This window comes from Atractosteus spatula, chromosome 10 (genome assembly GCF_055471065.1).
Source record: "Atractosteus spatula isolate fAtrSpa1 chromosome 10, fAtrSpa1.hap1, whole genome shotgun sequence".
Lineage (NCBI taxonomy): Eukaryota > Metazoa > Chordata > Actinopteri > Semionotiformes > Lepisosteidae > Atractosteus > Atractosteus spatula.
Genome location: NC_142715.1, coordinates 16,002,778 through 16,066,147, shown reverse-complemented (window position 1 = coordinate 16,066,147; position 63,370 = coordinate 16,002,778). Strand labels below are relative to the sequence as shown.

Sequence of the window (63,370 nt, the reverse complement as noted above, 5' to 3'; positions counted from 1 at the left end):
CAATCTGTTTAATATCTAATAGTGGGCTAATGTGCCCCTCCAAAACACAAATTCTGTCCTCCAACTCTACTATAACTAAACAGTTATGACATTTAAAATTTATCTACATTGTAGGTGGAACTGTCTACGCTGTACATGCCGCAGGATTGGCAAAACACAAGGGGTGATCCCAGTGGAAGACATAATCGTGACTCGCCTTTGTTAGATGTGGTGTTGGAGATAGTCCTTGCCCAGGGGCCAGATGGACAGTCCATCTGTTTTTAGAGTTTTTCTTGTGGGTAGAAGCCAAGTGCCTAAGCTGCCAGTTGCTGAAAACCGTGCCTTCTCTGTAGTGGACATTGTTGTTTGACAACGCAGAGTAAAACTTTACATAATGAGTTGCATAATGGGTCCGTCTGTTTACATGGAATATTTAATTGTCTATGTAGTTTGATAATGAATTATAGATGTATTAAATGTTTGCATTCAGCAGCAGCAATAGCAGCATCCAGATATACCAACACAAACCTATGAATTATATCTCTGAATATATCATTCACTAGGAATGACAACACCAGAGATTAAAGCATCGTAAAAGGTTATGGAGCGAAATTTTGGCTTAACCCGCTTGGCTGAGGGCTCACCTCCCGGCCAGAGGACAAGGAGAGCAGGACCTCCCCATGCAGGGTGACCAAGGGGTAGCTGCAGAGGTGGAGATGCAAGAAAGAGCGATATTGTAGGCATTTATAGTGTTTTGGGAGAAGAATGGATGTCGGCGGCGATGACTAATTACTGACGGCCGAGTCTGATTGAACTTGGCTGTTGTCATCCTTCCCAAACTTTTGTGATCAACTCCATTTCATAAAAGCCTGGAAGACTGCTGGAGCATTAACTAGGCCAAAAGGTATAACCAGATATTCCTAATGTCCGTGTGTTATCATTAATAGCTGTTTTCCCACTCATTGTCTTCTCGTATACAAATAAGATCATATGCCCCCCCAAAGATCTAGTTTATTGAAAACAGTCACGCCCTGCACTGACTCAAGAGCTGCTGGTATTTGAGGCAAGGGCTATCGATTTTATTTTTTTATTATAGTTATTTCATTGAGCTCTGGATAGTCAATGCAGGGTCAAAGTCTCCCATCCTTCTTCTCCACGAAGAAGAGACCCGCATACACTGGGGCTGTAGAAGGTCGAGTGATTCCTGCACTCAGCATGTCCCAGTTGCCCCTTGGGTTAAATAAAGAATCACATGAGGAATATTGATTGGTAATTAATGAGGTCTGGCTATGCCCGTGACAGCCCAGGGCCAGAGAAGGAAAAACAGCCCCATAAAAGGACACTCTTACCATTATGCAAAGGTTTTGTCGGTGGTAGGCTGTATTGGCTCTTCGCTAAACATGGGCCCTCTTGTTATGCTCAAATAGTTCAATTTTGGACTCATCTGTACAGAGAACAGACTTCTAGAACTCTTCGGGCTTGTCCAAATGTTCTCTGACAAACGTCAGACACGCAGCTTTGTTCTTTTTTTTTGACAGAAGAGGCTTCTTCCTGGTGACCCTTCCATAGATGTCGTTTCTGTTCAAGGTTCTTGTTATTGTTGATCTATGCACCATTACTCCAGAGGCAGCTAGGGAGGCTTGTAGATCCCTGGATGTTATTTTAGGATTACCTTTAACCTCTATTATTCTACTTGTGGCCCTGGGTGAAATTTTAGGAGGATGTCCACTTCTTGGCATGGTTGTCATTGTTTTAAATGCCCTCCACTTGTATAATATTTGCCTAACAGTGGATTTGGAGTCCTAATCTTTTTGAAATTATTTCATAATATCATCCAGATTGATGAGCATCCACTACTTTTGTTCCTCGAAATGTTTCCTTATTTCGAGGCATGATGCTAGACTCGTAGGAAGAGTAACCAACCTGCTTTCTTACAATTATTTTATTTTGCTTCTCCCTAACACATCATTTCAGATCTTCAATTTCATTTGTCCTCTCGGTTCATTGGTAAACATTCTGTCATTGACCCACCTGATCCTGCTTTACCTTCATAGATGTCATAGAAAGAAGGCTTCACTTATTTTGCACCTGCAGAATTTCTGTACAATGTGTACTATTTTGCTGCATGGACATTTTCTTTTTAGAACACTCAAATTGGTGAATAAGTATATTTGGTTTCAATTAGGAAGTTCAAATTCTAATTATGCATTAAATTTATGGTTAAAAAACAAAAAATCGCATATTATGCAATGGGTCTACAAGATTTCAAGCATGGCTGTGTTGTTAACATGATGCATATTGTGTTCCCGATGTAGTTCACCTTTTGCCCATTACGTTGTTGAATAGGGCACTCCCATTGGTGGATAAGCTAACTTTTCTTCGTGGCAATCTTGCTCAGGTCCATTTCAAGTATTTTAAGATTGCCGTTTAGAAAATATCTACCGTTGATGACCCTCCCACGGGTCATCTTACAAGCCAATCTCTTTAAATATGTTGAAGTTGCAAACACACATTATACATTTTTCCTGCTTATTAAAAAAGAGCCAAAAGCACAGGCCCTCCTCCCCCATGTCCAGGAATTTGTGGGATGAAGGCTGAGGAAGACGTCTTGAAACTTTTTCATCTTCCTTGTGGCCCTGCTGTAAGAGTGGCTGGTGGAAACATTCCATCACATTCACTATTGTCAGTTTTACTGGATCTGAATGGAGCCCATCATACAGCACCAGGATCCTCCTCTCCTACACTACCAGGCTGAGGAAGAGGTTCACAACCAGTATATTGACTCACCCCCCCCCAGCCCTGAGATACCCCCAAAGGAACAGGTTACCCCAGGTGATGCCTGTCAGTACAGCCCTATTGACTTCCCTGAACAGAACTCCCCACAAGTCCAACTTCAGGCCACCCACCCCCACACAGCTCACACAGCCGCTCCTCCTTACTGTGCTAGTGCTGCACCTTCCTCCCTAAACACACACCAGATCCAGCCCGGCTGCTTACTTACATTTCTGAGGTAGGAAAGGCAGCTGGAGGCATGCCCACAGCCATGCTGGCTTGAAATGAGGGAACATCTTCCCCCAAAACACTTCCAAGACCAGAGCCCTAAACACTGCCACGAGGAGGAGCCTATAGAATGTGCTGGTGGAGCACTCCAGGATGTCCAACCTGCATTAAGATCCACACAGGCAGCAGCTTGAGCACCCCCTACTGGCCTACCTACACCTCTTCCAAGAGCAACCTTAGTTTTCCCGGGAGGTCTTCCCTCCAGGTACTGACCAGATTCACACCTGGTGAGCTTTGGTGGGTTGTGACTCTCCCTTATCACCCACAGCTCAAGCTAAGCCAGCTCCCTGCTTCTGCCTCCACTCTTAACTTCCCTGCCAGCTATCTGGGATGCTCTGCTTGATCTGCTCATAGCCTTGACAAATACTGGAGCCAGGGATCTCACCTTTGATCTCTCTCATGGCCTCTATCATTGCCTGAGTGGGCAGAAATCACTTTCGAGGTGTCTTGAAGAAGCACCTGTTCTAGCAGCTGCACCCTTATCTCCAGCTTATAAAATACTTGCTTTACAAATAACTCTCCTCATGCTTGCAAGAAAGGGTTGTCACACAGCAATGTAGGATCTGCCCTCCCAACCAGCATCCCTTTGATTTCTCTAAGCTCACCCTCACCCCCAAGGCAGCACAATAATCTGCACCACTTCCAAGATGGCCAGAATATCTGTCGCAAATTCTGTCAATGTGAGAATTGTGTTGTCGGCATACTGATAGATCAAGGTGTCCTTCGGCAAGGCAACCCCATATATCCCCCACCCTGCTGCAGATCTCCAGGCCCAGGGACTCAGCCATTTGAGTAGAGTTGAACAGGGCAGAAAAAGGGAAGCCCCGTCTTGCTCACCTGGCCACCGGGAAGAAGCTTGTGATGAACCAGTTCACTTTCGCACAGCTCGTGACCCCCTGGACACGAGTTACACTCACCAGATGAATACCTCAACAATGCCGAAGCTCAGCAGGAACGTGAACAGAAAGATATGCTCCACCCTGTCAAAAGCCTTCTCCTAATTTAACTTAAAAACATAACCTCATTTGGGATAATGCCTCCTGAGGCCCACCACATCCCTTCTGTAATATACTGTGTTTGCAATGCATCTCCGCTTGGTACAATAGGTACAATAGGTCTCCGCAGGTGACAGGATCCTTGATAAGACGTTCCTGAGCCTGAGGGTAAGTAGACAGGTCTTACCCTGCTTCTTGTACACTTGTGAAATACCCACCTTCAACATGGACAGGCTCAAGGACCCAGTCTTTGCAATCTATTCAAACACCTCCAGTAGGAGGAGCCCCAGGAACTGGAAGTGCATGTAGAACTCAAAGGTGAGCCCATCCGACGCCTTGTTGAAACTGTCAATCTGAGGTTTGTAAGCTCAGCACTCTGTAGCACAGCTCCCGATTGCCCTGTGACAGCCGTGTGCTCACCCTGGCCAGCAAAGCCACCCGTCCAGCATCACCTCAGATTTCTTCACGCTCACCTTTGTTCCCAAGGCAGCACAATTCACCCCCTCGGACTGAAACAGGGTGCTGTAGGAAGAAAATGCCTCGGTGGTCATGGAAGACTCAGAACTACTTGACCCCCTTTCCACCGTTTCAAAGTGAGTGCTGTATGGGAGTGACTTTCTGTAGGAAGCACACCTGCATGTACCTGCTGCCATCCATCACAGTGTTCCCGGGATAAAGATGCCTTCTGAATTCACTTATAATAACCCATTATAAGTGTCTGCCCATAGTGGGAGCAGAGGTTGAAGTAGCTGTCCAGAGCCAACTGCATCAGCAGCGAGATGTGAAAAACATCCCCCTGGGATGCTGTCAGGCGGGACACCTGTTAGAAGCTGAACTTGTAGCGGATCAGTTGGTCCTCCCCGGCCTTTGTGAGACTGGGAGACACAGGGAGTGTCAGGGCAGAAGGTCAGTTTACAGGGTGCACAGGACCCAGATTCATGGAGCCCAGAGAGGTAAAGGCCAGGACACACTGGGGTATCACCCTTCTCAAGATTTTTAATTATCACAGAGAGTCAGGACCTTGGTTATATGTCTCATCTGAAGGACAGCACCTTTTTTACAGTCTAGTGTCTCTGTCACTATTCTTAGGACCCCACAGGCAACAGCATGAGTGTCTCCTACTGGCCCAACTAACACCTCTTCCAGTAGAAACCTTAGTTTTCCCAGGTACTGACCAGGATCATAAATGCTTAAACGTCGGTGGGTTTCCAGCTGTGAGTTGCAGGGTGATATGACCACATCTAAAGATAACAGTCCAGTCCAGCCTGGAGAGTCTCAGACTGCTCTGTCAATGCCAGTGTGGCTGATTATAATCTCAGTTAATAACTAATCCATTTGCTGGAGCAGTTATCTGCCGACCAGTAAATAAGAGAAGCATGTTTAGCCTATCAGTACTCACCTTTCAGTTGGTGTAGTTTGTCAGGGAGGAGAAAATGTTTCAATGTTCTGGCCAAACTTCTGTTAAGTATATCACAGCTAGTTTCAGAGACAAGCAGGCAGTCTAACACAGCCTGGAGAAAGTGAGAGGGGTTAATACAGACACACTGACTGACTGGACACTACAGTATATTAACACTGCACTGAGAAAGAGAGAGGTTAATTAATTTTATTGACAGAAAAATAAGATGTAAATTTTAACTCTTGGAACCCCCCCTCCAACCACCACCCCATCCCAAAAAAATAGTAATTGGAATACCAAACTTTAGTCACAATTTACACAGAATGGTTTTGTAACACCAACATTTTTTAAAATTGCTTAGATTGTTATGGGATTTATAGAACAAATTCTAATTTTATCCTGCTCTTCACCAGCCCTTCAAACATCCTCACCACATCTACAGACCCAGAACCAGAGATATTATTTTTTCAAGTTTTGTAGATGGCAAGTTTGGCCTGGCACAACAGAAAGTTAGCAAGGAGGGTCTGAGTTTTTAGTTTTATTGCATCACCCACCCCAAACTTAATGTCGTTGAAGGCCAGGCCAAGGTTGATAAAGAGCCAGATCAGCACAGCAAACATGGGTGACAGATGGGGGCAGGTGCTGTAGTAGTGGAACACTGTCCACCTCCGCGTGTAGAAGGGACAGTTGTCAAACACAGTCGGATCCAGAACCGACAAACAAATTGACTACCAGGGTGGTGTGCAGGACCCTCCACTGCAAATCACCAGCTCTTTTATTGAGGGGAAATCTGTAAAGGCTACCTTGTCACGAATGCAGTCCCAGAGCAGCACACGCCCACTCCACGCTGTGCCAGCAGTCCTGATCCATGTCCAGCAGGTGGTGGAGTTATGTGACGTTGGCGTGGACCAGCCTGCCGGTAAAGTCCAAGGAGCGGCCTGGTTCTGTGTCCATTCGCGGATTGTGTACTAGCGGCTCTCAGAGTGTCCAGTATAGACTGGGCCGCTCCTCTTCTCTTCGCATGCGCAGATGCCGCAAGGCTTTCAAGAAACTACGCTGGAAAGACGGTTGTGGAGACGGGTCAACCCTGCTGGTGTCCATCAGGAAGAGCACACAGTCGAGCCCGAGGTGTCCTGTTCGACGTAGCAGGGTGAAGGTCAGCTCCCTCCAGGACAGCGAGGTTGGGCCATACAGCAGCTTCCGTACTGCCTGCAAATGAAAGGCGTCCACCCGGCTCCGGATGTCAACGAGTCCTTGTCCTCCGTCCTCTCTGGGCAAATAGAGGACGCCCCTCTGCAGCCAGTGCAGTCCATCCCAGAAGAAGTTGAGGAGCGTGGCCTGCAGCTCCTCGACCAGTCCAGCTGGTGGCTCCAGCTGAAGCTCACTGAAGAAGGTGACCCTTTCCCTGCCGTCAGTGGATGTGTAAATGTTAATAAAAAAGGTTTTCTTCCCGTAAACTACTCGCATGAGTAACAGGCGACCTTTCACCACCTCACGGACGGGGATAGAGAGGGGCTTGAACCCCACAGCGAACAGCACCGCGACCCCCGCACTCACAGGGGACCCATGACTGTACACGATGTCCCCCTGCCACTCCTGCTGCCAGGCAATGATGTTGGAGCTGTCAGTGTGGGTCTCCTGTGGGAAAGTCACCTGCAGGCTCTTTTCTTTAATGACCTCCAACACCGCTGCTCGCTTCAAACCCTTTGGCATCCATTAATGTTCTATCTACATTAATGTCGCCCATGTTTGTGGAAAAGAAAAAAAGAACAAAATAAAACATGAACAGACACATAGTACGCAGACGGATCAGAATGTGATGCGAGAGACAGTACTCAGTCATGTTGAGGTGCATTCCACTGTCATGCCATGCTCTTACTCATTAAGCTCTTCAGATGCCATCTCTCTTGATCGCTGAAGTAATTTGCACCGGAGCCCTTTCACAGGTGGTGTGTCATGGAGAGAACAAAGAGCTTGGTGTCGGCAAAAAAGTCCTCGACCACGGTTCCTCTCTTAATCTTCTCTAAAAATTCTGTGATGCTTTGGAAACTGTAGCCTCCTCTGTAGCTCTGCTGGGCTGAGGAGCCCAAGGCGACAGAGGAGTCTGTCAAGCCATCCTTATCATCGCTCCTGGGCATCCGCACTCTCCCAGTGTCAGAGTCACTCGACAGAGCCGCTCTCCAGCAAGCCCTCCATCCTGTTTTTTCTGCTCTGCACTTGGGACAGATTTTTTCGTGTGCTTTCAAGTTTAATGTCATAATACTCATATACAGGTTTATGGTATAACAAAATGCTATTTAGCTAGCTCTCAGATGATAAGTAGTACAAAAAAAACAATACAATTGTATAATAGACAGAGACAACAGGCAGTGTGCAAAAACAACATCAGATGTGCAAAAACATGCATCAACATAATGAAATTAAAGGATAGAAATTATGGGGAGTGAGCTTTTTGACATGTAAGGTAGATTTCAATGTGAGCTTGAGTTTTTGGTAAGAAAGAAGGTTCAGATCATAGGTGAGAGGTGAGGTTAGAGTGAGAGAGGCTGGGAGTTTAATAGTTTGATAGCGCAGGTGTAAAAACCCCTGTCCGGTAGTCTCGTAGCCCAGGCCCGGATGCTCCAGTACTGTTTTCCAGATGGTAGAGGATCATACAGTCTGTAGCTGGAGTGTGTGGGGTCTTTGATGATGCTTAGAGCTTTCTTCAAGCACTGTCTGTCATACATTGACCTCTTAACTCTTTCTCTGTGGTGTCTTGAAACCATAGTCTATTTTTTCAGATGTTAACTCTTTTCCTCCCCACACTGCATCGACAGTTTTCACTGGCAAATGAGATGAGTCTTCCTCGCTGCCTCCCTGCGCTGCTCCGCTCCCCTCTGCCTGCCTGACCTCCAGTGCACCCTGGGACTGACGGTACCTGCTCGTTTCATCCTCCATCTCCGGGCAGTTCTTCACCATGTTCCCCTCGCTCCCGCACCTGAAGCACTTCATCAATTCCGAAGTAGCGAATACCACATAATCACAGTTGTCAATTCAAAATTTAAGCGCCACATTGATCACTTCCAGGGTTTTTTTCCACCAAGATCACGTACATTTGTCTTCAGAAAGACATGATTTGCTTTAGCTGTGGTGCCCTGCAGCCCAGAGGGACATCAGAGAGACCACCTGTCTGTACAGGGACAGCTTCCTCTCCAGCAGCTCGTTCCATATAAACGGAGGCACGTTGGAGAGGGCAGCACCAGGAAGAAGGTACAGTTCAAGACAACCCCCTTCTCCACCGGGGTGTTTGCCAGATCAGTAGACTGTAGGAAAACAACTATCCCTCCACTCATGCAAGAAACGGACTTGATCTTGCAGCCCATGACCTCCCCAACTGTACATATGCACCTCTCCAGTGGACAGAACTCCACAGGGGAAATTTTAACACCATGGCTCCACGTAAGCTTCTCAAATGAGAAGTCTGGAGGATCAGAGCCCCCAGAGGTGCCTATGGAATGAAAATAAACCAATTTTTTACCAAACCCTTCTTTTTCTCCCCCCCAAAAAATGACAAAGAAAACACAAACCAGTGAACAAACACTGTCACACGATTCAAACACTCTAAGGCTACACCCACCCACTCACTCAGTCTCATGAGAAAACACAGTGAGACAGTGAATACAGGCACTGACTGACTGGACACTACAGAACATTAACACTGCACTGAGTGAGAGAGGTTAATAATGGCTTTCTCCCCACTGCAACTTCTGTGCCTCCACTTGGGAGATATTTTGTCTTCTCCCACTGAATGATACCTCTTCCTCCAAATGACTTCTTTGTCTTACCTGCCCAACTGTATGATCAGATAGTAGAGAGACACACACTCCCAGTCCCAGTATGAACTACCCTAACATTACCATCACTGGCTGGAGTCATCCCTGTTCTTACTGGGAGCTAATCATTAACATCACTGCTGCAGTATGCTGCTCCATACTGGTACTGAATAGGTTTTCAGACCTACAGCATCCCTTATCAACCCAGCACAACCCCGGAGCCAGGACCCTGTGTGACTTTCCATAGACTGTCCCCTGTTCATGGTGTATCAGATACACTGCAGTGTTTGAGCTGCTCCTCTCTCTCTGCCTGGTGTTGTCTCAGGGGTCAGATTGTTCAAGGGATGCCCTTGACACAGATGTCTCAGCTGCACGCACATTCTTGTAAGAACCCCCCCCACCCCCCACCCCCCCAGCTGTCCTTCACCTTGAGCCCTGGAAAAGGAAAGAGTGGGAGAGAGTCCTGTTCATTAATCTCTCTCTCTGCAGTGTCTGTCCTCACACAACATTCAGGCAAGCAGGGTCACTGATATTACTCCCAGGTCAGCGCCTGCTGTCCACTGTTAGCCAGCTGACTGTTCTGTGGTAGTGAGAATGAGTGCCCGGTTTCTGGTACTCAATCTCTGTACTCATTCCAGCTGACAAACATTTCTGGAACCTGCAGTACTTCCATTCTCTCCTTTGTCTTCCTGTGACATCGTAGTCCTGAATAATATCACATACATATCTCTGATTAATCCATCAATACATTATGACCAGTATGACCACATGTTCTAAAGATACCAGTCCAGTCTGGAGAGTCGCAGACTGCTCTGTCAGTGCCAGTGTGAGTCTCATTATAATATCCAGTAGCTAATCCAGCTCACAGCAGATTGCTGGATCAGGTAGCTGCTGAACAGATAGGTAAGAGAAGCAAGTTTAGCCCATCTAGCCTGTCTGTCCTCTCCTCTCACTCAGCGGACAGTTTCTGAGGGAGAACAGGTTTCAAAGCTCTAGGTAACCTCCTGTTCAAACAGGAGTACAACATAGCCAGGTTCAGAGATGAGCAGGCAGTCAGACACAGCAGTACGGGAGCACTTCAGAGATGAACCGGGAGGAACAAGTCAATACTTGAGCAGGCTGGGACCCCTCTGTGTCACTCTCAAATCCAAACAGTCCTGTTTCTCTAAAGAGTCCATCTTTCTTCTTGCCTCTGGAGAGAGAGAGGGGTTAATACAGACACAATGACTGGACCTTACAGTATATTAACACTCCACTGCTGGTTCGTGAAGAGACACACTGCAACTCCTAAAGGAAGATGGTGAAGATGAACACTCAGAACAAAGTAATAGAAAGAAAACACTCCAAATGGCACTCTAGCATAAGAGGCCAGCATCTTATTCATGAGACCACTAGAAGTTGAGACTGTGGTGCTGAGCTTACCACACTGGAGCTGGTCTGCTCTCTGTTTCTTGTGCTTTTTATCTTCTGCACAGGGCAAACATAGCGGCAGGCCTTTGGGACTTGAGAGGTGGGTTCTCCCCTGTGTTTAAATCCTCTGAAGTTCAAGCTTTCAGTACTTGACAAGTCTGGTATCAGAAATGGAAGAGTAAAAAAAAGTAGTAAAGTCCAAAAACGCTATGCAAAAATTCTTAATCAAATAAACAAGCAATAAGTCCAAAACACGGTAGAGGGCAGTAGAATGAGGCAAACAAATCCAAAAACAAGAGGCGAGAGTGAAAAACCACGAAACAGGTAAATGTCAGTAATAATCCAAAAAAGAAAGGAGTTGGAGAAGTATGCGCACTACAGGAGCTCAGGGAGACTACCACAGTGAGCGAGGAACAGGGGGAAGGAGAACTAAAATAGTTAAGGCAGGGAAAAGTGATAGGCTAATCACTTACGGCGTGAGCATTTGTGAAAGAGTGTGCACCTGGATATGTGAGAATGAGTGGAATGCGAGCATGTGGGAATAAGGGTGCATGTGGAATGCGTTATATTTGAACACTTTGCATCTAACTTTCTCCAGCTCCACCCTGTAGCAACAACCCTGATTACTGTTCATGAGCTCCTGGCCCCTCTTGTTCCCAGTGGAACCTGTGTGGAGCAGCAGCAGAACCAGAAGATGGGGTTTGTGTTTCTTTATATTGTCTGCTATTGTAAAACAAGTTACCACTTCAGGATAAAGACTCTCCCTCTTTGTCCCTTATTCCCAGGGCTGAACCTGTTTCTCAGTTGGGTGCTCAAAAGCTCATCAACAGCCTTCTAGATCAGCAGTACTGTACTGGGTACAACAGGCCCTGCTGTGAGAGTGGGGGATATGTTCTTGTAGAGCTCTAATCCTCCTGAACTGCATCTCTCCTCTCCCAGTTACTCATGCAGTTATGTCAGTCTATAAACTCCAGCGGTACCCTATTGCTCTTGTTCAAATTATTTTAAAATGCAGTGGGTGATGTTTTCATGATACATGACAAAGGGGTTCTTTTCCTTCAGCTCATGTAGCCTCCAAGGCAACCCCGTGTACACAAACCCATATAGAGTTTGCATCAGTAAGGTCAGTAATGAGCTCAGTCAGACCCAATCCACTGCTTTCACCCCCAACACCCCTTAACCTGGGCTTTAACCACTACCTGTTGCTCCTCACATTGAGTCTTTCACCACCACAATATCAATGAAATGAAAGAACAGTTTTTTGTACCATGTTCTAGTTTTGTGGGCCAAATTGTAATCCTTTATAAGAGCATCCAACAAATCCACCCCCATGTGCTGATTGTAGTCCTTGCCATTCCTATTCCCAACACCATCCTGAACCTGCCAAGACCCATCGAGTTCTTTCACCTTGTGATGGACTGTCTCCACTGTATGCCTTGTGGATGGTACTACACATGGTCACCCATGTGTGTCCATCCACTTGGTGAACAGTAGTTCTCCAGCCCTTATCCAGCGCAAGGAGCCCCTTTCAGCCTTTTTAGGATGTTTTGTTTTGTGCGGGGGAAACCCACATGGTTCTCTCTTATCATGCCACAGGCACCAAATTTAATTTTGAAGAGGTCCCAAAAAAGGGCAGAGCTGGTGTAGAAATTGTCAATGTAAACATTATAACTTGTACCCAGGTATGAAACTTTCAAGAGGTTCAGAACTAATTCATAGCTCAGCCCTTTTCCGGTGGCAAAGGGTGATTTTCCTGTATAGATTGAGAAATCACAGGTGTAACCTGTGGAGGCATCAGCAAACACGCACAGCTTGAAGCCCCACTTAGTGGGCTTCCCCTTCATGTACTGCCTAAAGCCTATTCTTGTCTTTGAGGCCACCATCCTTTCATCGACAGACAGATTCTATCAGGGCTGATAAAATGATTTACATGCTGTTAGGATGGAGTCTAACAGGCGTCTAAGGCAGCAAAGGGGGTCATATTCTGAGGTCCCGCTTTTTAGATCACTTTCCCTGTCCTCCTCTGGATCAGGAAGGTGAAGTGTCCAGGATATTGCCTCAAATTTTGATCTGGTCATAATCGACCAGCAGAAAGGAACATCATAGGGCTCCCTAGGACTCCAATAGGGTCTCATATTATGAGATGTGAGGAGCCCCATAAAAATAAAAATTCCTATAATTATACAGGTCCACTACGGACACTGACTGTCACTCTGACTTTGAACCCTGAGCCTTTTGCTTGTCTGCATTTTTGTTCATGTTATTGCACAGTATGCACATAACTTCCATGCTAAAAAAACAGCTGGAACAAATCTAACGGGAAGTATGTTTTGGAAGTGTCCAGCTGGACACCTGGTGTCCATGCTGGACTGAACCTAAACTTTTCCAATGTCACATCCTGCTCTGCTTCAATCTTCCACCTGTCCTCTGGCTCTTCTGTTGGTGGAGGGGCTTCTTCTCTTCCTGCCCTGAACAGGTCTTGTGGTCTGGAGTGGAGTGGGAATCTTCCACCCTCTCTTTGGCAGAGGAATCTCAGCACTTGAGGGGGTGGAGGGTTCTTTGATATCCTCACTGAAAAACAAAAGGAAGTTAGAAATAAGTACTGAAACTAGGAATGAGTTTCATGATTTTATTACTGACCAACAGCCTTTGTTGCTAGGTGACAAAGTTAGGGCAAGAGGATAGCACTCCACATGTGTAATGATTGAGCTGCAGACCAATGCTTTGGAGAATGAGCAAGCTTTGCCTGGCTATAATTGCAGAAGGGTGTTAATTCACACTTTAGTGCCAGGTGACCAAGGACCCCCTCTGATCTTCTAAAAAAAACTAATAAATATGCATAGAAATATAAAAACACAGACAATAGTGTTTTAAAATCATGTCCAAGAACTTTATGAAGACTGTAAGATGCAAAAAGCAGCAGTTTCAGAGGTTTGTAAACAGCCAACAAGGAAACATAACAGCTTTATACTCAAAACTATAATAGCCAAAAGTTTGCTTTGGCTGCATTGTCCATGAGACTCAGAAGGATTACCTTTCAATATTTGCAGTAAAACAAAAACATGCAAAGACTTTCTTTGCAGAAAACAATATTTGCAAATCTAATATTTCTTTGTTTCTAATAAGACTCAAAAAGACCACTCATATTCACAACATATAACCAATAAGCATTTCTCATTCCCATATATACAGATAGCGTTCGATCTAACGGTGTTATTGAGGTTTATAACTAATAATAGCAAAGGTCTGGATTGTATGAACAAAACAAAAATACTCACAATCCAGCAGTGGGTCCAGTCCTTCATCAAAGGCGTCTTCAGAAAAAGAAGATGCACATCTTACTCTTCCCATGAATCGCCCGAATATATTTCTTCAAGTACCTGAGCAGCCGTCTTTTGGCTTTTTCGGCGCTCTGCTTGCCATTTAATTTTTGGGGATAAACCCTTCCGTTTACGCAAAAGGGCAATTAGGTGCGCTCTGAGGAAGTGCGTCTGGGAAGATGTGTTCCTTTTGGTTTGGTTTCAGTCCACCCCAATGTATTGAGCAGCTTTATAGACCCACTCTAAATTTCTAGTGGTCAAACATTCACTGATTGACTACCTTTTCTACAAATCAAAACAGCAAATAGGCACAGAAAAACTGTTGCGTTATTTGGAAGAAGCCACAAGATTTTTAAAGGAAGCTCCAATGAAAAAGGTATGCAGATCCTATGCAGACGATGGAGCAGGTAGATATCTGAAATAGGCGTATAATCCGAAACGTCAGGCGAGATTGTGGTCAAAAGGCGAAAGGTAGTTCGTAAACCAGGAGATACGGAGATAGACGTACAATCCAAAACAGAAAGCGAGGTGCAAGGTCGAGGGGCAAAAGGGTAATCAAATCATATCAAAGTGTATTTATCAAATGCACAACAATATGGTGTTCAGCAGTAGTTGCTGGCAATGAAATGTCTTTTTCTGCGAGCTCACAAAAATTACAAGAATCACAAAAATCACAAAAATTCACAAGAACACAAAAATCACAAAATTGAGGTTACATTTTTGAAATGGAATAAAACTCAATATGAGTAGAGCTGTTATGTGTCCATGGTGTGTGCAATATATACAGTTATGCTGAATATAGTGAGAATTGTGTGTCCATGTAGCCATTACAGGTGATTTGCAAAGGAGCTGCAGGTTGGCTATTTAGCAGTCTTATTGCCTGGAGGTAGAAGCTGTTCCGTAGTCTGTTGGACTTGGACCGAATGCTTTGGTACAGTTAACCGGACGGTAGGAGGGAAAACAGTTTGTGACTGGGATGACTGGGGTCCTTGAGAATGGACCTGGCCTTCTTCAGACATCTAGCTGAGTAGATCTCCTGGATGCTTGGTAGCTCACAGCTGGTGAGAAGCTGCGCTGACTTCACCACCCTCTGCAATACCTTGCGATCCCGGGCGGAGTAGTTCCCATACCAGGCAGTGATGCAACCAGTCAGGATGCTCAAATTATAAAATTATTAAAATAATAGTTATTAAAATATCAGATTGTGTTTCTGCAACATTTCGTGCACAGTACGTCATTTTTATCTAATAATAAAATAACAGCCACAACAAGAGCTTTACATGCAGTCTGGGGTATTTTCCCCTTTTATATGTTTGACACTTTATATCGAACCTGTTATACTCCCAGAAGTGCACAGTAGCTTGTACTTAATAAAAATGTGCAATTCACTGCTGGCATAAACAGATGTGTGCTGTGTCTGCCTTTGTAAGCATTTGTTTAAAAAATAAGTCACAATACAATAAAAACACAGAAAGCACAAACTTTATAATATAACGATACAAAATCAATACCAAATCATAAAGCCAATTAAGTAGCTATCCTTTGAAGACAGAGAACACCTTTATATCTACAAAAAACTTGACATTTGTATGTATTTTTGAATTACAAAGCAGACAGTGTAGTCCCTTAATTCAAAGATCAGATCTTGGCCAAAACAAGACAATCAGACGTGAGGTGAATTCAGAACAGGAGCCTCTGCTTCGTCATTTATTGAGCTTTTGGTCAACGTCTGAATGAAACAGATTCACTATTTTAACTCTTTGATTAAACAAAGTACACAAAAGGTGCCTTCCTTTGAGCCAGAATTGAACCAGCAACCTAAGGATTCCCTGCTATTACCCACTACAGTCCTCCACTCGACCAACTGAGCTATCAAAGGGAAGTTGGTAATTGCTCTTTGACCCATACTGCCCAATGTAGTGAAATGTTCCAGGTGATTTAAATCCCAGATTGACATCGTTTCCAACTTGTTTCCTTTTTATTTACTTGAATTTAAGCTGCGAACCAGGATTCTCTGTATAAACTTGCAGGGATATTAAAAAATGTTTGATGGGGTATCAATTATTCGGAAATGGACTCCTTTTTTTTCTTGGGGGATCATATTAAACATTTCATTTGGATCTACAAGAGGATCACCATGAGGAACAAAACTAAGTTTCATTCTGTGTTTATTAGAAGCATTATCACAGCTAATGCATGTAAAGCCTTTAGTATGCGACAGTGAGAGTTCAGTTATGCCGGAGAACTGAAATTTAGTAAATCCATATTTAAATAGATTGCAAATCTTCAAAGTGTTTTGTCACTGCAAATATTATTACAGGGGTTTACCAGCTGCCGGACGTGCTTGTTTTGGGATTATTTCCAATAAGTATCCCATTAGTAGTTGTGTCCTTACTGGTATCTTTTAAACATTCGATTATATACAAACGGGACAGAGACAAAGTAATAATCCCATTTTAAGGTGTCTTGCATTTTAATTTACTGAACAGATAAATTGAAATGCTCTGATTCAGAGCCCCTGCAGTTCGTGCTAATTAGAACCACAACAATGCTCCTGAGTCCTGGGCACTACACTGAGCACACGTTCAGCTGGGCTCTGACTTTGTTAAGCACGACTTCTTGTTGCAGTTGAGCTCAGAGCTAGATATGATCTCCATATTCTACCGCAATAAGTAGTCTGAAACTTAGTAAATAGTACACAGTTTTTAACTGAAGTCAGGTTGTTAAAAAATTAAACCAGCACCCTGTCACTGAAACTTACCCCGGTCTTCCGCGCGACAAGCGGGGGTACTCAACACTGTACTAACAAGGAGCGGTTGTCCGCAGTTGAGCGTGAGCTCTGATTACTGTCAGCAGACATTTCTTCATTTCCAATGATGTTTTCTTCTGCTCTCAGCTTTTTACCGGTCATAAATGCTCAAGAAGTAATTCATTTGAGTTTGAAGTCTGTCTCTGTTACCTTCGGTCCTGAAAAAGAAAAGCCGTGCGTGGGAGACTCCCTCTCTGAAGAAGTTTGCCGTCACCCTGCAAGAAAAGAGAGCCATCATTCACCGAAACAGCCACTAAGACAAATAACATTAAACACGTGAAATGCGAGATGTTGTGGAAATGTTTTCTACTTAGAGATTCTGTCGTTTCTACTCTAACGAGAGAGGCTCTTTGTCGGAAGTAAGATTTGAACAAACGTCTCCAGGGGAAACTGCGACCTCAATGCAATGCCTTAGACCACCAGGCATCCTGTCTGCAGCTCTTATATTGCATTATATGTTTTATTTATTTCTACTTGTTGATAGGAAAAAAAAAGGTGAAATCGTGTAATTTGGGAAATGTATTTTTTTCATGGGGAAAACTAGCCTGAGCAAATGTAAAGTTAAGAGCAGCGCTCAATAAAAACCATTAAAGCCGAAAGCGCTTCTTATGCGGATCAGTATATTCCGATGCCGGTGGTTCTGCAGAAGAAATAAGAAAAGCCGAACTCAAAGCACTGTGTTGCCATTACGGCTACTTTGGCTGCAGCTGCTTTAAGATCTACTCAGCGGGCACAGAAAGTTGTATGAGGTCAGACAGGTTTGCGCTGTCTAAATAACAGTGTGCGAATTTAAACTTATTTAAATAAGACTATTTACAATGTAATACACGCTCCAAAAGCGTTCATACTGCACTGGCTGCTATTTGAAACGCCTTTAGAAATGACGCGTAATAGAGATTGATGCAGCTGGCTTTTATGCTTCACAATACATTGCAATCAGGAAAATAAACCAATTAGAAATATGCAATACAACGTCTTTGAGTTCGGCTCTTATTTCTTTTGCAGAACAACTGGTATGGGAATGTACTGATCCGCATAATTCGCGCTTTCGGTTTCTGATCGTTTTTATTGAGCGCTGCTCTGAACTTTTACATTTGCTTGTGCTAGTTTTCCACATGAAAAAAAAAAAGATTTCCCTAATTACACGATTTCACTTTTTTTCTTATCAACGAGTAGAAATAAATAAATAAATTACATATAATTCAAGATAAAAGCCACAGGCGAGTTGGCTGGGGGTCTAAGGCGTTGCGTTCAGGTCACAGTTTCCCCTCGGGTTTTTTGTTCGAATCCCACTTCTGAAAAAAAGGTTTTCTCGTTTTTCTCTGTGAAAAGACAATCAAGTTCTTAACAAATTTCATATATTAGACTTCCGCAATACGTTCTGGCTTTAACAGGAAACTGTGCGCTTCCACAGAAAGAGTAACAAGAAGAGACGTTTCCATGTTACTTGTAGACTTAGATAAAGGAACGTGGCAGTGAATGAAAGAGGCACGGACGGGGTTCGGACCCGCGATCTTCAGTTTACGAGACCGACGCCTTACCACTTGGCCAGCGCGCCGTCGCTGGGAGGGGGTCAGCTTACTCTATGTTGAATCAACGCTAGTAATTTTACTGTTGTAATAGAGAAAATTAGAGGCGCAGTCGGTAGAGCTTGCGACCCTTAAGTTCAAAATCGTTGATTCATGGGTTGTTTGTGTCCTTTCGGATCCCTCTAATCTTTTAGTAGGACAGTGCAAGCAGGACGTGATAGGGTACAGTGACTCCCAATGTCATATGAGCTTTGTGTAAGTTAGCTTTCTTAACGCTATGGGGCTCGATTCAGATATCGCTGTGAAAGCAAGGGACGAGCAAAGGTTTTTTCTAAATTGAGGGTGATCTGCTCCCGAGTAATTATAAACACCTGAGCGTTTACTGTTTGCTGTTGTGTTACTGTGATAAAGGAAGACCGCACTTTATCAAAATACTGCTGCTTCCTAATTTTACATAATGGTATTTAGACCGGGGAGAGTGACTGCATTCCAAGAGGCTAAAAGTTGATTTCACAAAGCCCCCATTTAATAAAATACATTAGAAACCACAAGGAAAACAGTATGTTTTAATAAGTCTTCTCCTGGTTTTACATTATTATAGTCTTTCACATTTGAATGCATACCTTACCGTAAATCTTACCTAGATTACAGGCAACGCAAACAGTTCTTAATGCACGAAGTCTATTTATAGTTGACTTTCTGCTAATCACCTCTAATAGTTCATGAATCTTCCTGCCCATCATGTGCCTGCTAAGCGGTTTCTCCATTTTCCTTCTCCTGTCATTGTCAGCGAGCACATCAAGATGGGAAAAATGTAACAAGGAAAAAGAGTAGCTGGTAGGAGAGGGATTTGAACCAAAACCTCAATATGGAGACAAGAATACCCATGAGAGCTAGAAACACACAAGTCCTTGATCAGGGTGCGTTAGAACACTCAACCATCCTGACAAGGAACTGGTAGGAGTGGGATTTGAACCCACACCTCGATCTGGAGACAAGAATACCCATGAGAGCTAGAAAAACATGAGTATTTGATCATGGTGCTTTGGTGGTGGTGGTGGAGGGGAGTCCCCATTACCTGTAAAGCGCTTTGAATGGTGCTTTAGAACACTCAACCATCCTGACAAGTGAAGGATGAATGGAGGTGTATTGAATACACCAGTAGTTCACTAACCTCAGTTGCTTTGCTGGAGAAGTGCCATGTTACCTGTTGTAAACGTCAAACGTACAAACGTGTTGTACTTTCCAACCTTTGAGTAATATTTTCCAGAGCTAGGGCGCAGTTGTCTTCACAATCTGGATTATCTCAAAAGCAATGACGTCTGTGTAAAACAGATTTTATTTTCGGGAACCGACGTTGTATTGCATATTTCTAATTGATTTGTTTTCATGATTGTAATGTATAGTGGAGCATAAAAAACATCTGCAAAAATCTCTATTACGCGTCTTTAATGATGGCATTTCAAATAGTAGCGAGAGCGAGGATCAAAACCCCCTCCTGGCGATAGTTGCCTCACGCTCTGAACAACCAAGTCCTGCTTATTCCCGTTGTGGGTCGCGGATGGTGTGTTTTGGTATTTACTCGAAATTACGGAGGATACATGGGACTGCATTTACCTGATAACATACCGTGATCTCTAGTACCTAATGAGCTTTGATAATTCAGCTTGCTTGTCGCTTTGGGCTCAATTCAAAAGTTGCAGTGAAAGCAGGAGCTGAGCAGGATTCTGTTTAAATGGAGCCAGATCTGCTCACGAACGGGGAAACACTTCAGCGTTTACTAATTGAAGACCACAATCCGCTAAAACACCCCTGTTTCTTAGACTAAAAGAAGCTAAAAGCATTTTTGAACATGGGTTATATTGTAAATACTGTTATTAAAAAGCTTATTCGCATACTGTCGGTTATTTAGACGGTGCAAAACAGGCTGCCCTTATAAAACTTTCTGTGCCCGTTTTGACCAAGGAGAACGTATTTCTGATGGAGCGATATGCGAAAAGATTTAATAAGCTTTACCCCTGCCAATGATTCAGCATGAAGAAGTAAAAGTTTCAAAGGGAAAAGCAGCTCGCTAACACAGCCAATATTAAAAGTGATCTCGGCAGATGTTGTTCCCTACATAAAGCTGAAAGTGCCAAAGAGAATTTCTGTTGAGAAAACAAAATATTTTTTCTGCCTTGATGTTAAGCTGACAGCCTGTCTTTTAGAAAGTCTAATTCTAAACATCTCACGCAGCCTCTCAACAGACTAACAAAAAGAGCTTTTATTGATCGTATTGCATGTCTTAAAACACTAACATTTGGCAGCAGTGGGACTCGAACCCACGCTCCCAGAGAGATTGGAACCTAAATCAGCACCTTAGACAGCTCGGCCACACTACCTTCCACCATGCTTATCTTCCTCACATTGCTGGCTTGGACTGGGGGAGCTTCAGCTCTTGTCGTCGGATCTAATGGTATCATGACATGTGGAAGTGACTGCACCTTCATCTTCCAAGATGCTTTCAATACCACAAACGCTACTTTCACCGGCACAAACGTAGCAATAACAAAGGAGGTGGGATTCATCCTTTGTGCTGTTTGTAGGGGCGCAACTCTACGGTGATCTACTGACTTCAAAATCAAAATCAAAATCCTCTGCTATTACAACTTTTTCATAGTTTCTTCAAATCCTTCATTTGAATGTCGATTTTGAAGGATATTGATGATAATACCACATAAATTGTGGTTTTCTTGTGATCGCCAGTTTTATTCAAATACCAGCCTTTTTTTATAGTTCCTTGCGTGTTTCACAAGGTATAATAGCTCCCCTCGCATCCTCAGCTAACATATTTTAAAATTACAATAGATTATACAGCATGCATGTTTACATTTATATTAAAAATATATAAATAAAATAAAGTAAAGATACCAAATAACATACAGTGCTAACCCAATAATTCTTGTCAGGTTCTCCAACAAATCTGCGTTGTTATTTTAACATGTTTCAGCTGAGGGTGCAACAGGAGTATAAATGAATTTTCCCGCCAGCCATTCAAAGACCAAATTCCATGAGTGAACATTATTTTCTCAGAAGTTGCCGGCGGTTTTGAATTATGTCCACAACTGTTGTAGTAGTTCCTTCTAGAAGTTCGACACATGCAAAGCACTCGTAATATCATAGGTGTTAAAGTTCGCTGAGTCTATTCGAGTCATGGTGTGTATCCCTGCCTATCATTGGGAGACGGGTAGCTTTTTTACACTCAGATTCCAATCTTCAATGCTTAGTGTGAGAGCTTACATAACTTTCATTTTCTCACATTTTCTGACGACTGTTCCAAAGGGGCACCCTGTCAATTCCGAATACTTTTAAAAAATCTGCCTGCATGTTTGATTATTGTCATTTCATTTCGAAAAAGTTCAATATTGATCATAACTAAAGAAAATAATGATCATGAACAAAAAAGGGATAAAGATGCGAGTCCATCTTGAATCACAGCTGGGTGACACGGGCTTCTGTTCTGATATGGTTGTACGAGAAAGAGGAGGAATCGCCAATCTCCTATAGAACATGAGTTGAATCAGGAGTGAGACATTTCGTATACTCGTGCATATGTCAACGCCTGACCTACATCGTAAAAGTAACATTAAGTTGTCAGAGACATTCATTTATATACAAACAAGAGACAGACCAAGTAATAATTCTACATTAGTTCAGGTAGGTAAACCTGAACTAACTAACAAACCTATTAATAATTCTACATTAACGTGTCCTACACTGATCAGACTAATTGACATGGTCTGATTCAGAGCCTGTGCAGTTCGTGCTAATTACAACAACGACAGTTCTGAACCCTCATCACCGAACTGAGCACAAGTTCAGCTGTTCTCCAGTTTTGTTACACATGGTTTTTCATTGCAATTGAGTTCAGAGCTGGAGCTGATCTCCAGACAGTACAGTGTTTTGGGTAAGTTGTCGAAATTCGCATGAGGCTGCAGACAACTTACCCAAAGTGTTTTCTATAGCTTTCAGGTGGAGTTCATTTATATAAAAGAATGTAAGTGGTATAAACGCAACAAGCCAGACGGCAGTCCAACCTATAATTTTCTGACATGAGGCCTGACGCGTTATTCATTACGCCACTGACCCTGCTATTGTAGTGCTAAAAAAAACACATTTTCTACATTTTTGTCTGTTTAAAAATCACTCTAAAAAAGACAAAGGGTTTGTGTGTCGCGCTAAAATTCCGCTTCATTTCGAATGCAAATAAAAACCGTTTTGTTCCAAGAAATCATAAATTTGTCACATCCTTCATACTATACTTCTCTCTTGTATTAGAAAAGTTGATTTAAACTGAACAATATATGAAAGGTTTCATCTATACACTTACACATAATAAGTATACGAATAAATACTCGGAAGAAGCCGCAGCTCAGGTGTTAAGAGAGATTTAAAATCGGATCGGAGGATTTAGAGTCCAGAGTGCAAACCAACAGCTGACACAGGTCCTTTATAGAACCGTTTTGATTTCCTCTACTTTGTCCCCGTGACGTCATTGTCCTGCTCGCAGCCGAGCCCGACACACGTCTGGTTTCTGTCGCTAGGCGCACACCCTGCGGTCCATGCGGGTCCTAATACCCCAGTACAATGATGGGGACACTAAACTGTAAACAGGTGCCGTCCTTCGGCTGAGACGTAAAACCGAGGTCCTGACGCTCTGTGATCATTCAGGAGAATGGTGGTGGTGGAGGGGAGTCCCCATTACCTGTAAAGCACATTGAGTGGAGTATCCAGAACAGCGCTATATAAGTGTAAGCGATGATGATGATTATTATTATAATGTAAAATGCAATAAAAAATCAAACTTTGATTCAAAATAGATTAATGTAAAAACTGATAAAGCTAATGCTTTTTTCAGGGCTATATCTACTTTTTTTAAAAAAAGCGAAGTCTGTCCCGATTGTGAGAGTTAGAGAATGTGTTCCAGCGGGTGCCTTCATATCATGAGCGTCAGTCTCACCCGTAGCTGCGAGAAGGTTAAAAGCGCACAAGTGATCTGTAGACGATGTTTGGGGAAGAAATAATTCTGTTTTCAGCACAGGGAGTGAGAAAGAGCTCAGTCCAGCTCCCAGCAGAATCCATCCTGGTTTGGTTACAGTGCGTCTGAGGCTCTTTGGATCGCAACGTAAAAAAAAACAATTGCTCACATCGTGACTTCCACGACAGGAAGGAAAGATATCACTTCAAAAAATCAGAACTGAAGATTTGGATCCTGGGCCTCAATTTGATCAAATTATTAAAATAATAATTATCAAAATATCAGATTGTGTTTCTGCAACATTTCGCGCATAGTATGCCATTTTATCTAAAACAGTCACAACGAGGGCTTTACATGCAGTCTGGGGTATTTTCCCCTTTTATATTTTTGCCACTTTATATTGAACCTGTTATACTCCCAGAAGTGCACAGTAGCTTGTACTTAATAAAAATGTACAATTCACCGCTGGTATAAACAGATGTGTGCCGTGTTTGCCTTTGTAAGCATTTGTTTAAAAAATAAGTTCACAATACGATAAAAACACAGAAAGCACAAACTTTATAATACAACGATACAAAATCAATACCACATCATTATGCCAATTAAGTAACTATCCTTTGAAAACAGAGAACACCTTTATATCTACAAAAAACTTGACATTTGTATGTATTTTTGAATTACAAAGCAGACAGAGTAGTCCCTTATTTCAAAGATCAGATCTTGGCCAAAACAAGACAATCAGACGGGCTGAATTCGGAACAGGAGCCTTTGCTTCGTCGTTTATTGAGCTTTTGATCAATGTCTGAATAAAACAGATTCGCTTTTTTAACTCTTTGATTAAAGTACACAAAAAGCACCTTCCTTCGAGCTGGAATCAAACCAGCGACCTAAGAATTCCCTGCTGATTCCACTACAGTCCTCCGCTCTACCAACTGAGCTGAGCTATCAAATGGATGCTGTGGTATTGCTCTCTGGCACATACTGCCCAATGAAGTAAAATGTGAAATGGGTGATTTAAATCCCACTTCGACATCAAGTTTCCAACTCGTTTCCTTAGTCTCATTTACCTTGAATTTAAGCCACGAACCAGGATTCTACTGTATAAACTTCCAGGGATATTACAAAATGTTTGATGGGGCATCAATCATTCCAGGCGGAAATTGATTCCTTTTTTTTCTCGAGGGATCATATTAAACATTTCATTAGTATCGAGAGGAGGATCACCAGTAGACACAAAACAAACAGTTTCTTTCTGTCTTTATTAGAAAGTAGCGTTTGTGCTACATTAATAATATTTTCATGGAAATAAAGAAGTTGTAAATTTTAAAAATTTATATTTGAATCGAAATGTGGTTTTGAGTTAAATATTAGCGTGTTCATGTAATTAGTTTGTGTTTGTCATTACTATATATATTTCCATGTTACTAGAATTTGTAACTGAAGTTTACTAGTTGTGTTTTTTATGATGATTAGACATTTGAATACAATATTGTATATAATGTATAATTTGAACTACATATTGTTCAGGTGTGAATAGTTGTATATTTTAAGAATACATTTCTAAAACAAATCATTGGCTTTATTTACTAGTTTTGACACTTATAAAAATCTTTCTTTGATGTATAATAGACATCAAAGAAAGATGTCTATTATACATCAAAGATGAGCAGTGTGTGTCGTGTTCACAGCTGATAACTAGAAGATGTCTGGAAGAGGCAAAGGCGGAAAGGGACTCGGGAAAGGAGGCGCTAAGCGTCACCGTAAGGTTCTCCGCGACAACATCCAGGGAATCACCAAGCCCGCCATCCGCCGCCTGGCTCGCCGTGGGGGAGTGAAGCGGATCTCCGGGCTGAACTACGAGGAGACCCGCGGGGTGCTGAAGGTGTTCCTGGAGAACGTCACCTGCACCGAGCACGCCAAGCACGCCAAGAGGAAGACCGTCACCGCCATGGACATGGTGTATGCGCTGAAGCGCCAGAGCCGCACCCTGTATGGCTTCGGAGGCTAAACAGGAGCGGAGCTTCACTACCGGACCCTGGGAACCTGCAGCCTTTCGTCAGCGACCAAATGCCCCCTCACCTCTTTGTACAGGGCTCTGTGGTTGGTGCAGAGCTCTGGCTGTCTCGTGGCCTCGTACCTCCTGCTCCACTTGACAGCGTGGATGTAGAACTCCAGTCGCATCTCTGCCTTGGGCCCAGTGTTTGACCACTGGACCAAGTGCCTCATTGGGATGGAGAGCCACAGCCTGACAAAGTACTAGTACTTGTGGCCGATGGGCTCCCGCAGCGCCCAACAGAGCTTGCAGTAGACGATGCAGTCGAGTTTCAGGGGGAAATGTGGGACATCTCGACCCCCTTCCTCGACCGGCTGACACATCCGGTTTCTCGTGATGTACTCGTACTTGCCGCCCCAGACGAAGCCAAAGATCATCCCTTGCAGCGCTCGTCTGAGTCTGGCCGGCAGCGGGTACACCACCGCCAGGTAAACCAAAGCCAGCAGGATGTCTGCTTTCAACACCATCACTTTCCCTGTGTAGGACAGCAACCGCGTTTTCCACAGACCCAGCTTCACGTTCACCTTGGCGATCCTCTTGGTCCAGTTGTTGGTCTCGTTGTCCTGGCTCTGGAAGGAAACCCCCAGTATTTTGAGGGGCTCCGTGCAGAGCTCGAGACCCTCCGGCGCCGTCGTCCTGTGCTTCCAGGGCCCGAAGAATTTCAGTTTGCTCTTTCGGCGGATGAGTTTCGACCCCGAGGCTCTGGAGTATTGCTCCATGACCTGCAGGGGCCTCCTCAACCCCCTGTCCGACCTCAGGAACAGCGTCGTGTCGTCGGCGTACTGGGAGATCTTCAGGGTCTCCCCCATGCCTCCCGGTATCTCCAGGGTCCCGTCTCAACGTCTCTGCTAAGGGCTCTTGAAGAGCAGGGAGATGATGCCCTCCCTCATGGTGTCTCCGAGTTTCCCCCGGCGGAAGATCTCCTGCGCCACTTCCACCAGATCTGCCGCCAGGGTGTCCCAGAAGCAGGTGTAGAATTCCTTGGGGAGTCCGTCCGGCCCTGGCACCTTGCCATTCCCCATGGACAAGAGCGCCGCCTTCAGCTCCTCGGCCGCGATCGGACCCTCCAAGTCCTCCCTCACCTCCTCCGGTACTCGTGCCTTCAGCTCCTCCAGAAAAGCATCGCCTGCCTCCACCTCCGTCTGCTTTTCTGAAAAGAGCTCCGTGTAGAAAGTTGTGGCCGCTTCTACCATGTCGCTCTCGTCCAGCACTTCCTCTCCATCTCCCTGTCTCAGGCCGTGGATCACCCTCTTTTTCTGGGCTCCTCGGACCTGATTGAGTTTGCGGAGCCTCTCCTTCAGGTCCCGTACCCGGGCTGAATTGAAGGCTCCTCCCCCGTTAGCCGAGCTGTACTCCTCTTCTAGTTGTCTCTGGAGTCGTGCAGCTTCCTTCCTCTCCCTGGCTGCCTTCCGTCTGCAATACGTCTGTGCCAGGGTTCGGGTCCTGTCTTTCACCGACTCCCACCATTCCACCATGGAGCTGTAGCCGTCTCTCAGATCGACCCAGCTTGCGTAGTCTTTACGGAACAGTGCCTTGAAGTCGTCTTCCTCCAGTATCTCCTGGTTCAGCTTCCAGTACCCACGACCGAATGCCGGCAGGTTGGTGTTAGCCACCACCGTCAAGCGCTCGTGGTTGGAATACCACTCCGGGGACACCGTGGCCGACTCCAGGGAGCAGGTTGTGTGCAGAAAGATGTAGTCCAGGCGGCTGCACACTCCCCGGGAGTTTTTCCATGTCGTTCCGGCGTCGTTAGGGCGGCACCGTCTGAAACCGTCTACCAGGGAGAACTGCTTGAGTAGCGACTCCAGCTCTGCCGAGCTAGCGTCGCTCCCCTTCTCCCGGTCGACGTTGAAATCCCCGCCGAGCACCACCTGTCTGTTGGTGGTGCAGCAGCTGGCCAGGTCAGCAAACACTTCCTTCAGGATAGAGGGTTCTGTTGGAGCATAGACGTTAATTGCTCTCAACTTCTGCCCCCTCCAGTCGATGTCTGCGACCAGGATCCGGCCCTGCACCACCGAGAAGGAGGAAACCAGCGTCATCTCTGGGTTTCCGAGGAGGATTCCCACTCCGGAAGAGTGGACCCCTCCTACGCTCCAGCATGATTCTCCCTTCGTCCATTCCCTGGTGAATGTCAGCTTGTCGCTTTCATCCTTCAGGTGGACCTCCTATAAGAAACAAACTGAGAAAGACTTTGAGGCCAGATCATGAAAGACTCCCCGTCTTTTCAACGGGTCTATTAGCCCTCTCACGTTAGTTGTTAGAAAGGTAAGTTTAACAATCATGATTAAACAAGTGAAAGTTGAACCTCCTCTCTTTGTGGTTACAGTGGAAACTTGGGAGTCTACATCTGGGCACTGTTTAGCCTAGATGTAACTCCTCTCGTTCGGGTCCTGGGGGGAATATGCTGGGCTCCCTCCAGGTCTCGCTGGGGACTGAAAGGTAAACATGCTGGACAGGTCCAGCCCTACCATCAGTCCCGGCTCCAGGGCGGCTTCAAAGTAATCCTCGTCTTCCTTGAGGATACTCTCCACCACCGCTTCAGGAAGGCTTTTTTCTTCCCTTTCTCCAGGAGTTTCGGGGACCTCCAGTTGCTCCTGGTCCTTGGGGGAGGGGGTTACCTCTTCCTGGGCTGCCTCCTCCTGTTGTCCTTGGGACTCGGGGGAGGGGGGTTCTGTTTCCTGGGCTGTCACTTCCTGTCGTCTTTGGGCCTCGGGGGGGAGGGTTTCCATTTCCTGGGCTGCCTCCTCCGGTTGTTCCTGGGCCTCGGGGGAAGAAAGTTCCGTTTCCTCTAGGACTTGGAAACGGTTCTCCCTTACCACTCTTTTCTTTTGTCCTTTCAAAGGTGGATCCGCCCCGCATCTCTTCTCCCGCTTTCTCTTTCCCTTCTTGCTGGGAGTTATTAGGGCCCTTTCTCTGGTCAGCCATTTTGTCTGTCGTCCTGGCAGCCATCTTGTAGCACTGGTGCGGCTGGGGGTGTGGCCTCGGCAGTTTCGGTTCTCTGCGGGGGAGGTGCGGGTTCTTTGTTCTCACCTCTCTCCCTTTGTCTTGAGACCGGTTTCTGCCGGCCGGCTTCCACCACCTGCGCAAACGAAGGTTTGCTTACCTTGCATTGGTGAAGGAGGTGTCCCTCGGCGCCGCATCCGTTGCACTTTTTGGCTGCCCGGCAGGTTTTTGCCAGGTGCCCCTCTTTGTTACAGTTGTGACATCTGACGATGTCACACATGTTCTCCTTGTGGCATCCTGGGGTAGTAAAGGTACCCCCTGTCGGCTCCGATGTTGAAGCAGGCCGGGGGGTGCTGGAAACCGTCGACGCCCTCTGGGTCCTCTTTCAGGAGGACTCTGTACTGGCGTTTACCGTACCAGACGCCGCAACTGTCCCTGATCTCCGTTAGTTTGCCCACCACAGTTACATACCTCCCTAGGTACGCTGTTACCAGTTCCATTGGTTCGTAGGGGTTGTATGTGAGGACTGTGATGGTCCTCTGGTTTGTCTTCCTCATAGTCTCCGGGCTGAAATCAGAGTAACCGGGGTGCTTACCTTTTTCTCTGATCATTTTCGTTGCCTTTTCATATGAGGCGTCCGTGGCCATGTAGGCCTCCATGTATCTCTCTGCCTTGTTGTCTTGCAGGCAGTAGAGATCTCCGGCCACCAACTGCAGGATCCCTCTCAGGAAGGTAATGAAAAAGGATTTCGCAGTTGGCATCGTCTCTGTTTTCTTGGTCCAGTGGAACCGGATCAGTGTCTTCTTGTCTGCCATCTGGAAAGGAGAAAAAAGAAAAAAGGAAAGAAAGAGAGAGAGCAAGGTCCTGTGGAGAGGAGGGTTTAGCTTCTAAAAGAGCAGCAAGGGAGCCCTGGCCTTTGTCCTTGTGTGCAAAGCCCAGCTAGGTGCAGGCGCAGGAGGAGAGAGAGAGAGGGAGCGGATAGTGCTTCCGAGTCTCAAGGAAGAAAGTAAGAACTGCAGGCAGGCAACAAGTACCTACTCCCCGCCAAGAGGCCAAGGAGGCAGAGAGAGAGAGAGAGGGAGCGGATAGTGCTTCCGAGTGTCGAGGAAGAAAGCAAGCACTGCGGGCAGGCCACGAGTACCTACTCCCAGCCAAGAGGCCAAGGAGGCGGAGCAAGAGAAAGGGGGAGGGGAGAGGATAGAGCAGAGAGAGAGAACGTTGCTGCCGGATCCCACCCAGCTCAGCTGCTGCTTGGCCTTAACCCCCTAGGCTCAACCTAGGGCGATACCAGCTCAAGCATTCTTCAGGATCTTCGATTGCCTTCTAGAACTTTGGAAAGACAGGAACTGTGGGCATGCCACTTGAACTTGATCTTAGCCAAAAGGCCGATAAAATTGGATTCCAGCTCACTGGCCCTGCAAAACTTAGTTCAAGACTTTAAACTCTCAGACACATATAGATGTATATATCCCACAACAGCAGGATATACATGGTCAGGGAGGAATAGCAGCTCCAGAATTGACTATTGCTTTGTCTCAGCGAGAGTGAAAGTTGTTGGGGTCACTCTTCAGCCTGTCTTCTTCTCAGATCATCAGGCTTTAGGGTGTAGAGTGGAACTCCAGGGCGGGACTGTCTTTGGCCCAGGCCTCTGGAAACTCAACACAAAGCTGCTAGAGAACGAGGGGGTAGTATCCCGCTACAAGGAGAAACTATCACAGTGGCTGTCCTTGCAGTGTCTGTACGGGTCAGTAGGAGAGTGGTGGGAGGAGGTGAAGGTGAGGACAAAGGCCTTTTTCATGGCTGAGGGAAGGAAGGCTGCTGCCAGACGGAGAGGAGTGCTAGCCAGGAAACAGAGGCAGCTGCAGCGTCTCTACACGATGCTGCACAGTGGCCTCGATGTGCTCGAGGATATCACCCTTTTAAAAAAGGACATCCGGAGCATAGCCGAAGAAAGTAGTCGAGGAGTGCTGTTAAGAAGCAGAGTGCAGTTCTTAGAAGAAAATGAGAAGTGTACTCGCTTCTTTTTCAGGAAAGTGGTAGGCTCCAAGTCTGTCATGGAAAGTGTAGTTGATGAGGAGGGACGAGAGAGAACAGAGCCGAGTGCTATCCTCTCCTGCACCGAGGCCTTCTACTCAAGACTGTACAGTACTACAGAGGTAAAGGATGAAGAAATTCATTTTTTCACCTCAAAGCTAGAAAACGTTTTGAGTGAAGAAGATAGGGAAGTACTTGAGAGGGATTTGACAGTAGAAGAGCTGAGACAGGCTATGGAGAGCTTACAGAAGGGGAAAACTCCGGGTGCTGACGGGCTCCCTAAAGAATTTTATTGCACCTTTTGGGATCTGTTTCAGGATCCGCTACTGCTCCTATTCGAGGAAAGCTATAAGACAGAATTGCTGCCTGACACCTTAAGAGAAGGCACTATCTCTCTCTTGTTTAAGAAAGGAGCAAAGAATGACATAAAGAACTGGAGACCCCTCAGCCTGTTAGGCGTGGACACTAAGATCTTGTCCAAAGCCCTTTGCCTGCGCCTACAAAATGTAGTGGCCTCACTGGTAGGGAAAGAACAGACTTGTGGGATAGCAGGACGCCTGATGAGCGACAACCTGGCCTTGTTGAGGGATGTCTGTCTGTACTCGGAGGATCGCTCCCTCCCTCTGTGCATTTTAGGTGTAGACCTAGAAAAGACCTTTGACCGCCTAAACCGGCAGTACTTAACATCGGTACTTGAGCACATGAAGTTTGGCCCCATCATGAGAAAGTGGATTAACCTGCTGTACACAGGTAGAAACAGCAGAGTAATGGTTAATGGCAATAGATCACGCCCCTTAAAAGTCTGTTCAGGGGTGAGGCAGGGCTGCCCATTATCCCCCTTGTTATTCGTTTTGGCTATGGAGCCCTTAGCCTGTGGCTTGCACCAGGATCAGGCCATTAATGGGATACAAGTGCCTGGAAGTGGGGGGGGAGAGGTAAATACATCTCTATAAATGGATGACGTCACCCTGCTCCTCTCTGACAATGTCTCAATTAGCAGAGCTCTGAAGTGCTGTGATCGTTTCTCTTTGGCTTCCTCCGCAAAAATTAACAAATCCAAGAGTGAGATTTTTTATCAGAACTGGAGGGAGCCAAAAGAAGGGCATGATCTCAGGCTGCAAGAGAAGAGAATTAAGGTCCTGGGGGTGTATTTTGGAGAAGAGATGGGAACAGTAAATTGGCAGATCAAATTGCCAATCTTAAACAAAAAACTGATGCAATGGAAGGACCGAGACCTCACCATGACAGGGAAGGTGCTGGTCATAAAAGCCCAGCCCTTGCCTGTCTTGAATTTTCTTGCTTTTATCTTCCCAATCCCACACCGTGTTGCGGCGGTGCTGAGGAGATGGATGTTTCATTTTCTATGGGGTGGGAAGCAGGAAAGACTCAGAAGGGAAATAATGTACAGGCCGCTACTCTCAGGGAGGAAGTCTGTCCCAGATATTGCCATGAAGCTGCTGTGCATTTTCCTGGCCTTTGTGCTGAGAGGCTTTGCACCAGCACCTGAAGCGCGTACCTGGACTTTTTTTGCCAGGCTCTGGGTAGGTAGGGAGGTGTTCAGAGTGTGGGGTGTCAGACCCAAGCTGGATGTCCCACTCTCTGACACATGCCCTGCAATTTATGGGACAGTTAAAAGTTTTCTATGATCTCACCCAATTGGCCATATTCCCCTCCGAGATGTCAGCGTCCAAAAACTGGAAGATTTCGTTGCACCGCAGAACAATAGGCAGACCCCTGTGGGCATTTTAACATCAGCCCAAACAAGGAAGGTGTGGAAACACACATCCTCTAAGTTTATGTGCAATATTCACAGAGATTTAGCCTGGAGTGTCGTCCACCAGTGCTTACCAGTCCGAACTTTCATGTACCGTAGGGGCCTCACCCCCAGCCCTCGCTGCATTAGGGTGGGCTGCGGCGAGGAGGAGACTGTGACCCATCTCCTGTGGTCCTGCTTTTTTGCTAAGGCCTTCTGGGCACAGTTTGAAGATTGGTTGCAAGCTCTCTCGCTCCAATTTACCCTGACCGCTGCTTTCGTCATATACGGCATCTCTCCTGTCAAACTTCCTCCTGACGTATTTGACATGATCTGGGCCGTGGTGAACAGTGGGAAAGATGCCCTGTGGAGAGTGAGGAACATGGGTCTGTTTAAAGGCATCGAGGTCCCAGTCAAGGCAGCAGGGAGCCTGGACCTGTTCATCACCCGAGAGAACTATTACCTCAGACATCTGTGGAGAGAAGGAAGGGAGGAAGCAGAAAATCTGTGGGAAATAGAGAGCATATTTCAATATCTCAAGAAACTGTGAAAAACATTATCATGTTTAAGTAAAGAATGTGATTTGCACCAGAAAAAAAGAAAATTGTTGCTATGTAACTGGTACCATGTCAATATGTAATGAGATGTGATCATATATACTGTTTTAAGTATGTATATTAATGTAAACCTTTCTAATTTGTGAAGTCCAGAATTTTTTTATGAAAAGAAAATAAAGTTCTTAAAAAATCGGTTCACCCAGGGGGAGGCTCGGCCATTGCACTCCGGATGTGCTGACCCCTGCGAATTCCCCAAATGTGGGAATCTCGACTGCATAATTTCTGGTAGTGGGGGACTGCGTTCGCGCTCTCCCCTGATGTGCTTGGTCCAATATCGGATAAGGAAAAGTTACGACACCACGAGCTGCGATAGGATCCCAGTTCGAAAGGAGTCGATGCCACTGCTGGTTCCCGGTTTCTTTTAATTAGAGGTCCGGAGAAGCATTACAAGCTGGTTCCACTACTCCTTCCGGACATTCATTCCCTTTTCAAAGTCAGTCGTTTTGCTGTAGTCTGCATTATTTAGGCTGATTATCGAGGTTAGCCTTTATTTGGTCATGGGAGCCTCGGTACTGTATGCTAATTCTCAAGACAGTTTCACCCGTTTTCTGATTGCTAGGTTCTGTACCAGTGCAGACATGTCAAACAGTGAATGGCTGTACCTCTATTGTATCCGTGCTCAATTTGGGTGGGCAAAACGAGAAAACGAGCGTGCCGTTCCCTACACATCTGCAGTCGCCAATGCGCATTCGCAGCGTGTCCCGGGACGCAATTCGGCCTCATTTGCATAACACCAGACCGGCAGATCGCTACGCAAGCTCGCGTCGTGCGCCTGCCACACACCGAACAAACACCGGAGCCTTTTCAGCAATTTCCAAAAAACGGGCCTGCTCGCCTGCCCACAAGGTTTGTCTCTTAGCCGCTCTCCAGAGCCTGCTGCCTTCTGTGCTGTTCTCTCGGCACCGCTGCAGCGCACACAACTCCTGCAGCGCGGGGAGAAAGTTTCCACGCTCCGCCGCAGGGAAGGCTCGCTCCGTGCGCACACGTCCTTTCAATGCCAGTTCAACAAGTGCTCCGCATTAGCAGCGTCGGGGCTCCGGCGTGTCGCACCTCACCTCACCTTGCACAGCCCCCTCCTTGAATGTCTGGCGCTGGGCATGCCCCGCTCTCCTCCACCTTATCTTATCGCGTGTGACCACTGACAATGGCCACAATGCCGGGGAATGGCACCTGTAAAGTGTTAATTGGGGCACAGGAACAGCCCGTCTCGTCTCGGGGGCCGGCTTCAAAGACAATACAGCAAACACAGCGGGGCGGGGGAAGTAGACGACACGACACATGCAGGTACATTCAGCTCCGGCGGGAACGAGTCATTTGTCGGCCTTTTCAAGTGCTGGGAGCCGAGTAATCCTTCGCTTGTATCGTTTCTCCCCAGTGACTAGATCTCACCCTGCGACTCTCGACTGGGCTCACCCACGGCAGCCCAGCAGGTGTGAGCCTAGCCGGCACCCGGATGGGAGATTCCCCCCGGAAAAGCTCAGGTTGCTGCTGCTCCTGCAAGACGTGTGACTGGGACCAGTAGGGAGCGCTCACCCTGCTGTCTGTGTGGCTTTCTTATGCCCCAGCATCCTGATGGCGACACTCTGCTGCACAAACAGGCGCCGTCCTTCAGGGGAGGCATAAAACCGAGGTCCCGACCCTCCTTGGCCATTAAGAAATCCCAGGGCGTCTCTCAAAATGAGACGCCGCGGGTGTCACTCTGGTGTTAGTGTTCCCCTTTACCAATCAGTCGGGGTCTCCTCCTAATCCCCATCTCATATGTAACAATCAATGACGAGGCCCCCCTGTCCCGCGATATTGTACTTGTCTCCTGGCCGCTGGCTGGCGCCGTGAGATTTAGCACTCGCGCAAGAGATCGGGGGCAGAGAGCGAACGCGGTCTCCCGCCCCCCACAAAGTGTGCGCTCCAGGTTCCCTCTCATTGCTCTGCAACACAGCGGAAAGGCAGCGAGAAGGAGCCTCTTGCTCTGACGCCGCAAGGCCACAAGAGGGCGGAGGCGCCGCGCGCCCGGCCGACGTGTTGGACTGGTGCGCTTTATGTGCTGAAATAAACACGCGACAGCCCAGAAATGTTTTGAGTGCTGTGCATTGGAGGTTTTTGTCTTGTGAAGACTTGCCTTGTGCTCCTCCGAGCAGTTTGTTTGTTCTCCTCCAGTGCGGGAAAAGTCAACACAAGGGAGCACATTCGCCAACATCCAGGTACACAATGCGATTTGGAAAGAAGCTCCTTTCCAAAGAGCTGCACACGAACGATCCTTCAGTCCCGCTCGGGGGGCGCGGAGCCCCAGCCACACACAGCTTCAAGTAGCGAGTCAGGCGCCATGGCTTTCGCTTGCGGCCACACCACCCTGAATGTTCCCGATCTCGTCTGATCTTGGAAGCTAAGCAGGGTTGGGCCTGGTTAGTACTTGGATGGGAGACTGCCTGGGAATACCAGGTGCTGCAAGCTTTTGCTCTCTCGGCCAGCAGGGGTCGCCGTTGGTACCGTAGGTTTTGGGAGGAAAACCTGGAGGATGGAAAGGTGATCTATAGCCTCATCTCTAGAGATGTTTTGTTGCTATGGCATGTGTGTGACCCTTATAAAAAAAACCCATTTGTAAAACGAATATCGAAGCTGCCTCTAAATCTGCAAATGAAGATGAGTCGATAAACCACTTGTTTTTCGTATAACTATACATATATTCATTTATTACTGATTTCATTCGTTGAGCATGGATACAATAGAGGTACAGCCATTCACTGTTTGACATGTCTGCACTGGTACAGAACCTAGCAATCAGAAAACGGGTGAAACTGTCTTGAGAATTAGCATACAGTACCGAGGCTCCCATGACCAAATAAAGGCTAACCTCGATAATCAGCCTAAATAATGCAGACTACAGCAAAACGACTGACTTTGAAAAGGGAATGAATGTCCGGAAGGAGTAGTGGAACCAGCTTGTAATGCTTCTCCGGACCTCTAATTAAAAGAAACCGGGAACCAGCAGTGGCATCGACTCCTTTCGAACTGGGATCCTATCGCAGCTCGTGGTGTCGTAACTTTTCCTTATCCGATATTGGACCAAGCACATCAGGGGAGAGCGCGAACGCAGTCCCCCACTACCAGAAATTATGCAGTCGAGATTCCCACATTTGGGGAATTCGCAGGGGTCAGCACATCCGGAGTGCAATGGCCGAGCCTCCCCCTGGGTGAACCGATTTTTTAAGAACTTTATTTTCTTTTCATAAAAAAATTCTGGACTTCACAAATTAGAAAGGTTTACATTAATATACATACTTAAAACAGTATATATGATCACATCTCATTACATATTGACATGGTACCAGTTACATAGCAACAATTTTCTTTTTTTCTGGTGCAAATCACATTCTTTACTTAAACATGATAATGTTTTTCACAGTTTCTTGAGATATTGAAATATGCTCTCTATTTCCCACAGATTTTCTGCTTCCTCCCTCCCTTCTCTCCACAGATGTCTGAGGTAATAGTTCTCTCGGGTGATGAACAGGTCCAGGCTCCCTGCTGCCTTGACTGGGACCTCGATGCCTTTAAACAGACCCATGTTCCTCACTCTCCACAGGGCATCTTTCCCACTGTTCACCACGGCCCAGATCATGTCAAATACGTCAGGAGGAAGTTTGACAGGAGAGATGCCGTATATGACGAAAGCAGCGGTCAGGGTAAATTGGAGCGAGAGAGCTTGCAACCAATCTTCAAACTGTGCCCAGAAGGCCTTAGCAAAAAAGCAGGACCACAGGAGATGGGTCACAGTCTCCTCCTCGCCGCAGCCCACCCTAATGCAGCGAGGGCTGGGGGTGAGGCCCCTACGGTACATGAAAGTTCGGACTGGTAAGCACTGGTGGACGACACTCCAGGCTAAATCTCTGTGAATATTGCACATAAACTTAGAGGATGTGTGTTTCCACACCTTCCTTGTTTGGGCTGATGTTAAAATGCCCACAGGGGTCTGCCTATTGTTCTGCGGTGCAACGAAATCTTCCAGTTTTTGGACGCTGACATCTCGGAGGGGAATATGGCCAATTGAGTGAGATCATAGAAAACTTTTAACTGTCCCATAAATTGCAGGGCATGTGTCAGAGAGTGGGACATCCAGCTTGGGTCTGACACCCCACACTCTGAACACCTCCCTACCTACCCAGAGCCTGGCAAAAAAAGTCCAGGTACGCGCTTCAGGTGCTGGTGCAAAGCCTCTCAGCACAAAGGCCAGGAAAATGCACAGCAGCTTCATGGCAATATCTGGGACAGACTTCCTCCCTGAGAGTAGCGGCCTGTACATTATTTCCCTTCTGAGTCTTTCCTGCTTCCCACCCCATAGAAAATGAAACATCCATCTCCTCAGCACCGCCGCAACACGGTGTGGGATTGGGAAGATAAAAGCAAGAAAATTCAAGACAGGCAAGGGCTGGGCTTTTATGACCAGCACCTTCCCTGTCATGGTGAGGTCTCGGTCCTTCCATTGCATCAGTTTTTTGTTTAAGATTGGCAATTTGTTCTGCCAATTTACTGTTCCCATCTCTTCTCCAAAATACACCCCCAGGACCTTAATTCTCTTCTCTTGCAGCCTGTGATCATGTCCTTCTTTTGGCTCCCTCCAGTTCTGATAAAAAATCTCACTCTTAGATTTGTTAATTTTTGCAGAGGAAGCCAAAGAGAAACGATCACAGCACTGCAGAGCTCTGCTAATTGAGGCATTGTAAACGAGGAGCAGGGTGACGTCATCCATGTATAGAGATGTCTTTACCTCTCCTCCCCCACTTCCAGGCACTGGTATCCCATTAATGGCCTGATCCTGGCGCAAGGCACAGGCTAAGGGCTCCATAGCCAAAACGAATAACAAGGGGGATAATGGGCAGCCCTGCCTCACCCCTGAACAGACTTCAAAGGGGCGTGATCTATTGCCATTAACCATTACTCTGCTGTTGCTACCTGTGTACAGCAGGTTAATCCACTTTCTCATGATGGGGCCAAACTTCATGTGCTCAAGTACCGATGTTAAGTACTGCCGGTTTAGGCGGTCAAAGGCCTTTTCTAGGTCTACACCTAAAATGCACAGAGGGAGGGAGCGATACTCTGAGTACAGACAGACATCCCTCAACAAGGCCAGGTTGTCGCTCATCAGGAGTCCTGCTATCCCACAAGTCTGTTCTTTCCCTACCAGTGAGGCCACTACATTTTGTAGGCGCAGGAAAAGGGCTTTGGACAGGATCTTAGTGTCCACGCCTAACAGGCTGAGGGGTCTCCAGTTCTTTATGTCATTCTTTGCTCCTTTCTTAAACAAGAGAGAGATAGTGCCTTCTCTTAAGGAGTCAGGCAGCAATTCTGTCTTGTAGCTTTCCTCGAATAGGAGCAGTAGCGGATCCTGAAGCAGATCCCAAAAGGTGCAATAAAATTCTTTAGGGAGCCTGTCAGCACCCGGAGTTTTCCCCTTCTGTAAGCTCTCCATAGCCTGTCTCAGCTCTTCTACTGTCAAATCCCTCTCAAGTACTTCCCTATCTTCTTCACTCAAAACGTTTTCTAGCTTTGAGGTGAAAAAAAGAATTTCTTCATCCTTTACCTCTGTAGAGCTGTACAGTCTTGAGTAGAAGGCTTCGGTGCAGGAAAGGATAGCACTCGGCTCTGTTCTCTCTCGTCCCTCCTCATCAACTACACTTTCCATGACAGACTTGGAGCCTACCACTTTCCTGAAAAAGAAGCAAGTACACTTCTCATTTTCTTCTAAGAACTGCACTCTGCTTCTTAACAGCACTCCTCGACTACTTTCTTCGGCTATGCTCCGGATGTCCTTTTTTAAAAGGGTGATATCCTCGAGCACATCGAAGCCACTGTGCAGCATCGTGTAGAGACACTGCAGCTGCCTCTGTTTCCTGGCTAGCACTCCTCTCCGTCTGGCAGCAGCCTTCCTTCCCTCAGCCATGAAAAAGGCCTTTGTCCTCACCTTCACCTCCTCCCACCACTCTCCTACTGACCCGTACAGACACTGCAAGGACAGCCACTGTGATAGTTTCTCCTTGTAGCGGCATACTACCCCCTCGTTCTCTAGCAGCTTTGTGTTGAGTTTCCAGAGGCCTGGGCCAAAGACAGTACCGCCCTGGAGTTCCACTCTACACCCTAAAGCCTGATGATCTGAGAAGAAGACAGGCTGAAGAGTGACCCCAACAACTTTCACTCTCGCTGAGACAAAGCAATAGTCAATTCTGGAGCTGCTATTCCTCCCTGACCATGTATATCCTGCTGTTGTGGGATATATACATCTATATGTGTCTGAGAGTTTAAAGTCTTGAACTAAGTTTTGCAGGGCCAGTGAGCTGGAATCCAATGTTATCGGCCTGCAGTTCCTGTCTTTCCAAAGTTCTAGAAGGTGATCGAAGATCCTGAAGAGTGCTTGAGCTGGTATCGCACTAGGTTGAGCCTAGGGGGTTAAGGCCAAGTAGCAGCTGAGCTGGGTGGGATCCGGCAGCAACGTTCTCTCTCTCTGCTCTCTCCTCTGCCCTCACCCTTTCTCTTGCTCCGCCTCCTTGGCCTCTTGGCTGGGAGTAGGTACTCGTGGCCTGCCCGTGGTGCTTACTTTCTTCCTCGAGACTCGGAAGCACTATCCGCTCCCTCTCTCTCTCTCTTCCTGCGCCTGCACCTAGCTGGGCTTTGCCCACAAGGACAAAAGCCAGGGCTCCCTCGCTGCTCCTTTAGCAGCTAAACCCTCCTCTCCACAGGACCTTGCTCTCTCTCTTTCTCTCCTTTTTTCTTTTTTCTCCTTTCCAGATGGCAGACAAGAAGACACTGATCCGGTTCCACTGGACCAAGAAAACAGAGACAATGCCAACTGCGAAATCCTTTTTCATTACCTTCCTGAGAGGGATCCTGCAGTTAGTGGCCGGAGATCTCTACTGCCTGCAAGACAACAAGACAGAGAGATACATGGAGGCCTACATGGCCACGGACGCCTCATATGAAAAGACAACGAAAATGATCAGAGAAAAAGGTAAGCACCCCGGTTTCTCTGATTTCAGGCTTGAGCCTATGAGGAAGACAAACCAGAGGACCATTACAGTCCTCACATACAACCCCTACGTACCAATGGAACTGGTAACAGCATACCTAGGGAGGTATGTAACTGTGGTGGGCAAACCGACGGAGATCAGGGACAATTGCGGCGTCTGGTACGGCAAACGCCAGTACCGAGTACTCCTGAAAGAGGACCCAGAGGGCGTCGACGGTTTCCAGCACCCCCCGGCCCGCTTCAACATCTGAGCCGACAGGGGGTACCTTTACTACCCCAGGATGCCACAAGGAGAACACGTGTGACATCGTCAGATGTCACAACTGTAACAAAGAGGGGCACCTGGCAAAAACCTGCCGGGCAGCCAAAAAGTGCAACGGATGCGGCGCCGAGGGACACCTCCTTCACCAATGCAAGGTAAGCAAACCTTCGTTTGCGCAGGTGGTGGAAGCCGGCCGGCAGAAACCGGTCTCAAGACAAAGGGAGAGAGGTGAGAACAAAGAACCCGCACCTCCCCCGCAGAGAACCGAAACTGCCGAAGCCACACACCCAGCCGCACCAGTGCCACAAGATGGCTGCCAGGACAACGGACAAAATGGCTGACCGGAGAAAGGGCCCTAATAACTCCCAGCAAGAAGGGAAAGAGAAAGCGGGAGAAAAGATGCAGGGCGGATCCACCTTCGGAAGGACAAAAGAAAAGAGTGGTAAGGGAGAACCATTTCCTCGTCCTAGAGGAAACGGAACTTTCTTCCCCCGAGGCCCAGGAACAACCGGAGGAGGCAGCCCAGGAAATGGAAACCCTCCCCCCCGAGGCCCAAAGACGACAGGAAGTGACAGCCCAGGAAACAGAACCCCCCTCCCCCGAGGCCCATGAACAACACGAAGAGGCAGCCCAGGAAGTGGAGCCCCCCTCCCCCAAGGCCCAGGAGCAACTGGAGGTCCCCGAAACTCCTGGAGAAAGGGAAGAAAAAAGCCTTCCCGAAGCGGTGGTGGAGAGTATCCTCAAGGAAGACGAGGATTAGTTTGAAGCCGCCCTGGAGCCGGGACTGATGGTAGGGCTGGACCTGTCCAGCATGTTTACCTTTCTGTCCCCAGCGAGACCTGGAGGGAGCCCAGCATATTCCCCCCAGGACCCGAACGAGAGGAGTTACATCTAGGCTAAACAGTGCCCAGATGTAGACTCCCTAGTTTTCCACTGTAAGCACAAAGAGAGGAGGTTCAACTTTCACTTGTTTAATCATGATTGTGAAACTTACCTTTCTAACAACTAACGTGAGAGGGCTAATAGACCCGTTGAAAAGACGGGGAGTCTTTCATGATCTGGCCTCAAAGTCTTTCTCAGTTTGTTTCTTACAGGAGGTCCACCTGAAGGATGAAAGCGACAAGCTGACATTCACCAGGGAATGGACGAAGGGAGAATCATGGTGGAGCGTAGGAGGGGTCCACACTTCCGGAGTGGGAATCCTCCTCGGAAACCCAGAGATGACGCTGGTTTCCTCCTTCTCGGTGGTGCAGGGCCGGATCCTGGTCGCAGACATCGACTGGAGGGGGCAGAAGTTGAGAGCAATTAACGTCTATGCTCCAACAGAACCCTCTATCCTGAAGGAAGTGTTTGCTGACCTGGCCAGCTGCTGCACCACCAACAGACAGGTGGTGCTCGGCGGGGATTTCAACGTCGACCGGGAGAAGGGGAGCGACGCTAGCTCGGCAGAGCTGGAGTCGCTACTCAAGCAGTTCTCCCTGGTAGACGGTTTCAGACGGTGCCGCCCTAACGACGCCGGAACAACATGGAAAAACTCCCGGGGAGTGTGCAGCCGCCTGGACTACATCTTTCTGCACACAACCTGCTCCCTGGAGTCGGCCACGGTGTCCCCGGAGTGGAATTCCAACCACGAGCGCTTGACGGTGGTGGCTAACACCAACCTGCTGGCATTCGGTCGTGGGTACTGGAAGCTGAACCGGGAGATACTGGAGGAAGACAACTTCAAGGCACTGTTCCGTGAAGACTACGCGAGCTGGGTCGATCTGAGAGACGGCTACAGCTCCATGGTGGAATGGTGGGAGTCGGTGAAAGACAGGACCCGAACCGTGGCGCAGACGTATTGCAGACGGAAGGCGGCCAGGGAGAGGAAGGAAGCTGCACGACTCCAGAGACAACTAGAGGAGGAGTACAGCTCGGCTAACGGGGGAGGAGCCTTCAATTCAGCCCGGGTACGGGACCTGAAGGAGAGGCTCCGCAAACTCAATCAGGTCCGAGGAGCCCAGAAAAAGAGGGTGATCCACGGCTTGAGACAGGGAGATGGAGAGGAAGTGCTGGACGAGAGCGACAAGGTAGAAGCGGCCACCGCTTTCTACATGGAGCTCTTTTCAGAAAAGCAGACGGAGGTGGAGGCAGGCGATGCTTTTCTGGAGGAGCTGAAGGCACGAGTACCGGAGGAGGTGAGGGAGGGTCCGATCGCGGCCTAGGAGCTGAAGGCGGCGCTCTTGTCCATGGAGAATGGCAAGGTGCCAGGGCCGGACGGACTTCCCAAGGAATTCTACACCTGCTTCTGGGACACCCTGGCGGCAGATCTGGTGGAAGTGGCGCAGGAGATCTTCCGCCGGGGGAAACTCGGAGACACCATGAGGGAGGGCATCATCTCCCTGCTCTTCAAGAGCCCTTAGCAGAGACGGTGATACGGGACCCTGGAGATACCGGGAGCCGCGGGGGAAACCCTGAAGATCTCCCAGTACGCCGACGACACGGCGCTGTTCCTGAGGTCGGACAGGGGGTTGAGGAGGGCCCTGCAGGTCATGGAGCAATACTCCAGAGCCTCGGGGTCGAAACTCAACCGCCGAAAGAGCAAACTGAAGTTCTTCGGGCCCTGGAAGCACAGGACGACGGCGCCGGAGGGTCTCGAGCTCTGCACGGAGCCCCTCAAAATACTGGGGGTTTCCTTCCAGAGCCAGGACAACGAGACCAACAACTGGACCAAGAGGATCGCCAAGGTGAACGCGAAGCTGGGTCTGTGGAAAACGCGGTTGCTGTCCTACACAGGGAAAGTGATGGTGTTGAAAGCAGACATCCTGCTGGCTTTGGTTTACCTGGCGGTGGTGTACCCGCTGCCGGCCAGACTCAGACGAGCGCTGCAAGGGATGATCTTTGGCTTCGTCTGGGGCGGCAAGTACGAGTACATCACGAGAAACCGGATGTGTCAGCCGGTCGAGGAAGGGGGTCGAGATGTCCCACATTTCCCCCTGAAACTCGACTGCATCGTCTACTGCAAGCTCTGTTGGGCGCTGCGGGAGCCCATCGGCCACAAGTACCAGTACTTTGTCAGGCTGTGGCTCTCCGTCCCAATGAGGCACTAGGTCCAGTGGTCAAACACTGGGCCCAAGGCAGAGATGCGACTAGAGTTCTACATCCACTCTGTCAAGTGGAGCAGGAGGTACGAGGCCACGAGACAGCCAGAGCTCTGCACCAACCACAGAGCCCTGTACAAAGAGGTGAGGGGGCATTTGGTCGCTGACGAAAGGCTGCAGGTTCCCAGACAAGTCTGGGAAAGGACACAGCCTAAAGAACTTGACAACCAACTGAAGGACCTCAACTGGATGGGTGTACACAAGAGACTGGCTACCAGAAAGGTCCTCTACAGACACTCGATCTCCAGGAATCCGCATTGCCCCCGGGACACGTGTTTTGTCGAGGAGACTCAGGAACACGTGTTCTGGAGCTGCCCCTTCGCCAAGGCGGTGTGGGGCAGAATGGACAACATTATGCAACTCCTGGGAACGGGTGCGGTGCTCAGTTACCAGTACATTCTGCTGGGGGCTGGCACCCACCGGATTGGACAAGGGGACACAGGACCTGCGGGGGCTGCTGCTGTCCCTCACAAAACAAGGACTGTGGAAGGCGAGGAACACTCTCATCCGGCACAACATAAAGTGGGGAGCGAGGGAGCTGGAGGAGAGGATCCTGGTGGACCTCAGGAGGAGGACGAAGCGCCACGTCGCCAAATGGGGTTTCCCCACGGCGAGGGAGCGCTGGAAAGGACTTTGGGCCCTATACAGGGATTAAAGGACAATAGCAAGAGGTAGGTTTGGAGGGACTCTCTTAATTGCACAAATCCGCCCCCACTTGCAAAGATTGATAACGGACAATCAATCTCCGTTCCGCCATTGTTTTTTTATTACATGGAGTGTTAATATGTGTGAGATGTTCCTTTTGAGATGTTTTTTTTGCGGAATAAAGTCTATTTTGTAGAACAAAAAAAATCTTATGACAAGGTTTACAAGTTATCTGTTGAACTACATTCTCATAGGTGTGGTCACATTCTAGGTCATTTGTTTACGTTTTTTGTTTCTGGAGCAACTGTGAGATGAAATGTGCTAATATGTAACCTAACTCCAGTGTGAATAACTAGAAGAGGGGAGCAGCTCCATTCCAGACCAAGGGAGCTTTGAGATTGGCTGGGCCAGATCTCTCATTTGCATATCTGATTTGGAAATATAACACTAAACCCCTTCTTGCATGGATTTAACTTGCACCCAAGAGTCACCTACTGTGTATTGCTACTTATTTTTTTATGATAAGTGGTGATTACCAGTTGACAGGTTTTATTTGTTGAATTATAAATGGTTTTGTATTATCACCCTGAATGGCCTGTACTCGAGGTTTGGTAGGGTATGTGTTTTCATTTCATTTACCAAATTGAATTTTTGCTCTTTTAGTATTTGTCTAGAAGGTTTTCTGAAGTCAGGAAGCCCATTTATTTGGTGAAAAAAGATTCTGTATTAATGTTAATATTTCTCATACAACATAAATAGGGTCTTTTATGAATAAAAAGATCTTGCACTTGGAAATCTTACATAAAGCTGTGTGCTTCCATACACTCGAGCAGTTTTGATTCCTAATATTTGACCTTAGGTGTGGGAACGGGTCTTTTTTGCCATTTGATTTCCAATTGATCAGCACAGTATAGAAAATAGACCCATAAAGCAACCTCAGCAGTGACAAATGTCACTGGGTCACTTGGGTTTATACGTTGGGGTCCGGTAGTGAAGCTCCGCTCCTGTTTAGCCTCCGAAGCCATATAGGGTGCGGCCCTGGCGCTTCAGCGCGTGCACCACGTCCATGGCGGTGACAGTCTTCCTCTTGGCGTGCTTGGCATGCTCGGTGCAGGTGACGTTCTCCAGGAACATCTTCAGCACCCCGCGGGTCTCCTCGTAGTTCAGCCCGGAGATCCGCTTCACTCCCCCACGGCGAGCCAGGCGGCGGATGGCGGGCTTGGTGATTCCCTGGATGTTGTCGCGGAGAACCTTACGGTGACACTTAGCGCCTCCTTTCCCGAGTCCCTTTCCGCCTTTGCCTCTTCCAGACATCTTCTAGTTATCAGCTGTGAACACGACACACACTGCTCATCTTTGATGTATAATAGACATCTTTCTTTGATGTCTATTATACATCAAAGAAAGATTTTTATAGGTGTAGAAACTAGTAAATAAAGCCAATGATTTGTTTTAGAAATGTATTCTTAAAATATACAATTATTCACACCTGAACAATATGTAGTTCAAATTATACATTATATTCAATATTGTATTCAAATGTCTAATCATCATAAAAAACACAACTAGTAAACTTCAGTTACAAATTCTAGTAACATGGCAATATATATAGTAATGACAAACACAAACTAATTACATGAACACGCTAATATTTAATTCAAAACCACATTTCGATTCAAATATAAATTTTTAAAATTTACAACTTCTTTATTTCCACGAAAATATTATTAATGTAGCACAAACGCTACTTTCTAATAAAGACAGAATGAAACTGTTTGTTTTGTGTCTACTGGTGATCCTCCTCTCGATACTAATGAAATGTTTAATATGATCCCTCGAGAAAAAAAAGGAATCAATTTCCGCCTGGAATGATTGATGCCCCATCAAACATTTTGTAATATCCCTGGAAGTTTATACAGTAGAATCCTGGTTCGTGGCTTAAATTCAAGGTAAATGAGACTAAGGAAACGAGTTGGAAACTTGATGTCGAAGTGGGATTTAAATCACCCATTTCACATTTTACTTCATTGGGCAGTATGTGCCAGAGAGTAATACCGCAGCATCCCTTCGATAGCTCAGTTGGTAGAGGGGGGGGACTGTAGTGGAATCAGCAGGGAATCCTTAGGTCACTGGTTTGTTTCCAGCTCGAAGGAAGGTGCTTTTCGTGTACTTTAATCAAAGAGTTAAAAAAGCGAATCTGTTTTATTCAGACATTGATCAAAAGCTCAATAATCGACGAAGCAAAGGCTCCTGTTCCGAATTCAGCCCACGTCTGATTGTCTTGTTTTGGCCAAGATCTGATCTTTGAATTAAGGGACTACACTGTCTGTTTTGTAATTCAAAAATACATACAAATGTCAAGTTTTTTGTAGATATAAAGGTGTTCTCTGTTTTCAAAGGATAGTTACTTAATTGGCATAATGATTTGGTATTGATTTTGTATCGTTGTATTATAAAGTTTGTGCTTTCTGTGTTTTTATCGTATTGTGAACTTATTTTTTAAACAAATGCTTACAAAGGCAAACACGGCACACATCTGTTTATACCAGCGGTGAGTTGCATATTTTTATTAAGTACAAGCTACTGTGCACTTCTGGGAGTATAACAGGTTCGATATAAAGTGGCAAAAATATAAAAGGGGAAAATACCCCAGACTGCATGTAAAGCCCTCGTTGTGACTGTTTTAGATAAAATGGCGTACTATGCACGAAATGTTGCAGAAACACAATCTGATATTTTGATACAGGTAGGCCAGTGCTTCCAAAGCATGCAGGTGTAGAACAGGACTTAATGCATTTTTATACAAAAATTTGTGTTCTATATTCTGGTCGCTTGCAGATTAGAATGGCATATGTTTAGCAATAATATTATTTATGGTACCTGAAAGTTTCAGGTTGTTGCACAAAGCTAAGGTATGCGTATACGTGATCTGACAACTGGAATCAATTTCCTGTCGTTAAACTCTGTTTATTTTTAAGTTGAGGCCCAGGATCCAAATCTTCAGTTCTGATTTTTTAAAGTGATATCTTTCCTTCCTGTCGTGGAAGTCACACGACGTGAGCAATTGTTTTTTTTACGTTGCGATCCAAAGAGCCTCAGACGCACAGTCTAACAGTAACCAAACCAGAATGGATTCTTCTGGGAGCCGGGCTGAGCTCATTCTCACTCCCTGTGCTGAAAACAGAATAATTTCTTCCCCGAACATCGTCTACAGATCACTTGTGCACTTTTAACCTTCTCGCAGCTACGGGCGAGACTGACGCTCATGATATTGTAACGCAACGGGGGCTCAGGCGGGCGCCCTTGCCGCATCAGGTTGGCCCCACACTGTCCGGGGCTCGAACCCGGGATTTCCGCGTCTCTTTGCAGCAACCTAGCCCCGTGAGCTAAAGAGAGATCTCTCTACAGCCCAGTAGCTGTAGTCCTGCTATCACAGGGAAGGGCGGTGACGTCACCTGCTCTGGTACGCCGGCTCTTACACAGTACCTGTCGGCCGTAAGCGTTACAATATGAAGGCACCCACTGGAACACATTCTCTAACTCTCACAATCGCGACAGACTTCGCTTTTTAAAAAAAAAAGTAGATATAGCCCTGAAAAAAGCATTAGCTTTATCAGTTTTTACATTAATCTATTTTGAATCAAAGTTTGATTTTTTTTATTGCATTTTACATTATAATAATCATTATTGCTTACACTTATATAGCGCTGTTCTGGATACTCCACTCAATGCGCTTTACAGGTAATGGGGACTCCCCTCCACCACCACCATTCTCCTGAATGATCACAGAGAGTCAGGACCTTGGTTTTACGTCTCAGCCGAAGGACGGCACCTGTTTACAGTTTAGTGTCCCCGTCATTGTACTGGGGTATTAGGACCCGCATGGACCGCAGGGTGTGCGCCCAGTGACAAAAAACAGACGTGTGTCGGGCTCGGCTGCGAGCAGGACAATGACGTCACGGGGACAAAGTAGAGGAAATCAAAACGGTTCTATAAAAGACCTGTGTCAGCTGTTGGTTTGCAGTCTGGACTCTAAATCATCTGATCCGATTTTAAATCTCTCTAATACCTGAGCTGCGGCTTCTTCAGAGTATTTATTCGTATACTTATTATGTGTAAGTGTATAGATGAAACCTTTCATATATTGTTCAGTTTAAATCAAAATGCTTTACTAATACAAGAGAGAAGTATAGTATGAAGGATGTGACAAATGTATGATTTCTTGGAACAAAACGGTTTTTATTTGCGTTCGAAACGAAGCAGAATTTTAGCGCAAACCAAACCCTTTGTCTTTTTTAGAGTGATTTTTAAACAGACAAAAATGTAGAAAACGTGTTTTTTTAGCCCTACAATAGCAGGGTCAGTGACGTAATGAATAACGCGTCAGGCCTTGCGTCAGAAGATTATAGGTACGACTGCCATCTGGCTCATTGTGTTTATACCACTTACATTCTTTTATATAAACGAACTGCACCTGAAAGCTATAGAAAACACTTTGGGTAAGTTGTCTGCAGCCTCATGCGAATTTCGACAACTTACCCAAAACACTGTACTGTCTGGAGATCAGCTCCAGCTCTGAACTCAATTGCAATGAAAAACCATGCGTAACAAAACTGGAGAACAGCTGAACTTGTGCTCAGTTCGGTGATGAGGGTTCAGAACTGTCGTTGTTGTAATTAGCACGAACTGCACAGGCTCTGAATCAGACCATGTCAATTAGTCTGATCAGTGTAGGACACGTTAATGTAGAATTATTAATAGGTTTATTAGTTAGTTAGTTCAGGTTTACCCACCTGAACTAATGTAGAATTATTACTTGGTCTGTCTCTTGTTTGTATATAAATGAATGTCTCTGACAACTTAATGTTAGTTTTTAATTTAGTTTTACGATGTAGGTCAGGCGTTGACATATGCAAGAGTATACGAAATGTCTCACTCCTGATTCAACTCATGTTCTATAGGAGATTGGCGATTCCTCCTGTTTCTCGTACAACCATATCAGAACAGAAGCCCGTGTCACCCAGCTGTGATTCAAGATCGACTCGCATCTTTATCCCTTTTTTGTTCGTGATCATTATTTTCTTTAGTTATGATCAATATTGAACTTTTTTGAAATGAAATGACAATAATCAAACATGCAGGCAGATTTTTGAAAAGTATTCGGAATTGACAGGGTGCCCCTTTGGAACAGTCGTCAGAAAATGTGAGAAAATGAAAGTTATGTAAGCTCTCACACAAAGCATTGAAGATTGGAATCTGAGTGTTAAAAAGCTACCCGTCTCCCAATGATAGGCAGGGATACACACCATGACTCGAATAGACTCAGCAAACTTTAACACCTATGATATTACGAGTGCTTTGCACGTGTCGAATTTCAAGAAGGAACTACTACAACAGTTGTGGACATAATTCATTACCACCGGCAAAGTCCAATGCTGGCAACTTCTGAGAAAATAATGTTCACTCATGGAATTTGGTCTTTGAACGGCTGGCGGGAAAATTCATTTATACTCCTGTTGCACCCTCAGCTGAAACATGTTAAAATAACAACGCAGATTTGTTGGAGAACCTGACAAGAATTATTGTGTTAGCACTGTATGTATTCTGGTATATTTACTTTAATTTTAATATAAATGTAAACATGCATGCTGTATAATATATTGTAATTTTAAAATATGTTAGCTGACGATGCGAGGGGGGCTATTATACCTTGTGAAACACGCAAGGAACTGTAAAAAAGGCTGGTATTTGAAAAAAATTGGCGATCACAAGAAAACCACAATTTATGTGGTATTATCATCAATATCCTTCAAAATCTGTGTTCAAATGAAGGATTTAAAGAAACTATGAAAAAAGCAACAGTAATAACAGAGGATTTTGATTTTTGCTCTTCAAGTCAGTAGATCGATGTAGAGTTGCGCCCCTACAAACAGCACAAAGGATGAAACCCACCTCTTTCATTATTGCTGTTTGTGCCGGTGAAAGTAGCATTTGTGCTATTGAAAGCATCTCGGAAGATGAAGGTGCAGTCACTTCCACGACCAGAGATACCAGAGATCTGCTTTTTCCTTGTAGAGTTTTTTGGTATTTAAGAACACGTATCCTACCTTGAATGCTAGTTTCAAAAGATATGTTACCGGATCACAGACTTTCTTGAAAAGATTTGGGGATGCACTTACCGGGATTCAAACCCGACTCAATTATTTAGAAGGCACCTATACCACCAATGTACTTCTGAGAAACACCGGCACATTTCCGCAATCCTCCCTCTCACCTACAAAGTTATGAAGAGACAGACGTCCAATGAAAACTAATTTGATTCACTCAAGGCTCCGCTCTTTTATTGTGATGTCATTTTAATTAATGTTAGCTGTGATAAGGTGTTGTTTCTGTCTCTTAAAGTTTAAGTCTGCTCCTTTCTTCCTGGTTTAGAAATAACATGTTTCATGATTGTTTACAAACACCACTATCAATTATTTGTCCAGCTCTAACGCCTGTGTGCGTTGACAAGGCATCTCCAAAGGACATATTAAATAACATGATCCTTCCTGTTACCATTCCTGTGGTTGGAGCGTTGTTTCGCCCTTTTTTGTTCTTCTACAATGTTTGCAGACAGGACTTTATCACTCGAGTTGTACAAAACAAGTCGGTCCATGAAAATCATCTGTACTGCTGTTGTTCTATGCGTAGTTTAATCAAGGTAGTCGAGTGAGGAGGTAAAAAAGCACTCCCCGTCGATAAATCAATCATCGTCGCCCGTGTGACTGGATATAAAAATAATGGATTCATTTTAACCAATCTCTGGAAGCTTCGATGCGGTTATTTTTCCTTCCTTATTTCTTCATTCCTATGAATTTACTCTGTAGTAGAGGAAACATAAAAGTGGGAAACTGCAGGCATCCTTCGTTAGTGGTGGATTGTGTTCAGAGAGCATCAGCACATCTCAGTTCCGTTAATAAGTCTGTTGGGGATATACCTCAGTGGTAGAGCGCATGCTTTGCATGTATGAGGTCCTGGCATCTCCAGGTGCTTTATATTTCTGTGCTCACATTGCAATCTTCTGTTGAATGTGAACTCTTTGCTCATGTTCATAGAGAGCCAAGTTCACACAATTAAACTCAGGCACACTCGAAGTGCTACGGTGTTGCTCTGCTGTTTTAAATGTACCTCTAAAGCATTTAGTTCTGTTAACTACCAAATGATTTGAACTAATTTTATGTTATATTCAGGAAATCCAGAGGTCTTCAGACGTGTCGTGGCTGTTGAAGAAGACACCTTTTGAATCTCACCCGGGATTTCTTGAGAGATCATTCAGTGAGCGAGTCCTCCCTCTGGACTCCACACTGAGCTGAAAACTGCGCGAATTCCTTTGTACAACCGAGAAAAAAACTGATGGACCAAACAACGACATTTGATGATTACAAGAAATTCAAGAAACACAACAGTCCGAACACAGGTTTGAATCCCGAACGCTTAATTTAAAAGACAAAGCGAAGGATACGACCTGTAAACTCTCTTTGTGTCTTACAGTTTATGATATAAAAAATCTTACTTTCAGAATAATTTCTTGCTGCTGATAGACTATTTATTGAATTTTAACAAAATGTTTTTTAATTTTTAACAAAAAAGTGTGCACACTTATAGAACCAAGGAATTGAAAGTTTTTTTTTAATTGTTGTTCCAAAAAATGTTCCATTTGTTTTCATTCTTGATGTTGTTGATTAAAAGATCTTATTAAATGCGAAAAAATCTGAATGTGAAAAAAGGTCAAAATGCTATTGAAAAAATCAGTAATGTGAGGAAAGATGAATTGTGGGAGCCCCTTACCTCCCCATGTCATGCTGTATTTCTCACTCATTCTACTGGGAGTGGTGCCGTCGCTTCTGGATAAAGTCTGTCAGTAGACATTCCAGACGGGTCAGGTACTGTATGACTGCGCTTCGGCACAAGAAGAGACATGTGACTTGTGAGGATCACGACAGTGTCATTCACCATCCAGAGCCCGGATAGCTCAGTTGGTAGAGCATCAGACTTTTAATCTGAGGGTCCAGGGTTCAAGTCCCTGTTCGGGCGTTTGTGTTTTCCTTAAGTGTATTGTGAATTTAATTATAAATCGTATTTTATCTTCCACTCTTCTAGCTGTACTGTCGATATTTTAAAAGTTAATCACTTGTATTTTCTTTAGTGTTTCCTTTCACAAACCGAAAATGTTCAAGACTATTTTGTCACCACACTCCACGTAGATAATCACAGGAAAAGAAAAGGAAACGCAGTGAGGAGCTCACACAGTGAGTACTCTTGAATACAACAAGAGGAAAGGCACACTGTACATCTGCGGAACATCACGTCCGAGTTTACAGTGACGGCTTCTATTTCCACTGATGAATGAGACAGATTCATGAGGAGATCCTACGCACAACTAAGCGAACACATCGCTATTTCGGTCTGATGTAGAGGCTCCATTTGTGTCAGCAGTACTATAAATGTAAGTCTTATACACTTTCAGGGGCTGCATCTGTAGCGCTTCATCTAAGAAGACTGTTTTACTTTACCACACGGTTACATTCACCCACCCAATTTATTCTCAGAATACCCAATGGCTCAATAACCCTGTTTTCCCCTGGGAACCACCAGTGTACAGTCCCATTCCATTCAAAAATATAACAAATATATTAAATTAATATATTCAATGAACAAATAATTAAAACAGTTTTTCGGGATGGCTGAGTGGTTAAGGTGTTGGACTTAAGCCCAATAAGCAAATGTCTATGTGGGTTCAATCCCTGCTCCTGTAACTTGTTTTTGAAGTGACAGAACACTTTGAAGATTTACACTCTATTAAAATATGTATTTACTAAATTTCATTTCTCTTCACTCCCTGGGATAACTGAACTCTCACTATCACATACTTAAGGCTTTACATGCATTAGCTGTGATACAGCTCCTAATAAAGACAGAATGAAACTGTATCAATAATAAATGACATGTTTTAAACAAACGTGTATTGATAAACTTCATTAATAATAAAAGTGGTGTGACGGGAAAGCAAATTAAATATTACAATGATATTCCAAGCAACTGATGTGTGCCGGAACCAAATGTCATCCACTGTGGGCTTTGTAAATTGTTTAAAAATTGTAAGTGAAGTTGAGATAATTAACAATTTGTTGAATCCTGCAGTTACAGATTAAAATGTGAGAAGATTTTCTCTGGGTTTATCTCTGTCCGAGTGCCTGATGTGAATATGCTGAACGCAGTGTCTTTGATTTATGTACTCAAACAACCAAAGGATCCCATTCTTGTCATCCTATGGTTTGTCAAACCTGATTTTTTCAAAGTGGGTGTGATTTCATTTAGTCTTTCGCTCCTGTACTAGAGCAGTAATGTTTCTAGACGTGCATGAACATGGTATAGTAGGCTGACAGAAGGAACACGTGGCCCACAAGCAGTGACAGTATCAGAGGTGTCTGCAGTATGTTGGTTTGTGAGCAGCGATAAAATAAAATGCAGAGGAAGCAGGTGTGCCTCCATTAATAAAGCTCCATCGATCGGAAAAAGTAACAGAAGAACCAAGCTAAATCCAACAGACAGTTTCTGCAGCTGAAATCACAGGCAAAACTGCCGCAGGCTTGAATTCACAACCTCAGCATGACTTCACTATGTACTGCTATATAAGTACGATGCACTGACCAACTGTGCCACTGGAGCTGCACAATGGGTTTGTTACATGTCTTAGATGTATTTATTGGAAGGTTGCAGAAATCATAAATCACTGATTTCATTATCTGCATGTTTAATATCCAGGAGAGAGAACTCCTTCAGGTTCTACAGCTCATAAGTGCACTTTAAGAAGTCTGCTTTTGTGAGATGGATCTCCGAGGTGCAGCTTTTTTCTTATTACTAAAGATACCTCTACATTGTAAACTATTTGAAGACCTAGAAAAAGGAACATGGCGTTAGTTGAAATAAGCACTGAATGGGTTAAAACCCACGCTCTTTGAATTGCTAAAGCGATGCCTTGAGGAGAATAAATCAACATACTGTATTCACATAGGTCACTCGGCCACGGACAAGAACGATCAGCTACCACCACTATTATTATCATTATTATTATTATTCAACCATTTGGGGAACAATACAGTTGAACAATCCCACTGTTCTTATGGCAAGAAAAATAACATGAGACCACTGTAAGAGGACGAGTGTTGTAATTGTTTGAACAATTGATTTCTATTTTTACCTCTTATGGGCGACCCTGTGGTATTTCTTTTTCTCTTCGTTGTTGTGCACGGGCTAGTTCTGCAGCGATATTTGCAGCAGAAATTTCTGCGCAGCTCCGTATTAAATCTGTTTTCAACTGCAATGGACAGAAGACGACTCCAGTAGATAGCTGTGTAGTTCTGTAGGACCACACACGACACAGTGATAGTGCGGCTCTTAATGGGCTGGTACACAGACCACATGAGAGGCAAGCAAAACGCTTTTAAAATTCCAAAGGCTCACCAAGTCAGAGGAACAGCAATGAACTGAAAAGATCTGTTACAGACGTCTATGTTAACCTCTTTAGAGCTATAAATGCCATTTGTTTAATTTATCTGTAGATTAACACTCACAAGTAACAGCACCTTACAGTATATTAATGTTAATTCTGCTGGTGGACATTAGCTGGTGTTTTTTGTAACAATTTGTTTGCTCTGCTGTAAGGAATAATAATATTAACATCACTTTATTAACCCTTTACAATTTATTGCATTAGGAATGATATTTTTGCATACCCCAGCTTGCTCTCCAAGAGGCACACAGATAAGGAGAGAGCCTGGGGTCAGAGCACAGGATCTGCCATTGTATGGTGCCCTGGAGCAGTTGGGGTTAAGGGCCTTGCTCAGGAGTCCAGTGGAGTAGGATTCCTCTGCTGGCAGAGGGATTTGAATGAGCAACCTTCCAACCACAGGCACATATCCTTAGCCACAGAGCCACTGCTCCACCCCAAGTATGTAAAGTAAAGTATAGTAAAAAATATACAGTATATAAAGCACGCAAACTTAAATGTTCAAAGTTTTCAGGCTCTTTAGCATTTTCCTTCACATATGGAAAAAGTTCTATGTGTTCTTGTCACATTTCTCCAAGTAGATAATCTACACAAGAGCGCATGTAACAGTACAGGACATACACTGAGGAATTCGCGCAGCTTTCAGCTCAGTGCAGAGTCCAGAGGGAGGAATCGCTCGCTGAACGATTTCTCAGGAAATCTTGGTTGAGATTCAACAGGTGCTTCTTCAACAGCTACGACATGTTGGAAGACTCATCGAAGTCTGAAGAGATCAGCCTCTGTGACAGAGTGTCCAGTGACACTAACTAACTGTCCTACTGTTCTCTGCTAATGTAGAGGGTGAATGTTGATTTAGGTGAATGTAAGGTTTCTTTCTTGTAAAATATTTTCGAGCGTATTTTTGCTGCTGAAAATTAATCTTGTGTATTTGAATGAATTCTGATATTGTCACCTAATTCTATACATTGTTTCATCAAACTAGAACATTTAGAGGAGCTCAATTGCATTAATTAATTGCATAGTGATATTATTTCTTGCCGTTTAAATACTTCAGTCAAAACTGTAGAGAAGTTGCTCCTGTTTTCACCATTATAAGAACTGTGATGCACCAGTATTATTTACTCTCATAAAAGTATTGTAATTGTATTGTTCTGTTCCGTTACAGCCTTGAGTGACACAAATCTTCTCCTTTACTGCACTACACTTCTCCAGAGGCCAGTTCAGCACACAAGGATCCTCAGTCAAACAAACACTGCAATCATTTGATAAATGCCATTTATCATCCTTTCTCTTAGTGTTGGTGCTACTATTGTATACAAAGGAGGCGACTTGACAATGAAAGGTGTAATCATCTTAAAGATGATTACACCTTTTAATCATCTTAAAGAGAGTCTTCATGAAGGTGTGTGTCGGCAAGCTCTCCTCTGGCAATTGACCGGGCTTGTGAAGAAACCAATCTCATTCAACAACCATACAAATTGCACAGCTTAAGGCACATGAAGCACAATTCGTGGGCTAATTGACACAAAACAATGTCACTTCACATTATCCACAAAGCTGTTTTGCTTGTTTACCACCTCTTCCTACATTACAGTGAGCACATACTGTATATTTCAGTATCTTTTATTTACCTTACTATTTTACTGTCCCTTTCACCCATGTGGAGATGTATCCACAGCCAAAACCCCGTGTTTCGCCCTACGTTTGTGCCAGTTTTACAATCGGTGTAGGAGCCTGCCTTACAGAGGTCCAGTGGCACAGTTGGTCAGTGTGTGGTATACATGTAGCTGTGCACAGTGGAGTTATAATGAGGTTGTGTGTTCAAGCCTTCCCTGGAGCATTAAGTCTTTTGAACGTTTTCCACCCATAAAACGTTCATTTGCCGTAGTAGTTTCACTGTGACTTTGCAGGTAAAATATTCTTAATGAGAATAATATTTCATATGCGATAAATAACTGAACTAGAAAATATTGGAGAGAAATGGCTAGTCACACTATTTGCAGCAGGCACTCAGACAGAGAAATGTCCTGTCATTAAAGAAAATTCATGAAGAAGAGGAGTGACATCATTGCAAAGGCAATATTTTCTGATGTCTGTCTTGGTTAATAATCATTTGCGTGGGAATTACTTCTGTCATTATTACTAATACTGATAAAAACAGAGAACTCACAGCTCTCTGGAAGTTGGCCTGGACTCTAGAAAGTGTTTTTATTTGCAAGCGGCTCTGGAACTCAACACCTGTTGATGGGTCACTTCTGTCAGATACATCAGTGGAACCCAAGCCCACCTACACACACATTCACACACACTGACAGATATACTGTACACCTACACTCTCACACACATTTACACTCACAGACACATTACACATTTATACACACAATAAGACACTCACACACTCACATATATACACTCACAGACTCACAGATACACAAATAGACACTATATACGCACATAGACACCTACATACACTCTTAGGTACAGACACACTATAACTAACACTAATGCAGATACTGCTAATATTACAACAGTAACACAATCACCAAAACTGACACTATCATTGTTACTAACACTGACAAAAACTACTACTAGACTAATAATAATAACATAATAATAATAACAGTAATACTCTCATGAAAACTAACATGATGGTGATGAGTGTTAATACTCTGACACTAACACTATAAGTATCACTAATATTACATAAATACTAGCATTAAAACTAAAACTATCAGTAATGCTATCATCATTAATACTCACATAGACACTACACACACTGACAGACATGCCCACACATACACTTACAAATATAAAACTACACACTGACAGACACCACACACTCACGGACACAAACCATACACACACATTCTCAGGCATGCATTCACAGAAACAAATAGACACTATGCATACTCATAGACACACACTTATAGACACCAAACACTCAGAGACCCCACACGCTCACACACTAACAGACACAACTAGCTCACAGACACATACCTCCACACACACAGACACCACACACTTCCAGAAACGCACCCACACACGCACAGATACCACAAACTCACTTAACTACAGATACACTATAACACAAATGTAAATATTACTAATACTACAACAGTAACACTATAATTATAATTAATATTAACATGAATATGAACATTAAAACTAAAACAATCAGTAGTGCCACTGTCATTAATACTCACATGAACACTAGCATTAAAACTACCAGTTGTACTCTCACTAATATTAACATGAAGACACTGATATTAGTATTAGTTGCTACCCGTGACGTCACACCGCTTTCTGTGACAAATGCGAGACTCTTATACGCGTGCAGTGACGGCGCGCCTGTCGCCGTGGTTACCATTCTTATGATTTATAAACACTGGAAAAATGCATTTAAACTGTTACTTACATTCATTTATGAACTTGAAATATCATTTTCTAGCTCTAGGATACAGTTACCTAAATAATAATATGAATAATCATTGTTTAATTTCGGATTGAATATTATTAACCCTAAACGCACTATGGTTATTGGTCGATACAGTCTTTATTAACTGTTTTCTAGATACTTAAACAGGGTCAAGAAAAGAATCAGTACTCACCAATCGGTGAAGTTAATCGATTTTTCTAGGGTTCTTCAGTTGAAATAATTGGTTGTCGATAGATAAGTGATCAATAACTCTTCTCCGTGAGCTCCGTGCGCCTCCCGCGCTCTTTCTCTCTCTGATCCCGGTGCTCTGGCTGGTGTCTGTGACGTCACAGCGCTTATTCTGACAGACAGAGTGCGTCTCTGCTGCTTTTGTGTCTTTTTCATGAATGGCAGAGGTACTCGAAATGTTGCAAAAAGAAAAGCGTTTTTTTTTGTAAAAAAGTGAGTGCTGATTTTTATTTTATACAGGAAACGCATGCATGTTGAAACACTATTTAAATTCTATAAATAACTAAGAAATAATAAAGCAAGGAAAACATGATATATGTAAAAATACAATTTGATCACATAATTTACTTCATTACCTCTGGTGGTTATATGTTTTTTTTCTGTTGTGTTTTTTTCTCTTGTACATGTTTCTTAATCTTCTGGTTGTAGCTAAATTTGTAAATTCTATATGTTTAATAAAAAAAGTTTAAAAAATAGCACATCTCTGCTGGAGGAGACTCCTGGTTTTCATACAAATATAACATCTCCAAAAAACTAAACCGGGCTGTGAAGAGAGGTGATTTATAACAGTTGGAGAAGGAGAGCGACAAACCAAGGAATGAAAATCATTAAACAGAAAAAAAATAGTTTACTTCACAGATTAATGCGTTACAAAGTGTACCCGTGTGGAGCAGTAGAGAACGAGCACAAGTCCCTGAAATAAGCACTTTTAAGGGTTTTACACGAATATTCAGAGTAAAAGAGCCAGGAGGATCAGACTCCTGATCCTGGAGGTGTATACTGGTTTTATTTCCACCAAGCTCTCACTTCTATAGGTAGTCTGATGATTTCACTTAACTTTATAACTGTAACAAGACTTCATCTAATTGTACATTTATAAGACTGTCTGTGAGACACTTGTGAGAGCAGCTGAATCCCAGGGCTGCTGTGGAATCACACACAGACAGATCTTCTTCTGTGTGATCTGAGTCCCACTGCTCAGAGCTACAGACTGGTCAACTGGTCACTATTTTAGTCACGACCATCGGCCTTTGGCTACTAATAATCAATATACTGATCAGAGTGTCAATACTGGTGTTTATTACATAAATACAAAAATAATTCCACACGCACTTGTGTTATAAAACACTTAAAAAACATGTTTGGAGGTTGATATACATTAAAGAAAGTAATACTGAAGGGCTGGAAGTCCTGGAAAGGGTTTATTGAAGTTTCTTGCTTCTGCCCTGGAACAGAGCCCACAGCTGCCAGATCAGTGACCCCTGAGCCCAGTTCACAGAGAGGAGAATCAGGAGCTCTTTTATGTCTCTAAGAGGGCTGGGAGAAAGGGGGAAAGGGGGAAATGTGACTTGAGTCCATGCTGTTCTGTCTGATATTGTTCATGTAGCAGTACTGATTGTCTGAATATCTTCTGGTTCTGGATTGTGAGGATAGAGAGCAGTACAGCATTGAGCTTCTGTCTGAGTGTGAGTCTGAGCTGTGAATCTGACTGAGAAGAGAATAATGATTTTTTATTCTGCCTCTGAGAATTTTTCTTCTTTGCCAAGTGGTGTTACATCCCCTTCAGATACTCTGCACAGACTGCCAGAGTGAGAGAAGAGGAGAGAGAGATGGACAGATAAGAGCACACACAGGGAGAGAGACATACGTCTTGATTTACTTTGAAGCAAGTTTCAACGGTAAACGCAGACGTCACTTTGAGCACTTGGTCTTTTATAGTACAAATATCACACTGTGCTCTACATGGGCGTGTCTTCAAGATCGTTGTGAACCAAACCTTCTGCTTTCCGAGGCAACTGATTCTTTCGTCGTTAATTCCCAAATCTTCAATGAGAATCAGTGAAACGAAAACCAAGCACACGTACACACTCGCGTCCTAGCGTGAAAAAAATGATGGAAGCATTTGAGAAATAAGAAGAGTAGTCTGAACAGCTCCGGCCTATGAACTGCTCTACAAAGTGATCGCTACCTCCACACCCAGTTTATAACACTGACAATGATGCAGGAAGCACAGCAAAGTTCTAAAACCAGCGGTTTTCTCAAAAGTAAAATCTTCATCTTTTAAATATTGTCATCCATATATTTTCGTTTTTCTCTTTTTCACATTACACGCTTTTGAGAAATAGACTGTCTTGTAATGAAGGCTGCATTAGAAAATGTGTATCTAAATTAAAATCAGATTTATGACTTTTGCGTTATTCAGCTTTCAACAGGGGAATAAGTTTTCCTTTTCTAAATCAAAGGTGATCTGCTCACAAGGAAGTATAAAAACTTCAGCGTTTACTTTTTGAAGACAGCAAATTGTCGAACCACTGTTGCTTCCTAAGCTAATAAGTAACGTTTCTGAGCACGCATTGTATTACTAACGCTGTTATTAATACAAAAAAAAGCTTAAATTCACATAATGGAATTTGGAAGGCTCAAAGTAGTCTATTCCCAGTGGGCAAAAGACGTATAATATACGTCTATTAAGCGCATACCTTAGATGTCTAAATGTGGTCTGCAATTCGTCTAGAAAGAAATTCTAATATACGTCTAAAGTTATACGTCAATTATACGTCTATGTTTAGACGTTCATTATACATAAATGGTTGGAGTTCTATTATACGGATAAATTTAGAGGACTATTATACATATATGGTTGGAGTTCCGGATAAGTTTAGAGGTCTATTATACGGATAACTTTAGAGGACTATTATACGTATATGGTTAGAGGTCTATTATATGGATAACTTTAGAGGTCTATTATACGTATATGGGTAGAGGTCTATTATACGGATAACTTTAGAGGTCTATTATACGTATATGGTTAGAGGTCTATTATACGGATAACATTAGAGGTCTATTATACGTATATGGGTAGAGGTCTATTATACATCAAAGATAGGTTTTATAGGTGTAGAAACAAGTAAACCAAGCCAATGATTAGGTTTAGAAATTTATTCTGAAAATACACATTCACACCTGAAACATATGTATTTCAAATTATACATTGTATACAATCAATCAACAATCAACATATGGGTAATAATCATAAAAAACACAACTAGTCTTAAACTTCAGCTACAAATTCTGGTAACATGGCAATATACAGTATAGTAATGACAAACACAAACTAATTACATTAACACACTAACTCAAAACCACATTTTGATTCAAATATACATTTTAAAATGTACAACTTCTATATTTTCAAGAAAACAAATATTACAATGGAATTTAAGACGATTTTTGTCCACTATTTGCAAACCCTGTCTAATTGTCCTAACAGTTAGAACCAAAAACCTATTATTTTCAGTGTCCAGATCTACTGGCCCCCTGCCTTGCATATGCATTCTTCAAGTAACACATTGCGTGCTCCTTTATTTCTTTTTCTGTTGATGTAGGGTGGGACTTCAGCACCGCAGCTAGGAGAAAATTATATAATATTACTTCCCAAATAAATGATGATTAATATCTTCTTTAGTATAATCTAAAAAATGAACGGTTTACTAAGCTCAAAGCTGAAATAAATGTATAAAATTTGGCTTGCATCATAACAGTTGAGCAATAAAGTCTGTCCTAATTAAAGAGTACCCAAAGTTTGAAAGTACAACATAGAATAAGAATAGAGAAACGGCAAAACGATTTTGTGTTATCTTCCCCATTCACACTATTTTTATGTGCCATTTTTTGCTTATTCACGTACTATTTTAATCAAAATAATATTAAGAAAGATCTGTATGTATTCAGATAGTATTATTATTGTTCATATTTACTTGTCAAAAGAGGATTGCTGAGATCTTTGCGGATATACTTCTACGTTTGAAAAACGTGTCCAAAATGGTGACCAACGAATACTAGCAATGCATTGTGGTATATAACCGGAAAATATGCTGGGTTCGATATTTTCTCAACGTGTGCGTTTATTAATGTTGTCGATATTATGGTTGAAATTTAACATTGATAATACATCGCGGCTATGTGCCCCCTGCTATGTGCTGATGTGCAATTTTAATGCATGCAGTTAGTAAGGGTCGGGCACTGTTGTATGGTATTATATATAATGACATTATGGAATAGGATGGGGACAGGCCTGGCATCACGGGGGGAGGGAGGAATGTCGCCCCTTCAGTTTTGGGCAAAAAGATTTACCTAACTTAATTTGCGCCCTAAAAAAATAGTTGTACTTTGTCAATGGTCAGACAACACTAAATGACACGAACAGTCACTCAGTCTGTTTGATGGGCAGGAGGACTATCCGTCCAGGAACTGCACATATCAGTGTCGTTATTGAGTGTCAACATTACGATCCTGTTTGCTCAGGTGGACTGATTCCTTGCAGTAGTTTATCATTATACTTAAAATCGTTATATAACTAGGACTAGTTATAGCAGTCTGTGCTTTCTGTTGCTTTTACAACATTTTTTTCTTAACGATTCAGAACGTCCATGTAGCTGCAAAAATGAACGCTTATGGTACTTTTCGCTCCAGGCAATACAGACCGTGAGAGTGACGAAAAATGTGAAACTGAACTTCATTGCAAATACCAGATTGCTAGTCGTTATCTTCTATCATGAAGCACAAATCAATGGCATAGCTGCGAGATTTCATTTGGGTAGCTGCACCGTACAGCTCCGTTTCAACCGAAATATCACCCCCCCTCAGAATTTCAGACGTCCCCCTACAGATTTTTCCCCAGGCACCGCGCACTGATGGGGGACGGGGTGTCCAGGAATTGGTATCAACTTTTCTCAAGAAAATAAAAATAGAAACTCTATAGGCACTCAAACATTTTAGTGTTTTTTTTTCAGGCAGGTGGCAAGACCCCCTCCGCAAAACCCTTGTATGCCAAGCTGTGGGCATTGATTCGTCGAATATACGTATATTCACGGCGAAAATACGGCTATACGTATATATACGTCGCCTCGACGTATAATCAACGTCGAATTGCAACCATAAAATCGACGACATTAATAAACGCATATATAACGTCGAAAACACATCTAACACAGTGCCTGAGGCTTTTTACTGTATGTATCGTGTGTGCCGCAACTAGGAGTATACGGCACTCTGCAAAGTGTACGAAGTAAATTATTTTCGCAGTAATTAATTTATTATATTTACTATATTTATTATACACGTGTAAATTAATTACTGCGACACGATACATACAGTAAAAAGCCTCAGGCACTGTGTTAGATGTGTTTTCGACGTTATATATGCGTTTATTAATGTCGTCGATTTTACGGTTGCAATTCGACGTTGATTATACGTCGTGGCGACGTATATATACGTATAGCCGTATTTTCGCCGTGAATATACGTATATTCGACGAATCATTGCCCACTGGGTTCCTTGTACAACTTTACTTGCCCGCTGAGTA

At 44.6% G+C, this 63,370-nt stretch overlaps 2 protein-coding genes and 5 non-coding genes across 7 annotated transcripts; 5 read left to right on the top strand and 2 right to left on the bottom strand.

The window, feature by feature from the left end:
* The first annotated feature begins 25,032 nt into the window (after positions 1 to 25,032).
* Positions 25,033 to 25,338, top strand: LOC148825480 (histone H4 type VIII). Its single transcript, XM_088926239.1, has one exon. The coding sequence runs from the start codon at positions 25,033 to 25,035 to the stop codon at positions 25,336 to 25,338; it is 306 nt and encodes a 101-aa protein (XP_088782365.1).
* A 7,485-nt stretch (positions 25,339 to 32,823) lies between these two features.
* Positions 32,824 to 32,987, top strand: LOC148825479 (U1 spliceosomal RNA). Its single transcript, XR_016092381.1, has one exon. It is a non-coding gene; the product is annotated as a U1 spliceosomal RNA (small nuclear RNA).
* Positions 32,988 to 35,059: 2,072 nt separating this feature from the next.
* LOC148825478 (5S ribosomal RNA) lies at positions 35,060 to 35,178 on the top strand. The gene has a single exon (XR_016093036.1). It is a non-coding gene; the product is annotated as a 5S ribosomal RNA (ribosomal RNA).
* Positions 35,179 to 35,800: 622 nt separating this feature from the next.
* LOC148825477 (U1 spliceosomal RNA) lies at positions 35,801 to 35,964 on the bottom strand. Its single transcript, XR_016092369.1, has one exon. It is a non-coding gene; the product is annotated as a U1 spliceosomal RNA (small nuclear RNA).
* Positions 35,965 to 44,437: 8,473 nt separating this feature from the next.
* LOC148825476 (U7 small nuclear RNA) lies at positions 44,438 to 44,493 on the top strand. The gene has a single exon (XR_016093290.1). It is a non-coding gene; the product is annotated as a U7 small nuclear RNA (small nuclear RNA).
* A 307-nt stretch (positions 44,494 to 44,800) lies between these two features.
* On the bottom strand, positions 44,801 to 45,106 carry LOC148825475 (histone H4-like). Its single transcript, XM_088926240.1, has one exon. The coding sequence runs from the start codon at positions 45,104 to 45,106 to the stop codon at positions 44,801 to 44,803; it is 306 nt and encodes a 101-aa protein (XP_088782366.1).
* A 6,686-nt stretch (positions 45,107 to 51,792) lies between these two features.
* trnak-uuu (transfer RNA lysine (anticodon UUU)) lies at positions 51,793 to 51,865 on the top strand. The gene has a single exon. It is a non-coding gene; the product is annotated as a tRNA-Lys (tRNA).
* The last annotated feature ends 11,505 nt before the right edge of the window (positions 51,866 to 63,370 follow it).

Bases quoted from the DNA above. Each gene is read 5' to 3' on its own strand.
- LOC148825475 (XM_088926240.1), bottom strand. From the start codon at position 45,106: ATGTCTGGAAGAGGCAAAGGCGGAAAGGGACTCGGGAAAGGAGGCGCT.
- LOC148825480 (XM_088926239.1), top strand. From the start codon at position 25,033: ATGTCTGGAAGAGGCAAAGGCGGAAAGGGACTCGGGAAAGGAGGCGCT.